Raw genomic sequence first — 72089 nt, forward strand, 5'->3', positions numbered from 1 at the left:
TAAACTCTTCGTTTCACAGGTATTAATGCTCTCTTCTTTTCAAGTCTTAATGTTCCACTAATAAAGCTCTTCTTTCTTCTACAACTCTGTTGTCTGTTCCCTGCTCCTGGTAATGTAGCTCCTATTTCACAGCCTTACAGACTGTTTCTAGCTCTAGCTAAAAACATTAACTCAGGTGTGGGAATAACTTCCACTGAAGCACTGGATGCACTGTCAAGATGCTCAAGAAAGCTTGATTTTATGAGTATGAAATAGGTCTACACTTCACTCTAATAAGACCACAGAACTAAAGAAACAACAGTTTATTTTGTTGTGTTTTAAATACGATATACGATACAGCAAATTAATGCGCATTCCGATAGTTACATTATTTTTGCACCAGTCTTCAACCGAATAATATAGCTAGCTGTATGCCCCTAACCTAATAGTAAGGCTTCTTAGTTTCTTTTTACCTGGAGAAATGGTGCAGCAGGAAGTGGCAAAGAGAGAATGATAGACAGCATGAAATACAAAATTGTGATTAATGCATGTGCCCCTCTAACAGCTACCCAGTGACAACAGCAACTTTTTATAACCCAGCAAATGAATTCTTCCTGATTTCTGTTCTGGTGCTGAAGGTCCTCTTTGGATCCCTTTTAACGATCTTTGTGTTCTTGCAAATGGGATCATAGTTTGTTATATTTTTGTTCAAGAAACAACATGTAACTGGAGCCTTCCTATCTCATGCATCCCTTTGCTGCACAGCTACTCCAAGTCTCTTCTTTCTTCCCTAGAACTTACACAGTGGCAAATTTAAGTTCTCTTTTTCCCTACAATCCATTATTACCCAAATGATAAGAATGGGTTTGGTGACTCAAGTTCTGCTCTGGCTGCACACACGAGACAATGAAGTTACATGTATAGGAAAAAAGTAAATATTAACTAATTTTGTATTTCTAATGTACTGAGGAGAGGGAGTCTCTGGTCACCATTTTTGGTCTGCTAGCAGTGGTCATCTAGAAAGTAGAAATAGTGAAGTCAAATCAGAGTGATAAATAGATAAAGTGCACATTTAAGATGATCACATGCTGGTTCCTCTGCTGAATTCTTTAGTTGTTGAAAGGTTGTTGTTGCAGTGCAATAGCACCATATGGTAGCAACCTCAAGTCCTAAGGGCACACACTTAAAAGACCATAACATGTCAGGCCCTTGAATAAATTGGAAAGAACAATTATGTAAAAAAATACTAATAACACCACAATGAGGAGACACATTAACAAGTGGCATTGTTCTGTGCTGTGAAAAGGAATTTATCACATCTCTATGGTCATCACAATTCATTTGTGAGGCAACAAAACCAAATAAAATCCCAACACAAAAGTTATTGTGCCCTTAAGGAAACATAACTTTAAGAAAGCAAATGGGGACTGAAAAAAGAAAAGAACTGTATTCGGTGAGGTTTAGCAAGTGGATAATGAAGTATTACAAAACAGAAGCAAAAGGATGTGAAACAACTGTCTTTAAATAGAGGAGCATTTATCCACTCACATTCCTTACACAGATCACCAGAATATCAGTTCTACAGAGAACATCCACTTTAAAAAAATTAAACTAATCTTCACATGATGTGCTGTTGATGCTCATTTATTAAAATGCACCCCATACATCTTTAAATAGGCCATGCTGTATTGCTGGTCATTATTTCTCAATGCTCCCATTATATATCTGATTACTATGAACAATCCAAAAATATTAATACAGAAAATAAGAGAGTCAACCTATGTTTTCCAGACTTTCCTCTCAATACAAAAGGATTAATTCATCTTTTTTATCTTCTGGTCTGAAAAGCCCCTTTGAGCCTATCTGTAGGGGGAAACAAAATCAGAAGTTTTAACAATATTTGTATAATTGAAGTCAGAACATGCTGCCTAAGCAAAGGCCCTTCCAGCTGGGGTAATGTTGTTCATATCCTTTCTTCTCAAAACTTCATAGATACCTGGGAGGGTGTTAGTACCAGCCAAACAGCATTCACTTCTGTTTTCTCGCTACCGTTTCTAGACAACTCTAGGGCAAAACTAGAGCAGTAGTTGGCAACTTTTCTTGGTGGCAGGCCAGAATAACTCAGCTTGGATTAGAGGCAGGCTAGGGCTAGGAACTGGCCAGTGCTGCTGTTTCTCTTACTTGTGGCACAGGCAAAGCTCCCCACTGCTGCAACATCACCAGAAAGCCATTGAAGTCCCTGAGCTCTGAGTTGGATCCAATAGCCCTGCAGACTCTGCACAGGCTATACATTACCAACCAATGAACTGGAGCATTGGCCACAGCATGGGCTGGTGGAGAACAGTACAGACTTTGGATTTTGCAGGGCTACAATCAGATTCCCATGGAGATGTAGGCACTGTGGGTTAAAAACCTATGCATCTCCTTTAGAGTGTTTATCAACCCATGGGTCATGACCCAAAAGTAGGTCGCAAGAATATTTCTAAGGGTCACGAGCCTGTGCCAGAAAAGTGTGTGAAAGTGCAGGTTTTCCCTTGCAGGATGACAGCATTCCAGCCTTCAAGGAGAAACCTAGGCTTTCACATCATTTCAGCGGGTGCTGGGGGCATAGCCAGGACACAGCCAGGCAGGGTTGTGGGAACAGCCCCAGCAGCCAGATTAAGGTTGGTGGGGGGAGGTGGCTGGGTGCTGAGGCTGCTGCAGGGCAGGGTGGGGCTGGGGAACTGTGGGTTGCGCACTGGCAGGGTCAGAGTGGTGTGGGTTGGGACAAGCCATTGATCTTGGCAAAACCACTGCTTTAGAGGCTCCCAATTCTGACTGGAGAACAGGACAAGTCCGCAAAATAAACCATAGAGACCTTCCTGGATGCTAAAATAAAAGCATGGTTTTTCTTCCTTCCTTTAACAACACAAAACAAAACAACCCCCTCCCCTTCCTCTCCCCCAACCCAAAATACAAAGCAAACAAAAACATCCCCACTGCTTTTACAAAGTTCTTGGAGGAGTTAGAAAAGGGGTCAATTCAATCCTACCAGTACTTGCTCCCACTCGCATATGAATACATTAGACAGATCAGTTAGTTATTACCCAAAGGAAGATAACAATGCATTATTTAAAAGAGAGGTTTTCATGGTCTTCAGGTTTCACTTTCCTTTTGTGTGGGACTAGCATAAAATGAGAAATGTGTGGAACCCAGAACACTACTGTGACAGGTTCTGCAAGTGTGTTTTTAAACAAAAACAAACAAGCAAACCCTCAAGATTCAATTTTGGGAAAGACAGTCAGAAGCAACAGCTAACTTTTGGTGTGTATGTTGTTTCTACCCAGTCAGGTCAAGATTTTTTGTAGCCTAAATCAAAATAGGAAATGCCACAGTAATTGTTTTTTTTTTGAGGCTTAGTTCACTTCAGACATTACACTTGGAATGTTATACTAAAAAATAATTGAAAAAGACTAAAGTATCACACTCAAATTAAGACTAGACTTTAAATAATTTATTAGATCACATAAATATTTGTTTGCTCCCTTTTTCTCATCCTTGGCACATAATATAGCTCTTATATAACTTTTACAAAACTAGCGTAAACATCCATGGAAAACAAAATGGAAACAATGAGGTACAATATATGTAAAAGTTCAATGAATAGCAAAAGGAGTGAAAATTGAAGGAAAAACAGTTGCTCTTTCCTACATTAAAGACTGAGATATGACAGTTTAATTTATATGATTAAAAGGAACTCTCAATTTAAAAAAATATAAAATAAAACTCAATGCCTGATTTCAGTCTTTTACTACTGTTACACTTGATCAAATAAAGCTACATAATTGTTTTTATGAAGTTCAGATTCTTAACAAGTGATAGTTATTCAATGCAACTTTATTACTTGAGGCATCAACTGGTCAGGTTCACATAAGGAAATACACATCAATGCTTGCAAAGCTAGTGGTTTTGGAGACTGCAGCTTTGAAATCTAGAAAAAAAAATTCCCAATTACCCTTCCAATATGGTATTACAGATCTCCTAATGAGCATTAGTATAAAGTCTATTCTTGATGAAGACAATACTAGACAGATGTTGCCTGATACCCGGATAATGCTGAATGTGATTAAACCAGCGTGACACATTAAGATATTTCTCCTTCTCTTGCACTGTAAGGTCAACCTAAACAAGAGAAGAAATACAAGAGCTTATAAAATCATATGACTACTGATATCATATCACAAACAATGTGTTAAGTTCCAATAAAATGCAGTTTTAAAGTTAGCTTAAGTTATGAGTCTAGAAGCCACATTAACTTTACACCCCAAGATTTTCAATAACAATTTGCATAATTTAAGAATCATAAACCCCTACTAGCCTCTAGTCTTGGATGTCGTTTGCTGAAAAAGACTCATGTCTCAGGCCAAAGACTAGTTTGCATGTGAAGGTCAGCAGTGCAGAAAAACATTTCCCCATGTTCAAAATACATTCAAACCAAGCAATAAAGTATTAAAATCTGGTTTTTAATAAGGCATTCTGAGTTGAGAATCAGCAAGAACTGCTGGATTAATTTAATCATAGGAAATCCCATCCCACAGTGGAGTTATGCTCCCTTTAAACTACTCATTTTTCAAACTGCTCAGTTCAGCATCTAGGACAGCAGTAACTCATAACTACAGTGGTTAACTTCGCTGCACCTTTGCAAACCCCTGGATGACAATCATAGGCTGAAATCAAGAATGTGGCCCAAGTTTCCCTAAGAACCCTAATTTTACAACATTTTCTTTAACGCCTCAGGGTGTGAATAGATGATCCATTTGCAACAGCGTAGTATACACTGGCTTTGTATCTACAGTGGACAAATTAGCAGCTACTTCAAGACAGTTGCTTGCCTTAGGCATTATCACCATATTGTAAGGATAGGTGACAGGTAAGCTTCCCTTGCTTGCTTTGGGCAGACAGCTACCCCAGGATGGAAGCAGACAAACAGTGACAGTGGCATTACTTACCCAAGCACAGTTTCTTGCTTGATTTCCCTCTCACACTAATTCTCTAACAGCTTACAGAAAAATTACATGGGTATAAACGTGGTGTTAATCCAAGCCTAGGAAACTTTGTATTGAAATTTTAACTGCACTGCTAAGTATTTTCTCCTCATTTCCTCTGTTCTCCTTTCACTAGGACAGGGATGTTATTTCTTTTACTAGAATTACATCCACCACAGCCAGGTTGAAGTTACAATGTGCTCATACTATATGCCTCCTTCACATCTTTCCATACTGATTGGCATAACAATGAATGACTAAAAAATGGTTTCAACCCCAAAGAGTAGATTGCAAGCACTTCAGGCAACACTATGTACTGCACCGAGACTAGTTGATAATTGATTCTTCAGGGCTTGTCAAGGAAGTGCGAGATTTAAATGGAATATGGCTGAATTTGTTCATTGCAAATTAGATTTTGGACAGCTAAACAAATTCACACCTATTATTCCTCCTCTTCAAGTCTTCAACATTTTAAAATAAATTTAATGAGTACAGAAAACCTGAAGTTTCAACTAAATGATTTTGCTTCAATGCTGGCAGACTGCCTCCTTTAACTGCCCTTATTCAGAAAAAGTACTATACTGAAATCACTTCATCTTACCCTGAAAAGAGGCTGGATTGACAAATCCAGCTCTACCTAGAGAACAAGTAGCAGTCCAATTTTCCCTACAAAGAACAGCAAGACAATAGTTTAGTTTTCTGCCTGGCAAGGGAACCATGTAAAATTTAGTCAAAATACTTGCATCTCAGAAATATGTAGTTGGGATAGTTAGACAAGCTTTTGAATGCAGAGATTCTCTCTCAGGTCTCATTCGAAAGCTTGTCTAACTTTATCCCAACTACATAAGTTGGGCTAATAAAAGGTATCACACTAAGAAATCCTTGCCTCCTAAAATATGTTAGATTATACTATTTTATTTTAGTGACAGCACTTAAAAGTTAAATGTGTAATTTTATTGGGCAAAACCTGGCTATAAAATGTAGACTTACACTAAAATATTGCAGTGGATTGAAGCCTCCATATACTAGTTGTAAACTAGTAACTTGTGTTTTACATAAGAGAAAAAAATCAGTTGGGTTATTTCTGTTGGGTCCTGTTTAGCATAGGAGGGGGAAGAAAGTTATCAGAAGGGCAAAAATAGCTAGTTTGATGACTAAAAACCTTTTATTCTCCTGGCAGAAGCAGCAAATTATTTTTGCTTATTTACATAATGTACTCTCTATTGGTGCAATATATTAAAAAAGCACTGTGCGTCTTGCTCTACTTTTTACACAGAACATAACTCTTAGGTTAATTGTTTAGAGATCACTTCCATGGCATTCATAGAGCATTTTGTTAGATAGATATTTTCTGTTCTTCTTCATTAAATTAGATAATTCCCCCAAGTTAAGAAAGGCTGCTGTTCTGCTAGTAAAATAATTATTTGCTATTTAAGCAATTATTTTAATAGCAAAGCAGCTGCTGCTCAATTTGGTCATTTATTTATTTTTAAAAGGGGGGAGGGGGAGGACCTTGCTGGTTTTATGCAAAGTTGATAAAAGGTCACCAAAGCAGCCATCATAAAAGCAGCTTAGAACTAAGTTCTTAAATAAACTATAAATCTATCTGTTTTAAAGGGTATTTATTTTTAATGGTATTTTGGAGGCAGGCATAAGTTTTTCTCCTCCAAATTCTGTGAACAAGAGTCTCGAAGTTGTTTAAGCAGCATGCCTTTCAGCTAGCAGATCATTAGGACATGCTAAACACTTGAAAAAATTTAAACAAATTTAGAAGCAACGTGGAGGAAAGAAATGAAAAAATAGTAATAGCAATTTAATAAAATCTGTCAAGATAGTATTTCATTAGGATAGCTCAGTGGTTTTTAGCCTGTGTTCTGGGGAACCCTGGGGTTCCACAATAGGTCATTAGGGTAGGGCAGGGGTGGGCAAAATGGCATATCCGGCTGGCAGCCAGATTTAATTTCCCAGCAGCCTGTCTGCATGGCTGGGGCCGGGCTCCATGGAGACCCCAGCCACAGCTGCACTATGATAGCACAAGGCTGGGGCTGCCATGGAGACCTGACCCAGCTTTTATGCTCCAGGCAGGGACATACAGGCTGCAGATCTCAGCTCTGCCCCTGCTCCAGGCCAGGCTGTCACCACTGCAAGGAGCCAGGGCAGAGCCACAATCCGCAGCCTGCATTTCCCTGCCCTGAGTGCACAGGCTGCAAATTGCAGCTCTGTCCTGGCCCCGAACTAAGCAGACCCTACCATAGGATCCCAGCCACTCTGGAGCAGGCCCCTGCCCTGCCAGCATGGCTGGGGCTGGTGTCCATGGCAATCCCAGGCACCTTGCCATGCACCCTGCCGGCACAGCTGTGGCTGGTGTCTCCATGGAGGCCAGCCCCAGCCACGTGGCCAGGGGTGCCTGGGAAATGAAGCCCACTGCTGGCTGGATCCAGCCCGTGGGCTGGACTTTGCCCACCCCTCAGATGGGATGACCATATGACCATTGTGAAAACAAAAACAGTACCTTCCCCTGCCCTTTTCTGCTGGTATTACTATTCAGGCAGCTAAGGAGCCAGTGGCCAATGAATACCCGTTGCTTTCTTCATACATGTTAACAATTCCCTTCTTAATGGTTATTCTACTAATCAAGCCAACCTAAGGCAATTTTGCTGTCTGCTAGGGCTTCCTATTTTACAGCTCCTGCCTCCCTGCCTGGAATGCTTGTTTTAATTTTTTTTTACCAGTTAGTGAGAACTGGCTTCCAAAATCCAGAACTGTCCCAGGCAATCTAGGACATACGGTCACCTTACATCGGCGTTCTGCAAAGAGATCGAGGGTAATGGTGGAGCGGGGTGGAGGGCACTGTGCTGTTGTTGCCAGGCCATATCAGCTGGCTCTGCATCAGTCTTTAGGACAGGGATAGAGATTCTGTGGCAGAAGTTAATAAGTTTGAAAATTTTAAGAAGTTTTAAAACCACTGGGATAGCTGGATACATTATCTTATAAATTTAGAAATACAGTATCAACTTCAAACAAAATACTGCACAAAAAATAAATGAAACTGTGCTTCATAAAGAGGTGCCATATAGCAATCTGGTCCCTAATTTTCAGGATGTTATGCATCACAATAGAATCTAAAGCAGAAAAAAAGGCAATAATTTTAAATCAGTAGGCCCATTTCATTTTTTCTTCTTTTTTTTTTTTTTTAAATGAAAAGGAAAAAGAAAAATGGTCACATGCAATATGCAGCAGAATAAATAAAATCTCTCATTTTCCCAAATAACCCATTTCTACAAATAACCTTCCTGCCCCATTTGGAGCTGAAACAAGTCAGTTTGTCCCTTGAAGGGAGGCAGCCAGCCCTGGGGTAGAAGCCCAACTGTGAGGGATTCATTGGCAGTTTAAAGCCAAAGCAGAGGGAGGAGGGGCGAAGTAGAGAAGTTGAGTTAGGGAAGTAGCAATTTTTGGTCAGGGAGCAGAAAAACCCAGAAGCACTTGCCTTTAGGAAGGGGTAGAGCTAAAGGGCCCTCTGGTTGGAGAAATGCTGAAGGTTTACTGTGTTTGTTTGTGTGGGCTAAGGATTATTGTTTGTAGTTACAAAAACTGGATGAGGGGCTCCCAACAGAGGAAAGCCAGACAGTGGGTCTGAGGACACTTGTGAACTAATGTGTGGACTGTTTGAAAGACTCTTAGTGGGGGCAAAGCTGACTTGTGTGGCAGCAAGCACATCAATTCACTTACAGGAGCAAGCAGCAAGAATAGTTTAAGCATGCTAAAATTTCCATTAGAATTCATTTAGGGTAAGTTTTGGAATTAAAGCAAAACAATAAAAGCTTGGCCAATCTCTTCAGCTGGGAACTTGTAGGTAACCTGGGAAGGGAGCCTTCTGTTCATCAGATAAGATTTGAATAGGAACCATCTAATTATTTGATCCCAACATGATACTTTTTTGTTAGAATTCTCTGTTATATTTGGAGGTAGTTTTCTTGGTGATGAATGTTAAGCATTGTGGGTAATTAGTGAACATTATTAATTCAACAAGAAGCCGCAGACTTATTTATTTAGTTCCAGCAAGATTTGGGGAGAATAAATAGAACAAATAAGCCCTTGCACTGAATATTTAAGTGCATAAAGCTTTTTATGGGAGGAAGGAAGAACCAGAGAAAAAGAATGAAAAGCTGAAGTATTAGTAGTCCTAAAAATAAGCAGATTTTCTTACAGAGGCATGAGGAATGAAATGAGATATATTTAGGGTTGTTTTTCCTAATGATAGAATTACTTCAGAAAGGTCCTGCTCTGCCTTGAACTTTCACATTAAAATTTACTGATATCACTGAGGGACACTACTAGGTAAGGTCTTACGTTTATATCCATCTACAAATTAAAATATGAAAAATGATGCATTTGAAATAGAAAGCTGTCATTAAGCAACAGCTTTTTCCAGTTATCCACCCAACGTTTTTGGAAGGGCAGTTGCATCAACACCCTTTCTCCTCTTCTGCAGCGAAGAACAATGGGGAAAATTTTAAATTTCTCAAGCATCAGCTGATCAACGTTGAGCCGGTCCTAAGGAATACCATAAGACAGGGGGTATTAAAGATATGGCCCTATGGGTCAGATCTGGGTTGCAGAGCCACATCATCCAGCCCCCACTGCTAGCCCTGTGTCTCAAACTGACTTGCATCATGTGGCACATGGTGGACCAGCCCTTGACAAAGGGCCTGGGATACATGCTGCATGTGGCAGCTGTGGGGGGTCAGTTCAGGATCTCTCCCACATGCCTGATCCAGCCAGTGCAGGATACACAATACCCACTGCAGGCATTCTAGGGTGGGCAGTGCAGTCCTGGAGCTACAGAGCATTGGATATGACATATGCAGGGGATTTGGGGGAAGGGAGGGAAGAGGTGTCCATAGGTCTAATCCAGCCCCATGCTGTTCACTGGGCCAGTGAAGTGGCTCACACCACCCATCTGGCTCATGAAACTGAGTACCTTCCACCCCGAAGCCTGGAGTAGGTAGGAATGAGCACTGTGTTCCTTTTCCCAAGAACAACTACCATATCAAGAAAAAAAAAATTGTACAGAACTTTTAAGCTTTTAAACTTTTTATTTATTTACTAAAGAATGAACACTGTAGAATTATGAGCAAAGGCTACATAATTCATAATTCTTAGCTCTTATGTTTCTTCCCTATTTTTGTAAGAGACCCACCTCACTATTTGCCCTTTATATCTTTTGAACCAGAAAAATTTCCTTCTATGAAATGCAGTATTTTTTGGAGACTAATGTTGTGCGACATCCCAACCAATCTCAGAGATTTGTAGTCACCCAGGAGCACCAAGTCATTTGTTTCTGCCATCTGTTCCATTTCCCAAAGGAATAACTTCTATCTATTCTTGATTAGGTGGTGTACTCTACACTGAACTTTGAATTTAAAACATGCTTAAGTTCCCCCACCTAATTTTTAACCACATCTCATTTGTATTCTCATAACCGACTATAAACAAAATTGTGTGTACGCTTTGTTTTGTTTAAAAACAAAAATTATACACTTTCTTAGTCCTTTGTATAACATATAAAAGATAGATATTCCTGAGATTCTAGTCCTGCAATTCATTCCACTGGTATTCTAGGACAAGGATTAGCAACATTTTTGCAGCAGGGATTAGCAATACTAAAGCAGCTGCTTTAGTGGAGCTTAACACTGAGCACAGGCCACTTCAACCAGCCCATACTACTTCTGCCACCAGAACCGGAGTCACTGTTCCACCCCTGCAGTCTCCTCACTGCGATTTCTCCCTGTTGCAAAAATACTGCTGAAACATCAGGTGCTTGGCCAGTGCCTTCTTATTTCGAACTGTATGCCGAGCTCTGGCCAGAAACCCCACATGCAGCTCGAGATGACCTGGCAGGCACTGGCCAGGCACCATCCCCATGTTTCTGGCCAGCACCTGCCAAGTCACTGTGAGCTGCTGCCTCAGCAGCAGGTGCTGGATCAACTAGTCACACACTGGCAGCCTGGACAAGTCTCTTGCTATGTGCCAGGTTGCTCCAGCACCTGCCACTGCGGCAGCAGCTCACGGTGACTTAGCAGGTGCTGGCCAGAAACCCCGCATGCTGTGGGGACAGTGCCTGACCAGCACCTGCCAGGTTATTTCAAGCTGCGTGTGGGGTTTCTGGCCAGAGGCTGTTGAAGCAACTTGGCATACGCTGGCAGGCAGCAGCTTGGAGTGACCCTTCACCAGCTGTCCAGGAACCATAAGTCTGAGGGGAGCCTGGGCACCCTCTATTGACTGGTCATGTGCTGGGTGGCCTCACATAGCCTCCTCACTAACACTGCCATCCTTTGTGAATTTTCTGATTGCAGGTAAGTTGTAAGCAATCAGAAGATGAGGCTTGATTCTCTCCATGCTGAATGGGGGTGGGGGTTAAAGATGAGGCCAACGATGTCACCTTATAAATCAAGTAAATACGGTACATACTTGACATGTGTGACTACTCACATCACATTTTTGCCAGCAAGTTAAAACCCCATTTTTGTGGAGGTCCTCACTTTTATCCTCAAGCCTGAAGGAATAAACATTTATGAATCATAACTTCAGCAAATACATTTGCCTCTGTCTTATTTTACTATGGGAATAATGATCTCTTGCAGCATGATCTGCAAATTATGCTTTAGGATTCCAAAATGCATTGCAATTTGTCCTAATGTAGCACCGCTAAACATATAACATAACCTGACCTAAACAAGAACAAGACACGCTCTTCCCTCTGCCATGTTTCCGTTTCAGTCATTCTGTGCTAGATCTCTGGATTTTGCTCTTCATAAGCAATATTGCCCTATACTACTACATTCATTATTCCTTTTGACAGATCTGCAGCTACATATTACTTTAAATAAGAATCAATTCTTTTACAAACAAATTACATATAAAGCATTTTCGTGAATCTGCCCATTTTCTGTACTATAATTAACATTTATAAAAAAAATATATTTTATTTTCCTTTGCAACTACTAAAGCATGAAAATGTCTACTCTTTAAATACATCAGCAATAGTTGTTATAAACAGGAAAATAATATTACTTACCATGATGTGATGTAGTCCATAATACATTAAAATATCTGCTAAAGTAAAGTTGTTTCCTGCAAGGTAGACTTTGTCTGCCAGGTATGAGTTAAGATCCTAAAAGAAAAGAAAATAACCATTACAAAGGCAATATAATGCTAATATCCAGGAAAACAGTGACAAGTTACATACTGATAAGACTTGCAGTACTTGAAATTGTCCTTTGAAGTCAATTTATCACCTTTAATAAATCAAATGGTCAATTTATTTCAAACCACTGTCTGCAATATTTCCTAACGGAAAATATTAAAATGTTCCAAAGCTTTTAGCCTATAATTTTTATATATAAAATTATACTGTAAATAAGAAAATCTGAATATGTCTGTAAATAGTTAAAGCATATAGTGTATTTATTCCTAGACTAACATTTCGTTTCATTTGAAAAGGTGTGAATATTTTGTAAAGAAGTCTAAAAAGTGTGGGTGGGGGGGATGGGGATATTAGCTGGACTCCACAAAAATAGGTTCTCAGACAAAAAGGTATTCACATTTTAAGATGGGTTGATATGCGTCTCTCACACGCAGAAAGTTGTGCTCAAACATTGTATGAAGTTCAAAGTGGGTTCCTCTCTAAAAGATTTTAATTGAATAAGAAGCATTCAAAAGAGTGGGTGCTAGAGGAGGCATACCTGGGTAGAATTTCAGAGTAGTTAAGAGCAAACAAGGAAACATATTCAATGAAAACTAGTTTTATATCTGCATTACTGTATACTTTGAGTGCCTTTTTATAGAGTTTTAAGTACTCAAACCATAATTCAGATAAAGGGCTCTATTTTTCTGCATCCCTTTATATTTATCTCTTGTATACAACGCTACTCTGATAAGAGCCCTGCTGACCCATTTAGGTTTCCATATTCCAAGAACAAACACAGCTCAGTCTTACTGCTCAGTGCGCATGTCTACACAAGATGTTACCGCACAGACGTGCCAGCAAACAGGGGGCAAGGGGAGGGACTTCTGGTGGCAACAATTAGGGGTTACAGGGCAGGACTTCTGGTCACAAGACAGCAACCAGGGGGCGGGACACCTGTCAAGGGGCAGGGCTAGCCACGTGGCCCTTGACAGCTTGCCAAAACTCGGTAAGTGGCCCTCTGCCTGAAATAATTGCCCACCCCCGTCTAATAGCTATACCTGGTCTCTCTTCTATTTCACAGTCCCAAGACTATTTTTAGCTCTGTTCAAAATCACAGACCCGCAGACAGCTGCAGCTATGGTTACAGCTTTTGTCTGAGCAGGAAAGGCAGGGAGAATAAGCTGAAGATTAGGCTCTGTCTGCTGTATGCTCTGTAAGTCTAGAAAAATATTTTTCTCTTCATTCAACCTTCCCAAAAATCAAGGTGTGTGTGTGTGGCATGTAAGAAAATACCTAGAATAGACACCCCATCAAAAATATGAAGCTGCTTCTTAAGGCCAACACCACAAAGTTTGGCTTGTGGAAGTTTTAAGTAAAAAAACCTCACAAATCCTTTTCTGATGTTTTTCAAATCTTCCCCCCAAAAAATTCTACCATGGGATGAGCTGGGTACATAGCATCTCAAGGGGGACTAGCTTCATTAAAGAAATCTGGGGCAGGGGAAAACAGTGGATAATCAAACATACAATTAGAAACTAGACTCTAATCTAGTTGGTCCCAACTGTTGTTCCCCAATCCCTTGTCTCAAATATACATGGCACAGAAAAATCAAAAAATTATTAGCAGAGAGAATTTACAAACCATCTGACCTCAATAAAAACTACCTCAGTAATACCAACTTGCTGTTCACACAATAACCTCTTTCCTTGATTTTCCCCTATAAATGGAAGTGTTGGCCCCCTAGGTGGGGACCTACAACCTGCAGAGCCTTATTCTGGCTGAGGTGTCGACCATGGGTCTTGGACTAGACCTGCATGTTTCATGCAGTGTGTGGGGCTGGGTCAGGACTTGTGCTGAATGTGGTGCCAGTGCCAGACCATCCCATGTACTGGATCCAGGGTATGGAGCCAATCTGCAGACCTGATCATCTGGGACTTCACCTGACCCCCAGGACTTAAGGGTCTCCAAAATTTTTTATCTTATTCAATCATATTCGACCTACTAAATGGAGCCATTATAGGCATAACGAAACTCTGGAAAGTCAACACTGCAATCAGAAGTAACCATTAAATACAGTTTTAGTTCTGCCTCCCTTCCACTACTATTTTTCCCCAGGTCTCTATTGCACATAATAAGTGTTATACACCATCAATTACAGTATTTTTTTTTACACACACACACACAACTTTTTCTTCAGTGAACAAAACACTGTCAACACTTTGACAACGTACATTAATAAGCAATACTTTTGCTGGTTTTGCTACTTTCTGAAAGGCAGACATTTAGTTTGGGCAAACTAGTGTTCTTACATACACAGGACTGCTTATATGTTCAGGGTGGGTAAAATAAGTTTGGTACTTGTTTATATTGAATAAATTATTGTTAATGTGTTATTTAGCAAACTAAGTTTTTAAAAAATCCCATTTTCAAAAGAGTTTAGGATGGACAAGTTGGGCTATTTAGACCTGAAAAGTAATAAAGCTTAGAAAGTCAAAATATAGATTAATTCAATACACAGAACTTGTTCAACATTAATTATTCTTAGGGAAATTAACACTTATTTGTTGCCATTCTGCTTCTGAGTATAATTTATCAGCTATTCCCATTCTTGAAAGAATGCCACAACAAAGATTCCATTCTACCTACTTTGTCAGTGCTAAGTTAATTTCATGCATCATAACCACACAATAAGGCTTTCCACAGATGCGGCCACTCCAGTAGCAACAGGGACAGTAACTTCTTGGTTGAAATTTCTAGCATCAGTGATGAAGTGATAATGGTATTGAACTGAAATCTTCCTCAAGCCCTAAAGGTGGTTGGCAAAAAGAATATAAGCTCCTAAATGGACAACTTCCCCTTTTTTAACTCTTTCTTTCAGGCTTTTTGGGGCTGTTCATAGAAATACTAGCTGCCACGCGAGACACCTCATTGTTAGTGTTTCAATCTGTTGGCACTGCAAACTAATTGTATGTATCCAAGTATCTATATTAGTGGTGCTCAACTTTTTGACCTTGCAGGCCATGTGAGGGGATGGCCCATAGCCTGGTTGCAGGCCAGATCAGGACCTCAGCTTAGCACCACATCCTCCCTCCTACATGCCAGAACCATGTTCCTCGGGTTGGCCCCCCACATAGTTTCATAGTTGGTAGGGTTGGAAGAGAACTGAGCAGATCATCAAGTCCAACCCCCTGCCATGGGCAGAAAAGGATGTTGGGGTCAAACAACCCTGGCTAGGTGATCATCAAGCCTCCTTTTGAAGGCCCCCAGGGTAGAAGCAAGCACCACTTCCCTTGGACATTGGTTCCAGATCCTAGCCACCCTGACTGAAGTAGTGCCTCCTGATGTCTAGCCTGAATCTACTCGCCATCAACTTATGGCTGTTATTCCTTGTTACACCTGGTAGTGCTTGGGGGAACAGGGACTCTCTCACAGCCTGCTGGTCCCCCCTGGCCAGTTTGTAGACGGCCACCAGATCCCCTCTCAGCCTTCTCTTGTGGAGGCTGAACAGGTTCAGGTCCTGTAACCTCTGCTTGTAGGGCCTACCTTGCTGCCCCCTGATCATGCAAGTGGTCCTCCTCTGGACACTCTCAATGCTGTCTACATCCCTCCTGAAGTGCGGCGCCCAGAACTGGACGCAGTACTCAACTGCGGCCTGAACAGCGTCACAGAGGGGGAGGATCACCTTCTTGGACGTGTTTGTGATGTATCTGTGGATGCATGACAAGGTGCAGTTAGCCTTCCTGACCACATCCCCACATTGGCAGCCCATGTTCATTTTGGAATCAATGACACCAAGATCCTTTTCTGCCTCTGTGCTGACTAGAAGGGAGTTCCCCAACCTATAGGTATGCTGCTGGTTCTTCCTCCTTAGGTGCAGTACCTTGCACTTGTCAGTACTGAAGCCCATCCTGTTCTCATCCGCCCACCCCTGTAACCTGTCTACATCTAGTTGCAGCCTGTCTCTCTCCTCCAGCGTGCCCATTTCTCCCCACATCTTAGTGTCATCTGCGACATCAAGACTGGGCCCTGGAACTACAAGTGGGGACAGGGTGTCAGATCCAGTGCATAGAGCCTAAGGCTCCCCTTAGGTCCCAAGATTTAGCAGCAAGGAAGCGGTGCCACTGATCTCCTGACACCATATTTCCAGACCCATGAGGAGTGCCATGGGCCAGATGACAGTCTGTGGGCTGGATATGGCCTGTGGGGCTGAACGCTGAACACCCCGATCTAAATTATCCACAGTCTTGCAATTTGTCTTTTGACTTTATGTAGGCTGGTCTCACTGTGACTGGGTCCAATGCGTTACTGAAATTCAGGAAAGACTCTCTCTTCCCAAGTTACATTTTGCTACTTTCCAGTTGTCCAACAACTGCAGCAATTCAAGCTTCATTGTTGGCTACAGTGGCAATTAGTGGGACAAAATTTAAAAGAACCTTTGGATGGTCTAAAATATTATCCCCATTTGCTTCTTTATCAACAATAAACCTGTGCCCAAGCAAGTCTTCTGGATCCCATTCAGTAAGGCCACATGCCCACAAGGGACCTCAAGCAATTAAGGTGTTGATTCCAAACATTTTGCAGGTGGACAGTATCTAAAGTCACTAAGCATGCTATACTAAAAGCCATACACACTTGCTGGGTGTATTTTGACAAAAATCATTCATTTAAATTCTACTGTAGATGGAAGCAAATTTATATAAACTCTAAATAAAAGAGTTTACTAAGTCGCATCAAAAAGGTCTCTAGCTCTTCCCTTCTAAATAGCTGTGAGGATAATGAATATATATAATTTTTTACATTGGAAGGTCAGTTCATTTGTCAAATTGTGCATGAATTATTATATACAATAAATCAATTATTATTATTAAAAGGTAGGCTGCCCATAGGCCTTTGCATGGGCCCCAGCCCAACTAGACCCCACTGGAATTCCTTGGCACCCTCCTGATCTCTACTATGCTATTTCCAGGTCCTTTGGTGGGTCACTGGACCCTTCTACACTCTTCCCTAGACCCTACACTGATTCCACTACCCTCTTCCCCAGTCCTTCACCAGGCCTCACTATTCCCAGACCCCAAGCTAGGCCTCTCTAGACCATGCCACTGTGCAGCACCTATAGCCTTAAGGGCTAGTTGTGTGGCTCCATTCCACCCCTACACTACACCCCAAGCCTTGCAGGTATTACTATGTTATTGCTCACCTGCTAGGGCTTCAGCCTCCTCCCTTTTCCTCTTAGCCATTGGACTTGGCTTTGAGGCACCAGCTCTGGTCCAGTTTTTTCAGGCACCACGCCCCCGTGTGGCTCTGTGGCCTTCTGCTCTGCCTTGTTCTGGGCTCTATACTCATTTGGGTCTGCCCTTGGCAGGGCTCAAGGCAATCATGTGGTCCTCAGGTACTAATGACACCTCTGTATACTGCCCCTTACAGTCTCAACCCAAGCCACCAGTATGACCAACACAAACACTAAATTCCTGGGCTGTAACAAACACTAAAAGGGGAAACAGCCATCTGCCCCTTTAAAAGGGAAAACTTTCCCTCATCTCTCAACTAGGATAGCCTCCCCACCCTGGGCTATCCTTGTGAGCTCCCTGAGCCTCACTAGGGATCCACATGCAGCACCACAGTCCCTTCAGGAGCCCAGCTGCCAGGAGCTCTTCACCTTGTGGCTGCTAAGGAGAGACTAGCTTGCTAGCCTGAGCCTCGGGCTTATATTGTTCCAGAGCCCTGCCCCCTTCCTGTCAGTATAGTCCCTGGGCTACCTGCAGGTGCCTGTTAATGGGCCCAACTGCCCCACTGCCAAAAGTGACCTGCAGCTGCTGCGCCTTGCCTGCCCCACAGTTCTCCTTTGCTGGGCTGCTTCTTCCCTAAAGGAACAGAGAGCCCCAGGCTCTCCATCACAACCTTCTAGTACCAAAATAGTGTATTCCACTGAGCAACATGGCCAGTCTCTTAACATGTATAACCTCTTCAAGAGTCTCAGAGCTCCCACTTCCTTCTGAGGATGGATATTTGGAAATACCTTACATATGTCTCATGAATATATTAAACTGGTCCATACAATTTTATTGTTCTTGTATACACCTTTACTCAAGCTTTTGAGCCTCCAAAAGCAGGAATACAGTGACATTAAAGCCATTGTAGACATACTCAGTTACTGGGATCAGGCACTTGAGTGTATTCCTAATGATACAATTACTTCCTTACTCTATTTACTTAACCTGTTCATGTAACCAGTCTTTACTGTATGAAAAAACACTAGTCAAAAATATTTTAGTCCTAGTCAGTTACTACCATCTTTTGAGGCTACCCTTCAATTTCTATTCTCATGCTAACTAATGCTTAAGCTGCCCAAAACAGGAAATAAAGCTTGTGTACACACATTCAAATAGTCTGGAAGAATTCTCTCAGGTTTGCTCTTGTGGTAGAAAAAAATTACCCAGAGCTGCAGGTAGACATTTAAATGCCAAGGACCTGATGAGTGGACAGCTTGCAGTGCTGACAGTGCAGCCAGGTGAGGGCCCTGTGCACACAGCATGCCTGGCAACAGATTACAGTAGTGCATAGGGTACCCCTGACTGGCTAACCCAGATGGCCCATTGTCAGACTGTGTTGTCAATATATACAGACATCTATTCTACCAGGATAATCTCCCAGAAGCGATTTAACCCTGGTTGTGCCCAGGTTCTCTCTCACACACGGCTCAACATTAGCTTCAAGAGTCACAGAACTGATCCAAAACTTAAAGAGGGCAAGAACCTGGACTTAATTTAGATGAGTTTTAAATACACTGCAGATTAAAGAATTCCACTCGAGGAAAAGAAATTAATGGACAGATAATAGGGACAAGACTTCTGTTTGCTAGCCTGTAGGAAACCTTTAAATTTTCCTTTGATACTGCATTGTAGGTCCTTCAGATCCCCATGAAGACAGTGTAAAAGTAGTCCTAGAAATTACTAGACATTTTGCACTCCACATCTGTAATGTCTGCCATGCCTACTTATAACAAGTTATTGAAATGGGCTGAAGGTTTGTGGCAACTGTGTTTTAATCAAATTCCTATGATTTTTAAACATCCTCTAAATTTTTTTTTTTTTTTTATCTTGAGAAATAAGGCATTTTCAGGCATCCTCCTACCAAGGGTATAATGGGAAAAGAGGCTCAATTGCTCCTTGGTTTCTTTGCAGAACCCTAGAATAGCTGGACTCATGGTAGCAGGCAATGACAGTGGGTTGGGGAATCTCTGTAGATAATGCATCTTTGAGAACCAGTTATTGTAAAATATGTAATAATTGTTGAGTGACTGTCTATAGATTCTATAGCTGGCAACTAAAAGTTTCTCCTTTGCCCTAAATTCACCTGGCACCTCTTCCATTGCTCTGAACTTTAGAAGGGAGAAAAGTCACTGAAATTGGATAGAATAATCCTTGCTTATAAATTACAGGACAGTGAGTAGCGTCTCAGTCAAAGATAAAGGATGATTCCCAAGGGAGAGGGTAGAGACTTCAGGGTTTAGGAGATTTCCCCACTTTCAACAAGCAGAAGATATTCACTGAAGGGTATAAAAAAACAACAACATGGCATCATCATTATATATACAACAACCTGTAGCAAAACAGGAGGATTAGTTAGACCTACCCAGAGAAGTTTTCTCCCTTAATGTCATTTTTAAAACCTCTGAATTGATGGTGCACCACTGCTGCTAGTGACCACAAGACTGGATAAGTGCAAAATATTCAAACCCTTCAGGGGGAACTTGATACCTTCCATTTGCTTCTTTAAACATGGAAGCCCATTCCAACATCCACTCACAAGTAGACATGGAAAACCTGACATGAATCACAGAACATCCAGTAACTTCTAGAACTTTTTACAATGCAGTATTAAGGGAAATTCCTAAAATCTTCCAACAAACTAGCAAGCAGAAGTCCTGTGTCCATTGTAAGGGAAAGACATTGCACTGGAATAAATTTATGTTTTATTTTTATTTTCTGACAATTAAGCTGCAGGCTGAGATACTGACCCTCTTGCAGAGACCCATGTCATCCTAACGAGGTAGAACTGTAAAACTTAACTCTGGCTACATTCCCCCAAGAGTCCAGTAGGGCCAAAACTGTATTTTATAAAGTTGAGCTCAGGTCCATCAGGGTGGATAAAAGGATGAATGTTTCTTACATGGTCTAAAGCTGTACCCGCTCACCAAGAGTGTAATCCATACAAATAATCATTACAAGAAAAAAGGCACATAAGGGATGGTCAGGAAAGGACTGGATAGCAGAGAAGCATGAGAGAGAGAGAAATAGAAGTTTGGGCAGAAATAATCAAATGAAAAGCAAGAGGAGATTCTCAATAGTTATGCTCAGGACAAAAAAATCTTACAGCTTGGATAAAGAGAAACAGGCTTTTAATCATCCATATAGGCAGGTGAATGCAACTGCCATAAGAATACTGGGCACTTGTACACATGCATAAGGAGCTGCAGTGCATGCAGTTGTGTAAGAAGCAAAATGCATGTCAGTGCAGAGAAAATGGTGGTGGCACGCTTTTGAACTAAAACACATCAGAAGTGCTTTACTTTAAAAACACACCACTACCATTTTCTGCATGCTGACATTTAGGCACTTATACAATTGCATGTGGTGCAATGCAGTTTGCATCAGCATGTGGGTGGAACAGACTCAATTAATCGAGTCTGCTCTGAAAAGGCGGATCTCCAGCATGTCACAGGATGAAAACATATAGGCAACCCCTGCTCAGTGCTCTTAATTGGTTTCTGAAAAAATGAGCGTTAAGTGAAACTGAAAGTATTTGATGACCCAAGATGGCAACTGCAACTGTTTTTAATGATCCAAGATAGCAACTGCGAGCGTTATAACAAAACTTGCCAAGCGCTAAGTGAAATGAGGTATCAATTTAACACGAACAAGTGTTATAGCAAAACAGCACTAAGTGAAACAGGGTTAAAGTGGGGGTTGCCGGTACGTGTTCCTCATATCCATAGGTTCCTTATGAATGGATGCAAAGATTATCTACCATTCATTCTCTCGGTGATATGGTCCGTGCTAAGAAAAGTTTTGCTAAGAAAAGTTTTGAAGACTTGTTGATACAGAACAAATACTTTGCAGCAGTGATTCTCCCCCAGGGTGCTACAAGGCATTTGGTATGCAAACACTTCCACCTGATTCACAAGATAAAGTCAGAAATTCCAAACAGGAATCCACAGTGTTAAAAAAAAAAAAAAATTCTGACCTGTTCTGGTCTGAGGTCTTTGTAACATAATCGTTCTATTATTTTTCGCAGCCAAGAAAAGAATGAACACTAAAAGCTGATAATTTCCAAGTGGTACCTTGAGTCTAACAAGGTTGAAAAATACTGCTTTAAAGATTGGTTTTGATGCTATATAGCAGTACAATTCACTACATGAAAAAGATCATTTCACATATTTCATACATTTTGTTCTCAAGACCTAGACAACAAGTTTGGTTTTTTGCTGTTGAACATATTACCAAGCACCAACAGTTTTGCTAACGAGATTTTTCCAGAATTGTTGCATATTACTGAAGAACCAACTTGAGAAGTTATATTTTATAGCAGAGGTGTGCGCTGTTTTGGCACATGCAACACAAAGCTGATTTAAATGATGCCTCTATAGGCTGCAGCTGTCCCAGGACTGGCACTGGTGTTCCAGACACATTGTGAAACTAAAATTCCATACTTGTTTACCTGCTGTAGTTTTTCCCCATGCTCTCTTTTGGCACAAGATATTTATTTCAGTGTTAAAGCAGTTTCTTGCTCTCAACTATTAACTCAGTGACAAAAAGAACAAATAGCAGCTGCTATACTAATAAGTTACTCTATTAGAGTATTTCTGCTTCAATACTGTGTCAGGATGAACAGAGTCAAGTGACAGAAACAAACTTTAGGAAAGCTATGACAGTACACTGTTGTTGTTTAAAGTAAGCGCTGCAACCACCGCCAACCTCTACCACGAACTGTCCTTTCATGTGTTTTGATCTTGTCTGGCAATTGTATATTTAAGTTCTCCCTTTGTATTTCAATATTCTGATTAATGTGTTAAAACTGTGATGGGAAAGGTGTCCATGGTGCAGCCAGATTATAACACTGGTCTGTGTTTTCACTTAGAATTCACACCCTTAATTACTTCATTTGTAGACACAAACCAGAACACAGACATCCAAGTATCAACAGTTATACCCACCACACAACAGATGCTTTTATGGCCAATGAATGTCAGTTCTTTCATGTACACTCCAAAACAGCTAGAAAACTAAAAGCAGATATGCATTCAGGTATTCTCAGATTAAATTTAAAGTGGGAGATTTGTGGACTGCAAAAACATGGGATACCAGAGATTTTTTGAGCAAGAATTAAACTAACATAATATACCCACAAAGCTTTGCTATTGTTGCTGAGACTTGTCTAAAAAAATTACAATACAGCTAAATAGGAGTGGATCCAGAGGGATGGTTGCAGTGAGGTTCAACCCTGCCTTTGGCTGTGTTGCATGCGGGCTCTTAGCACAGGGCACGCATGGAGCTGTTTTTGGTGAAGCTGGAGCCGGGGAGTGAACACTGCCACTGCTCCTTTCCACTGTAGCTGAATTCAGCAGGGAGGGGGAAGAACAAACAGCAGCAACATTCAACCCCTGGGCTCAGAAGCCATGTGAAAGCAGAGAATCTAACTAGATCCAGCCCTCATCAAGTAGTGAGCTCAGAGCTCATTGTTTACTCCTGGCACAGCCCAAGCTGGGGGCTACACCTGCTTTGCCCAGCTCCCAGATCAGCGACTACACCTATGATTACAGTATTAAGAACGTATTTAAAAAGGGGCTGCAAAACATGTACATTGTGTACACATTTAGTATTCCTCTTATTTCACACTAATCCATATTCTAGTTTGTTTCTCCAGCACTTTGCCTTGTCAATCTTACCCCACTGTGACAGTAAAGTCAGTGTTTCTGGTATTTTGATGATTTGGTTAAAGGAACAAGGAAAAGTGATGTAGATAAAAGTTTTTAGTTTCCCTGCTACTTATTAGCATCCAAGCCAAGCAAGTAATACTGAAGGGTTACTTTCCCCTCTCAACAATCCCCTCAGAAGAGAATGGAAAGCTATTTTGGAGTCTCAGAGTGAGAAAATCCTATTAAATTAGAAAAGCTGGAGTTTTAGTTTGTGAATATGAAGATGGGAGTCCTGCAACATTTTCCCCATCAGTGACTTCACTAAGCAATATCTCACATTCACGTTTATTTTATTAACTTGTCTCAGCACCTGCAGTATGTAGGTTGGAATATGTCCCATACAAGGTGGAGGGATTTTCAGTGCCATAGACTACAAATGTCATCTTAGAAAAGTGTAGTACAACAGTGTCTATGCACACTGGGACTTCAAAAAAAAGTCTACAAGTGTAATAAAATATTTTCTTTGCAGACTGAAAGGACTGAAAAACGCAATATTTCCTGAGTATTATAAGCAATTATGTTCTCTTTTACATTCTTTGACATTAAACTCTTCCAAGTAGTACATAAAGCAACACTTTAACCCAGGAATGGACAATTATTTGGGCCTATGGGTTACATAGGGCATTCTGCTCAGCAATCAAGGGCTGGGTCAGCACCCCACAAGCAACAGCTTATCAAAGCTCCCTGTATGTGGGATGGGCCCCTGGGCAGGCAGGGAGCAGTGTTTGGGAGCAGAATGGGCAGATGAGGCCAGGATCACAGGGTGGAATCGTGGGGCAGTGACAGCACAGGCCCAAGACCTAGGGCATAGCCATGATCCACTTCCCACAAACCCCTGCAATGGGTGCAGGCTCTGCAAGCAAGGGCATGCAGAAAACAGGTGGCAGCTCTACCCTTACCCTGGCCCCATGCTGTCACCACCCCAGCATCCCAGCCCTGGACACCAACTCCCCTACAGCTTGTGGCCCCATGTTGCACACCATCCCCACATGGCTCCTGACTGTTTCTCCATGGAAACCTCAGGATTACAGGATGTTGACAGTGCAAGGCCAGGGCAGAGCCACAGTCCACATGCCCCTTACCCACAAAACTGGAGCTTGGCCCCTGCCTCATGCTGTGACAGTCGCTTGTGGCACTATCCCAGTTGGGTCCTGCCCCAGGATGGATGGCTTAGGGTGCCTGTGCAGCAGGGCTAGGGCCAGCAGCAGCAGCCAGGAGGCACCGCTTCCAGGAAATGGAGTCCGGCTGCCATGCCGTTCCAGCCCCACTGTGCACCTGAGGGGCAGCAGGACCAGCTGCACGTTCTATGCCCTGGACTGCCCCCCCATGCCTGGGCTGGACAGGACCGAGGGACACACCACAGGCCATACAAATGCCTCAGTGGGTAATACCCAGCTCGCAAGCTGTATTTTGCCCATCCCTACCTTAACTCTATAGCAAGCGACTTTGTAGCTCCTCAGCATTTGTTTTTTTACTAAATTACATCTGTGCACATTAACAAGCTGTGCTTGGGTTGTTAAATGTCCAGTCATTTCAAAATTCAGTATTTTAATGGTACAGCAATTCACTTATCCTTACCTTCAGAATTATTCTAGTATCTTCTTTATTAGACTGGCCATCGACTTGAATAACTCTGTATTCTAACCACTGCTGAACTATAGCTTTCTCTTCTGCAGTATTTCCAAGCAGCTGCTCTTTCTTAGCTTGTTTAACTAGATGGGTGGCTATAGTAGTCAATCCTATTAGGCTGGGTCCATTGTTTGTTTGAAGAACTGGAGTCTAGGAAAAAAAAACAAATATAATTTAAAATTACAGGTATTTTACCAGAAACTAACTTTTCAGCAATCTGATTTAGTGAGATCCCTGTAGATTGTTATTTTCCAAGTTACATTTAGATTGAGAATACACAGATTATTTCTAATTTAATACTACCCAGCCTGTCAAGATCAGCATGATTAACAAAATGAACTACCATCTCTAAGAAATCTTACTTGGTAGCTTTTGACTCATTTTAAATTTCCAAGTGTAAGAATTAATGTTTGCACCACAGAATAAGCAAATATCCAATGTTTCTAGATAATCAGAAGCAAACACTGTCATTTTTTTTTCAATGCTTATTTACAATTATTGCTTTGCAGCTATAAAAACCTAAGAGTTTAAAACATGGCTGAATATAACATTATAGTGAAGTGGGAGATACATAGACTACAGAAACAACATAGGATACCAGAGATTTTTTTGAGGAAGAATTAAATTAACAAAACACACCCACAAAGCCTTGCTAGTGCTGTTGAGACTAATGTTGTTAAAACAGTTTTGCACTACAGTTAAGCAGAGTGGATTCACAGTGTGGCTCAATCCTGCCTTTGGCTGTGTCGCATCCAGGCTCTTAGCAAAGGGTCTGTGTGGAGTCTGTTGTTGTGAAGTTGAAGCCCCAAGGGTAAACACTGACACTGCTACTTGTCCTCTTTCCCCTGCAGCTGAATTCAGCGGGGAGGAGAACAAACAGCAGCTGCATTCACCCCCTGGGCTTAGCAGCCACATGAAAGCAGGAATCCCAGACCCAGCTCTGATCAGCTGGTGAGCTCAGGGCTCACTGCTTACATGCAGATCAAGCAAAAACATACCCCTAAAGCTCTGCAAGTACAGTAACCAAAACTGTAATGGAAAATAAATTGTTTCAAGAACAACAACAAAATTTACTGCTTCAAGTTTTAGAAGGATTAATTCTGTATTATACCTCTCCATTTTCCATTCTTAAGATTAAGCTGCAACTCAATAGCACTGATTTTTTAAATTTATATTAAATTTAAAAACTAGTTTTTTTTAACCCTTCAAATAAAGCGTAATCGTTTTCCCCTGTAAACACTGACGAGAATATCTGTCAAATTATTCAACCATTTCTTGTTTCAGTTACCAAACAGTAAATGTTGTTCCACTAGACTAGAAAGAAAAGAAGATGCAAACACTGTTATGAGTAGTCTGCCCTGTTAAGGGATGCCTAAATATACTTCAATCAGTGGCAGTGAAAACTAAGGGAAGCTTATCTCAAGTGTTTCCAATAACACGTTAAAATTTTTATAGATAAAATGTGAGTTCTGTTCAGGGGAATTTACAGCATAATAATAATTGATAAAAGCAACAAACATCAAAAAAGAAAGGCAAAGGAGCACAACAAGGCAACACTTATACATATGTGCTGATAAATATTGTAGTTAGAAAGGACTGCATAAATGTCAAAGGAAAAGCTGAGACAGCAAGAAGATAGGGGTATGTGTTGGGAGACTCCTAAGACCCCAAACTGCTTTGTGTGTCACTTCCTTCTTGCAGACAAAGGCCAGGTACTGACATCATACTTTTACCAGTATAAGTGATCAGAAACCAGCCTATACCCATAATAGAACTTCAGCACACAAAGGCTGGTTTAAAAATGGCAAAACCCAAACTAAGATTTGTACCCCTCCCACCAAAGGAGGATATACAGTCTATTTGCTACTGATCTAAACTACAACACTTACTGAAAACAATGCAACTTAAACTGATTCTGCCTTGAGCTTTATGAATGTCTGTACCTAGCCACACTGATCTCAGAAGCAGACCAGCCTGAATCAAGGACTATTGACAGATGTGAAAACCCCCTCAAAAAACACATGCTTTACTGGAAGAGGTTGAGCAATAGTTCAACCCAGCTCCACAGCGTCTGTGTATATCACACAGTTCAGCAGGGGTTTTTGGTACTTTAATAGCTGATTGAATTGGAAAGATTGAATCAGCTATTAAAGTGCAAAAAAGCACCCCCCCGTCCCATCCCGGAAGCACCCAATCTATATGAACATTGGGAAAACCAAGTCAAACTAATGCAAAGCCTCTTCTGGGCATGCACTAGGTAACTTAGTTTAAAGGAAAGCACCTTTTTTATGTCTGTAAGCAGTCAAGGTGATTAGCATGCAAGAAAATGGAGGTTGAAAGGGATGGTTTCAAGCAAGCAGTTGAGATACCCAGACAGATGATAACATCAAATGATGGCCCCAGATAAAAACAATGGTCACAGGTTATGACTTGAAGGAAATTACCATAGAATACAGAAATTTCAATCTGAACTGTACAAAACTGCTCCAGACAAGGGCATCAGTGTGGGAGTCTTGAACTTGTCTCAAATTTGAGGACTGATTCTGGGGGCCTTGACGCCTCACAACCAGTAGTGACCATATCCATGTATTCTCTGATGTATGTAAGCTGCTATTGGTAAAACGTTGTCTGATTATCTCAATATTTTGTCTGAATAGTTCAATAAACTAGTGTACAGTTCAGAGAAACTTGCTTTGCCTTGTCTTGTACTTCCTGTAAATAAAATAAAAGCTCCCACAGTCATTCTGGATGCTACAAAGGAATAAAAGTGTCAGATTATAGTACCCAACAGTGAATTATCAAAAGCTGAGTCCCACCTAGCTTTAAAAAAATCTGGAGAGAGAATAAAAGCATGAAAGCTAGAAAAGCAGGCAAGAATTATAACGAATAAAGTGGGAAAGCAGGGTAATAAGAACAAGCCAAGACTATTCTTGTAAAATATAGAAAGTCTGCAACTTAAACCCCCCCTAAACAAACAAAAAACCCACCCATCATACCACTTATTTTAAAACAAAAGACCTATTATCAAGAACTTCAAAAGAAAAGAATGACTAGCCCGCCAGTCTCAAGGTATGACAACAAAGAATGTATAAAAGTTTATGTTTAAGATTGAGAACTGAGCACAGTTGAAAACCAAAACCTCATGCTTCAGTCAACTGTATATTGTTCCTGCAGTACAATTTTATTCCTTCTCAAAGTTCTACAAAAGAGCTCTTAACTTTTCAATCAGAAAATGTAATAGTTTGTGATAGCCTGAAAACCAGCTTTTTATATTCCGTGTAAGTTAACACAACACCTAAAAAGGCAATTTTTAATTTTTTTTTTATAATACTGCATTGTCAGTCATATTTTGGGAGGAGCTCATTCAGCTGCATGCTTTCATAACTTCACAGGTGTCAGGCACAATTAGTGACATTGTTCAATGTCTCACTTTATTTTTGCACTGAATATTTCATTCATACTAGGGGTGCACTGAAAGATTTTTTTGGCTGATGCTGATGGCCGATTATTAACCAGCCATATCAAAAGATACTGATCTAATAGCCAATGTGCAGCCCGGCAGCTTAGAGAGCAGCATCCGACCAGTAAAGCTGGGAGGCAGGGAAAGGTAGATCAAAGTCCCTACAGCAAGGGAGGGAAGGGCTGCTCAGTCAGGGCAGAGCACAGGACAGAGCTATGGGTGGCTTGTTTGGTAGGGGTGGGAATTCCCAGATGCTGCCCCCATCCCCCCCCACCCCCAGCAGACATGGTGGGGGGCATGTGCCTCCCTCAACCCGATCTGTCCATAAGGCAAGGGGAGGCTGTCCACTGCAGGCTCCCAGTAATATTCAAGAAAATTATCAAGTACTTGAATATTTCCTTTAAGCCATTCAGATACAAAAGCAAATGCTGAGCAAACATGGTATCACTGGAGGGAAGTATACTGTGCTCTTGTATACCCATCCTTCCCCATAAGAACTCATCACATAATGCAGGCTTTCATTTTCATTACATATTTTAAACAGAACAAAACTAGTAGTCAGCTCCTATTTTATTTGTTAAACCAATTCATAAACTTAAGAACTATGGTGAAATTGTCACAAGCTCTGAATTTAACCAAGTATAAGCTCCAAATTATTTTAAAAACTGTTCTGTATGACACTGCTCAGCAGTAAATATGTAGTCTTATTTTTATGTTATAAAATGGGGGGGGGAGAAATGCACACCATGTCTAAACTAACATTTTTACACATAGCATACACAATGAAACAATATTAATCTAAATAAACAAAATTCCTGAACAGTTGGAAATGGCCACAAACACTTGGAAGCAAAAGAACCAAATTATGCATAAAACACCTGGATGAATGGTATCTTTTAGCCCCACTGTTTACTTTGGAACTTGGGTTAAATACATACTAACATCAAAAGTCTATGCTGGAGTACTCCCTTGGGCTAGGTACAGATATTACACCTTTACTGGTATAAGGCTGCTTGCAGATGTTTAAACAATAAAAAAAACCCCATGATTTACCAGCACATTACTTCAACCTGGCTCTGCCACATCTGTATAGATCAGGCACTTCAGCGGGGCTTTTGGGCACCTCTGGCTAATTGGATTGGTTTTAGCTATTACAGAAAACTGCTAAACGCCCCCACTAAAGTGCCCGATCTTTACAGAGGGCGGGCAGGCAAGCTAACTAAACTGCTGCCTCTTTTGGGCACACCTCAGTGCAGGAATGCATCAGGTTTAAAGAAAAGCACTGTTGTTTTTTTTTAAATGGCTGTAAGCAGTCTTTGTGACCAGAAACCAGTCTATACTCATAACAGAAGTTTAGCATACATAGACAGGTTTAAAGGTGGTAGAACCTGGTCTAAGACTTGCTCCTCCCACCCAAAGGGCAACCATGTGTTCTGCTTGAAGCAATCCTAACTACACTGCTTACAGAAAACCGTGCAGCTTAGATCAATTCCACCTCAGGCTTTCTGAATGTCTGTACCTACCCTTAAACTGTACCTATAGCAATAAAGGGTTCACAATTGTCAAAGGCTGCTATTAGAAGCCTTAAAAGTGACTTAAGCTAATCACTTTCATGCCTGCTATCTCTCCTCCTTTTCAAAGCTTATAGCAGCGGTCAAGAAACTGATTGAGGGCTACTAATGTCTAAGCACTGGCAGAGCTTTATACTTAGAAGCATCAATTATTTACATTACATTTGAAAAAGTGCCTAGCTTTCTTTACTCCCAGAGCTATGCACCAAGCAGAGTACACTATAGTCACACAAATTTCTACTGAATATTACTGCTTATAGCTGCTGAATACAGCCATACCTCCAAGAACAGAATTAAATGTTTCACACTCTGAAATATGACAATTTTCACCCAATTCAAATTTCAATTGCCAGAATAATTTTTGTTCATTTGCCCTTAGATTAAAATAGATGGGAATTTTAATCAAAGATATCAAAACTCAGCAATAAGTTACTTGGAAAATTAAGATCTCCTTCAGAAAAATAAGCATATGGGGCACAAATGTAGGTTGCGATCAACACTGAAGAGCAAGGGAGCACGCTACAACCATACATTACGATTAACTTCACAATAAAAGTAAGCTGACCAGTGACTGTTTTTATCATTTATCAGCCATTCAAAATTGATTCGAGTCAATATCCAGAAAACTTGAAATGAATGCAATTATGCCAAATGTAATAGGCAACTATTATGAATCACATATTTGGTATCTGTATCTCAAATAACATAATTAAAAAGATAGATAGATTAACGAGGTGAACATTAATGAAAGAAAGCGTGTATTAAAAATAATTGATTACAAGGACGCAAAGAAAAAAAATCATGGGTACCCATTTAGAATGGAATGATTTGAAAACAGAAAAACAAAATGTATTATTGACTTCCATGGCTTGATTAAACAAAGGAGCAAGTTTAAAAGTGCAATACCTACTTCAACACCTTATTCCAAAAAAGTATATTGTTCCTGTTTAGCAAGACCCACTCTGAAAGCAAAGTGAGATAAAACACATCTAAACAAACCCTTAAAACAATCTTGCAAAACCAAGTTGCCAGTCTTTCATATTAATGTCATGGGGAAAAATGCTATTTCTGGGGGCCATTAATCGATGAACAAAACTTGGCAGTCAAGCATATGTGCAAGCACAGGATGCAGTTACGATTAACTCCTCAAAGATCTGATTGAAGGATCAGCATAGCTGGAGAAGAGGAAACCTATCTGCAAGCATATTTGTCTAGGGGCATGTTTCTTATTTCTACTATGGTTTTCATACAGCAGATCTATTTCTGCTGTTGCCCATTCCTGACAGTCCTATGTGATTCCCCTCAGCTGCGTTTCCCCCAATCGTGCACCAGTTTTATGCATTGCTGCTTTCCGAGAAGCAGCATCTCCTGCATCTTGGGCTGGGCTGCACGCACTTTAGGAACCAATTCAAGTGTCTTAGTTTTTAATAATATCCCTGTAAAATCTGTGAATATACACACATGTGCATGCATGCGTATGCAAGCGTATACACACAAACACAGACATACACGAACATGAGAACATATTATCTATATCTCTATCTATATTTATATAGCTGTGTCCTCCATCCTTATACAGATATATCCATCTCTACGTGTATATTTCCATAGCTATGTTGTGTCCTCCATCCTTTTATTTATATATCAGCAAATTGTCTGTCATGAATGAAGGGGGCGGGGGAGACTGAGTGCCATCACCAAGCATCCCATGGCATTGCAGCTCTGCCTTCGGCCACATGCCCCACCCCCCTCTCTCCCCCTCCCTGCCAGCTGTTGTTAAGGGGTGGGGAGGCATGGCAGCTCCCTCTGTCCCTAAGGCTCTGGGCCCTCACAGCCAATTGGCATGCGTCTTCTCAGTGATGCATATGCAGATGGCCCTGCATTACTGACAGACAGACAGAGGCTTTTATTGTATTAGAATAAATATATCCATCTCTTTCTCTATATTTATACAGATGTGTCCTCCACCCTCCTATACAGATATCTAGACAGGGTTATCTGTATTTCCATAGCTGTGCCCCCACCCTCTTATTTACATATGGATATAAATATCTCTAACCTCCATACATTTATAGAGATGCATCCTCCATCCTCTTAACTCTAGATAGGCATCTAGATTTAGATATCTACATCTGGATTTATATAAATGTGCCCTGCATCCTCTTATGTAGACACTTATTATAGAGCCCTAGGTATAGATATCTATTTCTGTATAGTCGGGTGCCCTCCATCCCCCTACGTAGGTATAAGTGGACAAAGGCGGAACTCTAGACGCACCCGTCTATAGCTATATCCATACAGCTGTGCGAGGACGGAAAATGCGGTTGCTTCCCCCCTCCCCCCGGGGCGGTTGGACGTGCGGCCGGGGGCCCGTTAGGCGCTCGCGCCCTCCCCGCGTGCCCTTCACCTTCCGCTCCCCCTGGGCGCCGTACTTGTTCCCTTTCGCCAGCCCCAGAGACTTCTCTAGCAGGCCCAGCTCCTCCGCCCCCAGCCTGGGCCCGGCCGCAGCCGCCATCCTCCGAGAGAGGCCGGCTGGGAAAAGGAAGAAGCGGGTGATCCCCAGCAGCTAGTAAGACAGCGCTCGATTGGAGGAATCTCCCCCTCCCTCAGTAATCGTCACAGCTATTGGCGGAAAGAACAACCTACCTTGCGCATGCGCTGGGAGAAAAGTGCCGCGTTGCGTGAAAAATGGACTGGGGGGACGCGACTGCGTAATATTAGTCAGGCCACGCCTTCTACTGGTGACGTAACGTCCGGCAGGGAGAGGCTGTCCTTCCACTCTCCCCGACCTGTGCGGGCCATGTCACTCCCACGTCGCAGCCCTGCCCCACGTTCCAATGGCCCGGCCCCTTGCACAACGTGGCTTGTTGGAGACGCTCCGTGCTTATTCGTAACGAAGCCGGGCATTAACCAGTGTTGGGAGGTGGTGGGCAAAGGGTGCGGATTAGCTGGGCAGGTGTGGCCCCAGGTATTGCAAGAGTGGGAGGTGGGATCTCGTTTCTTTGCACTGGAGGGTGGGGCAGGGGGTGCACCTTGCAGCCCATCTGCAGCAGGGAGTGCAAGAGCCCCTGCTCACCCAGGCTGCCGCAGCTCTGAGCCAGTTTGTCTCCAAGGTGCACCCCCAGCCTTCACACCGAGGGGTTGAGTGGGCATCTCTGCCTGGGAAATGGTTCTGGAGGTGATGGGGCCTTGTTGCAGGGCAATTTTGGGTGCCTCCTGGAGTTCTTAGACCTTAGATTGCCTGCATATGGACACCTTAAAGCACTCCTATAGGTGTGTGGTGAGCCTGCTCCTGTGCACTGGGACTCCTGCTGGAGCACGGAAAGTGACACGGTGCTGGCAGCCTTCCATGTCACTGTTAGCAGCGTCCCTGCACTGAAAAGATGGCGGCAGGGTGTTTTGAAAGAAAACGTACTCCGTGAGCTTGAGTTCAAAGTGTCCCACAGCCATTTTTTTCAGCATGGGGATGCTGATACATGTGATGCACAGGTGCTTTTAATTAGTGCAGCTCGCTAATTAAAGCTCCCAGAGCATGTATAAAAATGCCCCTGATGCACCTCAAAGTTACACCCCTCCAGGATTATCCCTTGCTCCTTGCTACCCAGCTCCTGGTCCATTAAGGTCTGGTCACTCCCCACAGATGTTGCGCCCAAATTGAAGGTGTGGCTGCTCCAAATTCCAAGCTAGCACTAAGCCAGTCAAGCTGACTGTGTGGCTCACAGTGTGACGGCCAAAACCAGAGGGATTAATCTAGAGGGATTAATACGCAATAAATATGTGCTTCTTGGAGGCATTTGGTATTTTGTCTAACAGGTAATATTAGCTAATATAAACCTTGTAAATTCGTAACCCGCAAATGTAACTTGTCTGTCATAAGTTTAACCAAAATGATAAAACTAACTTCGTATTAATTGTGGAACTCACTGGGCCCCAAAAGTGAAGCTGTAGCTGCAAGATTAGCTGACCTAATGGTTTTTGTTATTTTTGTTATTCAGAGCAACTTAAAAGGGTTGGGCTTAATAATGTCAATTTCAAACCTAAAGATGCTGCATTGTAAATTACTTATTGGATAAGCCCGAGTCTAGGTAGTAACCTTTTATGATAATTTTTAACACCTTTCAATCCCATAGGGCAACAGCTGTAGGGCAAGATTGTGAGTGGCTCTAGATTAGCATAAGACTAGGTATAAAAAGTGTGTGCATCAGGTGACCGGCAGGAACAGATGGTCATTGCTGTTCCAAGCCCAGACTCTGGACTCTCGGTGTGAGTGAGGATCAGATCCTGATCAAGGGACCTTCCCCGGTAATCTCTCCGACAGCGTCAATCGGGGACACCTGACTTCATTGGAATCACTTGCCATGCACCTGGCATGAAGGGACTACTGCTAAGTTGCCAACCCATGTCTGTCTATCTGTTGTTTTGAACAGCCTGATTCAAAACATTGACGGCTGATACCCTCACAACAGAGGGCAGTCTGGCCTGCAACAGAATTGATCCATCTATCTGTTGTTATTATTTACTGTTAGCTCTTTAATACTGCATTATCTACTTATCACATTTATCTTTCTGTTAACTGTTGTGTGTGTAAGCTATAATAAATTTGACTTTGCTTCACTCCCAGTTTTGCCTCCTTGATCCAAAACTGAACCAAACAGCCCAGTGGCTGATACCCTCACAGCACCCAGTTGGCCTGTGATAGAATTGATATGCTCACAGTGCCCAGCTAGTCTGTGACATGTAAGGCAGGGGCGGGCAATTATTTAGGGCGGAGGGCCGCTTACTGAGTTTTGGCAAGCCATTGAGGGCTGCATGACAGGTAGCCTGGGACAGATAAATATTAATTTTCTATATTTTTTAGGGGCCCCGCAGGCTGGATAGAATAGCTTGGCGGGCCGCATCTTACCCACCCCTAGTGTAAGGTGTAATAAGGCCCACTAGGAGGTGCAGTGCCAGGGGTGATGCCAGAGCTTCTCATAGTTTGTATGGAGGTTTGGAGGACTCTGAGGCCAGGTCACAAGCTAGACTGAAGGTAGAAACATGCATCTCCTGATTTGTCATTTGTGCACCTTGTCAATTTTTGAGGCTACACAAATGTGGAGCAAACAGATGTCCTGAACTTTTGTTGCACCACATGATAGGAAAATCAATGGCACAACGAAGGGTAGTTATAGACTACTGCTTTTTTGTGCTTTCCATTTTGCACCATCACCTTGCAGCACTTTCCCACTACTCCAGACTGTGCCATGGTTCTGAGGCAGTGGGGAAAAGTGTTTCCCTGCTCAGCCAGTCCTGCAGGTCTGGGAAAGCAGGGAGATCACATTGACCCTTGTCTTGCATCACCAAGGACAGGAAAAGGAGTGACATGTTTCATGCAGTGAAGTGAATCAGCTGTGCCATGACGCACTGTGGCACAGCTGGATCACTCCACTTGACAACGTCTATTTCTAGCTTGAGGGCTAGATGTAATAAAGGGCCTAAGTGCTCACACTGTGACTTAGGCAGAACAACCTTAAAGCTCTCATCCCCTGCTCCTTCCTGCCTCTTTGCCCTCCCAAAGATGCTAAGGTCATTGCCCAAGTCACATTGTCCCCCCTTGGCTGCAGCTCTGTGCACGCAAAGAGACCAGTTAACTGATCTGACGTATTCATTGCGTTGCAATGATTTAGGTAAAAGAAACAAATAAAAAACCAGCAGGTAATGGAGAAGTTTGCAGCTCCAGGGAACCATCTTCTTTTCAGAATGTGTTTATGTAAGTTCCTAGGGGATGGCTTGCAACCTGCTTTGTTTGCCGTGGGTTGCTGAATTAGAAGCAAACCCCTCATTTGTTTCCTGGAGCTATATATACCCTCAGTTAGTTCATAAAACCCTTATCTTTGCAGTGGGGTAAGGAACCTAGTATCCAGGGATCTACTGTATTTAGCTGCCCTGAGTCTGTGCGCAGGGGAGGGGGAGAGCATATAAATCTAAATAATAATTAAATACATACATAAATATTTAATCTGCAGCCTGTCAGCCTATTGGGTCACTGCCACAGGAAGGTATTACTCATTAAAAACGCATGCATTCATTTTAATAGAGCTAGGGTTTCTTCCTACTCCATTGTCCAAGGCACTGGACAAACACAGAAAGTGGATAGCCTCTCTATAGCATTGCTAATGTTCAGAAGTGACCAGTGCTCCCCTCCCCACCTTAATAGAACCAAGTGTTTCCTTGAGAAGGGGATATGGAGTGACATGGGGAACAGCCATACCCCCTTTGTGAGAGGAGGTTAGAACTCGGGGGAAAATAAGAGGGTGGAGGAACTGTGAGAGGCAGGGGATTGGGTGTAGGTAGAGATGAGAAAGAATATAGGGGGAATGTTTGTTTTTATTGAACGTGGATTAGGAAATGAGGTTGGATTGGGCCAGGTGAGGTGCTCTCCTTGGTGAGAAGCAAGGAAGCAGGTGGAAGATGGATTGCTGTTGAATTTGGAGGGGCATGGGGTTTGAGGTTTTTTTACTTTCTTGTTTTAATATTCTGTTTCTATAATTTTTTTGTCATTTAAATTCTGTCCCTTAATTTTTAATCCAAGTGAAACAATATGAAAGCAAATATTTGGGATAAGAATTTAAGAGACTTGAGTATCTAGCATGACATCTATTTCACCAGTGCAGAGCAGCAGTCATCCTGGTTGTAAGAAGAGGCCATCAGAATACATCTGCACCTCTGTGCTATCTTGTGTTGTGATGTACATAATTGAGGAACAGCACAAGAGTTAACAAGAAAACTTATTTTTTTAATCTGGAACATATATAGTGTCCATCTAGTATCTACCACCATGCTTCTTTATATTTTAGTTGGGTTATGATTTGTTAGAGGAATAATGAAAAGCAGGAGATTCTTTGTAAATACTTTTCAAGGTACAATTTATTTATGAGGCAAATATTTTTCTTGCCTCTTCTCTCATTCGTTTTTTAAACTGTTGGCTACAACAACACTCCAGCCCTACCAGAATTTGCTTTCAGTATTATGACCACCGGAGACCTGATTGATGGGATATGATTTCAAAGGTAACTGAGCCAAAATTGTACGCTGCAAAGTATAAATTAGTTTATTTACATGATATCCTTCAATCCCTTAAGATGTCATAAAGTTGTCTTGAATTTTTTTTTCATTATTTAAAAAATATTGTATTTTCCAGTGATGATGTTACAACTACAAAAAAAATCTGCAAGGTATAGGAAAAACATGACAGCAGTTTCCCACAGGCCATTACTGTCTTTTACATGTATTATAGATAATGTATTTTACTGAATCTGTTATTATCCAGGTAAAATACAGTCTTCTGCAGCACAATGTGCCCTACATTTGATAAGATCATAAATGTTAGAAATACACTTAATGATCCAAAAGATGTGGTTTATTTGCCAAAAAGAAGCATAGCCTTTGACTCAGGTTGTATCAAATATCAAACTTTCAGCCAAAAGTGTATCTACAGGGGCCTGTGTTCAGGAATTTCAATATCCTGCCATGCTGCCTCATGGCTGCCTATTTAGATTTATGTCTCCTAAGAAAGATGCATCTGGCAAGCAACCGGTTTTATATTTCAAAAGCTCAACTGAACATAATGCTAAAATTGGTTTTGTGACAGAGGCAGAAGGTCTAAAAAATAGCCAGAGATACTCTTTGTGACTATGGAGCAATTTTAAAACCATGACTAGAATTTTCAGGTTTTGCTGAACCCTGCCATTTCATCCTTTGTACAAATGCTCACAAGCATTTTTTTAGCAACTGCAAAACTGCATTTTGATTTGAAAAATTGTTTTCTTTTGGTCCGAAATGTAAACTTTAAACTCTTTAAAGTTGGTCTCTGCTGCAGCATCCCTGTTGTAGCTGTTTTTAAAATGCCAGAGCTCCAATTACATTCCAATGATCCACTTACTGTGTGAAGAAGCAGTGCAGGGTTCTTGAAGCTTCAGCATAACAGCTTATAATAGTCCATCCATCTGTACTTGAATGTATATATTTATTTTGTGTGTTTTTTTAATTTTTCAAGTGCTTTGGATCTTTTAGCATGTAAAGCATTAGTAATATCAATATTACTGTAAATTGCACACTATTATTACAGTAGTAATGATTTTATCCAGGTGAAAAGATTTATAAGTTTAATTCTTGTCCTTTCTCCTTCTTTCCCAAAGCTTGTAGAGTTCTTGCAAAGAGAAGCTTTAGCTATTATATACATACACATACCTGCCTGCAGCTCTTTTGGTGTTTTACTTTTGACTAGTATTTGTACGGTAATTCTATATTCACTCCCGTACAGTTCTCCCATTGTTCCAGTAGATGGAGCTTTGTGATTGAAGCTGCAAAAAAAACTTGACTAAAATTGTAAAATAATCGCAACAGGATGGGAAGGGGAGGAGGTGGAGGAGGTCGTAGTGTACTTTGCTTAGAGGTATCAGTGTCCTGTATACATGCTTTGATACGCAAAAATCAGTATCAAGACCCTCATTCACAATGAAAATTACTTGAAAAATTGATTCTGTCAAATGGAACACTGCTCTAATCTGCTGTTATCAGAGTCATGTTTTAAATCTAAAATACCTTAGGTTATAAATTAAATGTCAAATATAATTAATTTGGCACTTGAAACATGAAGTGGATGACTGTCCTTTGGAGAAAGCCTGACAGCTTTATGTATGTTACATTGGTAACTGTTAAAATGAGCCTTACATGCCAGACAATCTTAAGAGCAAGATGACACCCATCTGCACCATGATTTTTTCAATGTAACTGTAAGTCCCAAGATAGTTTTTTCTTAATTGTCTGAAGCTTTGAAAAAATAACAAAACCAGACAATGTCTCTCTAATCAGTTGATCTGTGCTAAATGTTACTGGTTTTATTATACATCAGATATACTGTGCATTGCACACTAGAGAAGGTATTGCAGAACAATATATTTATATTGTGCATTTCACACAAATGGGGAAAATTTTCTGACCTATGCCCAGCTGCACTGCAGTTACAGCTGGGATTCCCCCCTCCTCCCACTTTTGTGAATACATCAGTGATGGTCAAAGCACACACACTTCTCCTATGCATGAGAGTTCAGGTGGTAGATATACATAATCCAAGATCACCCGGCTCCACTCCTTCCCCAGCCTACCTCCTTTCTATGCTTTCAGACAGCGAACCCATTGCAGAACACAGGTGAACTAGTTCCCTTTGCTTATTTATGTATTTATTTCATTTATATATTCATGTATTTATTTGCATCATTCCTTTTTTGTACAATGGAATTGGTCTGCCTGTTTAGTCTTATATGCCCGTGGGGAAATGGAAGGAGCAGGATTTGCTCCGTAGATGCTTATGCTATTTGTTACATTATTTTAACAACTATAACAACTGTTTTTTTTATTACCTGCCACTGATACACTGTAATCTTCCTAATCCAGACTGTATAAATAACAAAGATCAGCAGCTTTTCTCCAGATCTGAGCAAAGAGTTAATATCTGGGTGTTGTAGCAAGGGTTCATTGCTCAAGTTTCATTTTTTTTTACCCAAATAAGTATGTGCAACACTGGGTCTTCTGCCTGCTTCAGAGAAGATAAAAGTCTCTTGTTATTAGTTAACTGAGCTACTCCTTCTGTTTCAAAAGTGAAACAAGGGTGACACTTTGTTCAGGTGGCAGAGTTCTGTGTGATAGATCCAACAGATTCATCCTGCTGATAACTCACATGGCTGTCAGTCTGAAGCCACTGTATTTTTTCAGTTTTATTTTGTTAGAAGTCTACAAAAATACACACACACACACGCAAGCATACAGAGCCAAAATGGAGGCCATGTATGCAACCTTCAGTTGGCCTCTTGTACCTATGAATTATGAGATTCAGTTCTTACAAAACCACATTATGCATGAGATAGTAAATCTTTGTTTAAAGTCATTAAAATGTGGGGATGCACAAGAAATGCAAATGTGTTCTGAAGGATAATCTTCCTGTGCGACTTCCAGACTTGCTCTTTTCAACACTGGTGGCACATGTGTCTTCATAACCAGCCTGCTATTGGTCCTCCTGCTATACATGTGCTTTCCTATTTCTTTTGCAGGGGGTGTAAATAAAATCTGGATGAATCAGCCAGTACTGCCTTTGAATGTCTCCAAAACTGTATCTTTGACAATGATGACATCAGGACGTAACCAAACTTCTCATCTACCAGGCTGTTGTCATCCCTACCCTGTTGTATGCGTGTGAAAGTTACATGATGTATTAGAAACACCTGAAAGTTTTGAAATGTTACCATCAGTGATGTCTTCAGAAAATCCTCCAGATCAGTTGGAAGGACAGAAGAACAAATGCCAGCATTCTGGCTCTAGCAAATGCCACTACCATGTAAGCCATATTTATATAGTGTCCTCTCCATTGGACAGCATGTGTCCTAAAGTTGCCTGACAGTCAGCTCCCAAAACAGGTCATATACTCCTAGTTCACCAGGGGCCACTGCTTTTGAAGTGGACAAAAGAAGAGATTCAAGGACATCCTGAAAACCCATCTGAAGAAATGCTATATTAATATCAGTACCTAAGAGACTCAAGCGCTGAATTACTGTCAATGGCATCATGATATATGATAAGGCATCGATTATTTGGAGCAAACTCACTTTTCTATAGAAGTGGGTAGATGAAAGACACAACGGGAAAGAGCTGTGACCTGACATCACCAGGATCTACTTCTTCTGCTCAGCTACATCTGTAATCAAACACATGGATCTCAGGTTGGCCTCCTCACTCACCTCTGGACCCACTGATGATTCTCCTATTTACTGGAAGATTATCACCCTTGTATCAAGGGATTGCTGCTGTTGAAAACAGGTGCAAATTTGGGACTAAAAGGTAAGGAGTAGGAAATGCTGCTGTTCTGAACAATATTTACTTCCACAGATCTTTTTGCTGTAAATTTAGGTGGATTCTCCAGAAAACCATCAACCAAACCAACACTTTCCTAAATCTAATTCTTTCTAATCTAGTGCATCAAATGTTTCCTTGGTTTCCTATATCCATGTGAATGAACCTGAGGGATTGCTTATCCCACATCAATCTTTCCTCTGTTCCTTGAGAGTTCCACTTCTATTCCACCAGATTTTCCTCCCATTTGGTCAGTTCTGTACTGCATAGTGGAGCTTCTAGCCCCAAGTCTATATAACAGTCAAAGCATTACTATTGCCAAGCTATATGATTCAGGCTGCAACCAGATAAACTTAAAAATACTATTTTAAATTATGGAAGTTCAACATCCTTTCTCTTTTTGTCTCTTTTCCCACTAGGTCCTAATCAAAGGACTCTTAGTTTGAAGAAGTTATTTTTGTTTTGTTTCTTGGGGTTTTTTTTAGGTTGTGACTCAGAGGTGCTGCTATTTGAAGAGCAGGTGAGTTTAGCTTAAGCCAGTGGTTCTCAACCTTTTCATACTCAAGGCACCCCTCAGAAAAGGCCAGCTCTTTGCTTTCACTCATTTCTTACTACAGAAAAAAAATACAGAAGAATTCTCTTGCAAAGAACTCAGAAAGACCAAAACAGGCAGAGTGTTTTTGACACTATGGACTCCTATTTGAAATCTCTGGCCACATCCAGATGAGTACAAGCGTTGATTCCCTGGGGACAAGAAGCAGGAGAACACCTTGTGCTGCTGCTGCTTGTCCCTGGGGAACCTCCATGCCAGGTACCCTCTGGCGCACAGCAGATTACCCCGGGTTGGGTAGGGGAGGCTGGGGCCAGCTGCTGGCCGTACCTGGGATTCTCGGGGCCAGGGAAGCTGCAGGCGTGGCACTCCTGGAGCTGGAGCCTGGCCAGCAGCCAGAGCATGGCTCCAGCAGGCCAAGCTCTGGTTTTGGGTGGCGCATGCTGCAGCCACATGCACCACCCCACTTTTATTCCACATGGGGGGTTTTTTGACCCTGAAATATCTCAGGGTCAAAAAACCCAAACAAACCACCCACACTGCAAGGTAGCAGCACAGGAAATGCCTGACTGTGCAGTGTGTGGTGTTTGCAGATGGATCTGCAATGCCACATACTGCTCTGGTTGCAGCTTCTGTGTTAATCTTGTGAATCATGTAGATATTTGCCTGTTCAAGAGTGCTAATATTTTGTAGCTCTCTTAAAAGGATCTCATGGCACCAAGGCTGAGAATCATTGTCTTAAGCATATGTGAACTCCTTCCTCCTGACAGCATACCACCATGATAGTGGAGCACGAAAAAGAACAAGTGAGATCTGTCTCATTCCTGAGGCAGCTGCTCTTTCTCCTCTGTATGCCTCTATTCAGCAAAGCACTTAAGCATCAGCTTAAATCCACTGATGCTAGCTAGGTAATAGGATGCTTTTACCCTATTAAGATATCTCTTAGAAAACCCTGAACTATTTCATTTTTTTTCCCTTCTTTCCTCTCACAGTTTCCAGTAGAGGGAGTGGAGAATTATGTCTGCCTTGTGGTTCCCAAATTGCTTGTGGCTCATGTTCTGAGCTTCAGTAACAGAGACAAACCTGGATGAGAGTTTGGATTTGCTCAGTCAAAAAATCTTTTGTTATTTTCAGGCAATTTTGGCCCAAAGCATATGTGCTTACAGATGGGAAGTTCTAATTTAGGACCATCACCAATTTTCAACAAAATGATTTCAAAATAGTATTTTACTTGATTCTTTTTAAAAAAGATTTGAAAGAGTAACACAGACAAGTTAGGAAAGGGAAAGTGAATTTACTAGCTAGTGAATGATTCTCTCAGAAACACCTCCCTCCCGGAAGAAAAATATAAAAAGTCTAGATGCCTGGAATCAGAAGATTTGTATTCTGTTACCTTTTTCTCTCATCTCTCTGAGGCCAAATTATTCCTCTCCTTCCCCCCACCCCCACATCAATAAGTTGGATGAATAAGCAGCAATAAAGAATTGTGGCTGATGTTAATCTCACAGGGCACGTCTACACGAGATGCTACTACTGCACAGTTGTTATTGCACATTTATTTAGTACTTGTATTAGCAAGCACTAAATAAATGCATAGTAACCGGAGTTACTATGCAATGGCATCAGCAAACTTCTTTTAAGTGACACTACTGTGCAGTAGCCTAATAATACTCTGCAGTAGCTTATTAGCACTTTCTGTGCTGTGACACGCTACCGCACAGTATTATTTGACTAATGCGCAGTCAGTGTTTTGTGTACACTTGCCCACAAGGGACCAAATTTATACTTGGTGTAACTGCTATACTGATTGGCCACATAAATATTTTGTGGCAAGGACCATCCTTTCAATCTGTGTTCATACAACACCTACCACAAAGGATTCTGGCCCCTAACCAGGGCACATAGATGCTACTTCAAAATAAATAAGTAACAGGTTGTTTCTTTGTGTAATTCTACTAATTTTAAAGTACCCCTCAAATGTGTAGTTTATCACTTGTGAATGAGAAGAACTTGACTGTAAAAATATAAATTGTTTTTCTCTTTAGAGAGAGCAAACTAAATGCCATTTTTGCCATCTATGTATATGAAAACAAACACAATCACTGCAACTGAATTGCTGCTGGCATGATGTTCTTTGGGGCATGCAGTATTTACATAATACAGATTCCTGTGATGAAAACGATGAGATGTTTTTCAACATACATTGTCAGTAATGGGCCATGTTAGCTGAGATTAGGATCGTTCTTTGTTCCGTGACTAGGTAGCCTATGTTGTGCTGAAAATGCATTCTGAACATACACTAGATGGCAGGAAGATTGGATATATAAAAGCAAGTGTAGCTGGATCATCATACATCCTCCTTTTCTGCTTCCAAAAAGATCAAGTGGTCTTCCTCAGGCCTATGCAGAAGCATATTTGGATCACTGCACTAGAGTATGTAGTTAACAGACAAGATGATCTAGCCCTCCGCCCACAGACACACCAGGCCATGTTGTTTCCGACAAGATTGCTTTTGCCTTTTAGCCTGATCAGTAACAGCTCGAGTTGTAGCAGCTGTTGCTGAGAATGAGGCTTGTGTTCGAGAAGTGAATGTGTTAAAGAAGTGCTGTCAGCACCTGAGGCAGGCTCTGATGGCTTGTCTTCAACAGCAGACTCCTGGATTTGCCCTGCAGGAGAGGATGGCAGCTTGTCGCAAAATTTTTGTAACATAACATCTTTCCAATGCTCTACGTATGCCCAAGGAAAAACAGATGCCCTCAACATTGCCCTTAGAGCAGGGATTTAGTTAAGTTGCCAGCCCACAAAGCAGTGTACAGTCTCAAACATACTGATGTTTCTTCTTGGATGACTTGGGAGCTCCAGTGACAAAAGGTCAAGTTCAGCCCTGCTCTAAGCTGTTGTGATACCCGATTGGCTCAAAATTCTCTTGTCAGTTTAATGTAAGTAATGGCAGTTTTACCTTGTCTTGATGTCCTCAAGGATAGTGTATATTTGAGAGAAGGTTTGATTTCACTATCAGTCTACACAAGAGTCACAGGTGAGTATCAAAGGGCTATAGCAAATGATCTTCCTTTTTAGTTTACGTTTGAGTTTAAGGGGTACTGTGAGAAAAAGTCTCCTTCTGAGTCAACGGACAAAACGAGGAAAGTGGAAGAGATGGCACTCTAATGTAGCAAGCACATGTGCCTTTGAATGCGATAGGTTCTTTGGTTTCACAGTAAAATAGTTAAGTACTCAATGAGCACTTCATCTTTGAACTCCATCACTATTGTGCTGCCCAACTAATTCCGAATACAGAAAAGCAGCCTTGGAAATAACTGTATGTATGTATGTAGCAGCCTATGTTACCTAGCCAGTTAGGTGATGCTGCTTTCAGAAGTACCTCCTTTTTGTGGACAATATCCTAACTGGCCCCAGGAGAGGTTCTTCAGGGTGGCCATTGCTTACACTACTGTGATCATACAGTATAATTATACAGTAAACTGGCTCAGTTACACTGTTTACATCTTTCTTTAGGATATCAAGGGCTTTGTGACACAAATAATATTTCAGCTTCTTAAGTTTAAAAAACTTGTTAACTGAATCGGTAATAAAAGAGCAGTCGTACTTATCAGTCTTCACTAGGAATCCTTTTCTTCTGACATGGTAGATGCAATCCATGTCACTGACTCCACTAGGCCTAACTATCTGATACTTTCTTTGCAAAGTAACTTTGAATTCCTTCTGACATGGCAGAAAATAATGGTGGTGGCAACATCTGCCTCTGGAGGCAAACCATGGCACCTCCCAGCAGACACGTCAACCCTGTCCCACCCACTCTGGTTTCTGAAGCTACTGCCCTGTCACTTCACCTGCCACTCATTGATGGTTTATGTGAATTTGGAAGGCTGCCCTCAGATAACCAGAATAAAATGTGGATGTTTACTCTGCCTTGCTCATCATTGGATGGCCATATTCTGGCCCCAATCTCTGCCTTGAGCAAGGCTCAATACTTGTGACTGGCCCAGCCAATCTAGTTTCCCCATCTCGCAGTCTCAGCTCCAAGTCCCTTGGCTCTCCCTCTCTGCGCCAGGGTCTTAGCCCACAGCTGGGCACCTGGCCCTTCCAGCATAGTCTGGGTCCCTGGCCCTACCTTACTAAGGCTCTAAGCCTGAAACTAACAAGATGCAGGGTACCTCCTGGCATCCATTGTGTTCTCCACCTCCCCTTTAGCCACTCCTGAACTTCATGATTGCAACACAGAATCAAAGAGAAACAACTAGAGAACAAAAGGATCTTCTCTCTATGGGCTGCTCAGTAGAGCTCCTACCAGAAGATCAGGACCAGTAAGTTAGCCCTAACCCTGAGCTAGGCCTATATAGCCCTTCCAGTCACCTGATCCCCTCATCCCAGAATTAGGTTTAGCGGCTTGCTGTTGCTATTGCCAAATCAGCAGGCTGGTTGCTCTTCTGGCTTTTCCTCCAACAAGCATCAGGGCTTCCTCCTTCTTCATTAGCAGACTTCATGCTCCTACAGCTTGCCACTGCAAAATGTTTATGCCAGCCTGTCTTCCATAGCCCTGTCTACCAGCTGCTCCCCTCCAGTCACTTGTCTCACTATCTTTATTGCAGGGGTGTCAAACTTGGGTCTCCATGCCAGATCCAGACTGCAAGGGCTCCTCCCAGCTCAGAGTCAAGGGGCCGCATTCAGGTGACAATATGATCCTGGAGTTTTGTGGCTGCATGAGGCTCCATTCTGGCAGTGCGGAGCCAGGGGCATGCATCTCTGTGGATCCAGGAGCTATGGCCTAGCAGCAGCACGGAGCTCAGGACGTGCACCTGAATGAAGCCAGATTCAGGCCATGGCTTGGAGCTGGAGCTGGGAGTAAGCAGTAGTGTGGACATGGATAGGGCTATGGGTGGCAGCTCCCTGGGTATGCGCTGCTGCTCAAACACAACATTCTGTAGCCACACACCTCTGGTCCCAACTCGATCCTGCTGCCCAAACATGGCTCCATGCTACTGCCTGGCCAGAGTGCCACGCTGCTGCATGCCCTTGGCTCTGCACTAACACAAACCCCGAAGCTCTGTGCTGACTCATGTCCTCAGCTCCATGCTGCTACCCAGCAACATGGAGCTCTGGCTAGATGGCAGTGCAGAGCCAAAGACATGCACTTCTGGTGGCCCACCAGACTATCAGCAGGCCAGATGCAATGGTTCCACAGATTGAATCCGGCCTGCCAGTTGTATGCTTGCCACCTCTGTTTTACAGTAATGGGGGTAACCCCCCCCCATTGCAATGACACCCCACTGGAACATAAATAAAACTAGAAGAATAGTCTCTTTTATAGCATCAAAACTACATTATCTCTACAAAGATGGGCCTTTAGAACTAAACAGAAAAAAAAAGAAAACAACATGTCACGAACAAGCTCCTGTCCATAAGCAAAGGCTTGCAAAAACTCCCACTGTTTTGACATGTTTTGCATGTTGAATGAGAAAAATCAGAACAGAGAGCAAGAGACAAAACAGATGCAAGATACGTGGAACATGCATCTAAAGGAAAAAAGGTGCAAATTGTATCTGCTTATTTTATGAGGTTGATGCACAGTGAAGTCCTTAGGAGCAGATGCTGTCAGTAAAAATAACAGTGTTATTATACCCCTAAATTTTGCTGTCTATTTTTATTTTGCTTAATCACAAGCATAGTAGCATTCAACTTTTAACGGCTGATGGGGCATTGCCATTAACCTGCAAAGTAATCAAACTGCTAAAAATATAAAAGATTGAATAGAAAGGGGCTGGGTTTTAGGGTTTTTTTTTTAGCTAATATATGTTTTCTCAGAAAAGCAACTTTCTTATAGCACTATCTTTAACTTCAGATGGTTAATAATACCGATTCACCTATCCATTTGTGTGAATCCACCTCTGTAAGAAGGTGGGTATATTTCAGGGATGGGCAAAATGCAGCCCGTGGGCCGCATGCAGCCTGCCAGGCCATTCTATCCGGCCCACAAGGCCCCTAAACAATTTAGAAAATTTAATATTTAGCTGCCACTGACTACCTGTCATATGGCCCTCGATGGCTTGCCAAAACTCAGTAAGCGGCCCTCCGTCTGAAATAATTGCCCACCCCTGGTATATTTGGTGGGTTTTTTGGTATGAGCATGGGGGGAAGTCGTATATGTGCATGCGTGTGTGCATACATATATTTATTTGAAATTGCCAATAGCTACCCAAGGAAAAAAGTACTTCGACATTAAGATACCGCAGAATGCAGTAGAGTGGTGCCACAGGATTGTCACAGAATTGAACAGAGAACCAAATGCAAAGCCAAGAAGAGCCACTAATGTGCGAATCTTAAGCTGAGTAACATGGCACAAGAGCTTTATGATTTTAAGATTGATTTTGAGTCGAGAGAGATGCAAACCAAAAATTGCCCTCTCCTGAAGTGTTCTCAGAAATTATCCTGTCCTCAGTTGCTCTTCCTCTTTTTTTGGCTTAGGTTCTGACAAGTAACTCTTTTGATGATCTTTCAGCCCAACAACTATCACAACCAGTTGTTTCTTTTCCTATGTACCTTTCTAATACTGTGTGGTACATGTAAGGGGTAAGATGATGGAGGTCATTTCTGTTGAGTAAATGAAGGAAGTATTATGCATAAGGAGGAGGAGGTTATAGTTATAAGCAGTCATGTGTTGCTCAATGTATCAGTGACATTTTGAAAAATTTACTTTTAAAATTACTTGAGCCCACAATCCGAGGCTCTGCAAATTGGATTTTGCTCTACAGGGGCACAGGTAATAGTTTATAAAATATACACAGAGATCAAAGTGGTTTGAAATTCAGACTGATTTTCTATCATTTTTTGGTGGGCAAAAATGAACAAACCATCAAAACACTTTCATTTAAGGCCAGTTCTTGCTAGCAAGGGAAATTTAATCCACTCAAACCACCAAATCACCGAGTACATTTATTCATTAAAGTGATCAATCAGTAGAAATAGGTTTTTCTTTTTATATATTAAATGGCAAAAATGATGAGTTCATAAAAATGTCAAGAAGTTTTCATCTCTGCTATCTCTTTTCTTAGGTCAGCTGTCGTCAAATGTATTATCCTATATGTGGGAGTCCTACTTATTCTGTCTGTCTCCTAGAAAGCAAAGTATTGAGTACTATACAGAGATTAAGTAGAAACTATAGAAAATGTCAAACATAGCAGAAATCATGACACCTGCTCTTTTGACTGGACATAAAAGCATCAATTTCTTAATTTCTGAAGCTAGTATACTGGCAGCGTTACATCAATGTGTTACATCAGTCAATGCAACTTTATTTTAACATGTCTGTTGATACCTGCAAGTTGATCAGGATCTATGTCCCTTTCCCTATGCACTTGACTTCCTTTACTATGAAAAATGAATGCTTGCCAAGATGGTAGGCATGCCCCTTGCACATTATCATTTAGTAACTTTAGACAAGATGGCAGAAACCATTTTTCTACACTATTTATAATGCACCTTCTTACTCTGAGATCTAGTGGTAGAGATGAGTGCTGAAGGATGTCAACTATCCATTTACAGCAGGAAGGAAAATTTACATAAATGTTTATCTGGATGTTCTGAACTTGAATTCCTTTACATGCATGTGAAATACCTTGCAGGTTCTTCTTTGGGCAAGTGTTCACTTACATTCCAGTGGGGACTGTATACGAATGTAACATATGTGCTACAAGTACTTAAGATCCTAATCTGTTGGTCAGCAGTGTCCATTGGAGTTGTGCCCTGAATGTCCTTGCATCCCTTGCTCAACCAAGGATATAAAGTGCAGAGTGGGCCCACCTGCCATTCAGTCCTCCTTGATGCTCATGGCTGTAAGACTGAATGGAAACCAAGTCTTTTGCTCACTCAAGATTAAAGCTACATTTTTTTAGAATAGTACTATATTTACTTGAATCCAAGATGAGGTTTTTCCCTAATCAACATAGGAAAAAAAATGCCTTGTCTTGGATTTGAGTACCAGCTGGGGCAAGTGGGCTGCTGCAGCCCTGGGTCTGGGCCCAAAGACAAAGCCAGAGCTGAGCAGCCACCTGCTGCAGTCTTGGGTGGCTTGTGCTGTATGCGGGGTGGTGCATAACAGGGGGAGGACAGCGAAGACTGTATGGTGGGAGAGCGGTGATGGCACCACACAGTGTGGGAGAGAAAGTAGGGGAGACCATGGGATGTACAACTCATGGGGAGCACAGGGAAGACTGTGCAGCCTACCAGCTGTCATTTGCCCTCCTGGCTGCTTATCTTCTGCTCTAGCTTTAACCTGGCCCAAACCCTGACTTGACCTGGCCCAGCTAGTCCTGTTTGGCTGGGTCAGGCTGGGGACAGGGGCTAAGGGCCACTACTGCTGACTTCCCTGGAGCCAGAGCCACAGCAGAAAGTAAGTGGTAGAATGGGTAAGTGGCTGGAGAGGGTGGGATGGGGAGGGGCATGCAGGTGCAGGTGTGGGCATGGGAGGGCAATAAGGGGGTAGTGGGTGGAAGGGGTGGGAGTCTGGCCATATGTCCCACCACCACTATTTTTCCTGCTGCAGCACTGAGAAGCAGGGGATGGAAGGGCAACAAATTTAAGATGACCCCCGAATAATTAGATTCTGTACATGGAAAATTATTTTTAAAATTGTAATTTATATTTTTCCATGTATAGAATCTAATTATTGGGAGGTTGTCTTAAATTCAAAGTAATCTTGGTTTTGGGTAAATGTGGTAATTGCTACCTCAGAATAGTATTTTTCATGAAAGTTTTCCATCTAGGTATTTTTTGCCCTCTTTTATAGTTACTCAAGATTGGGCTTCAGGCATCATGGCTGAACAAAAATCCCCAGGGTTCAAATACTGTTCCTTGCACCAGGTGTGTAGTCTTCTCAATGACAGGGACCTGAGATGCTTCCTTTGCGCGATTAACCAGCATGCCACCTTTGTCAAACCCCACCCCAAAGTGAAATAGGCTCATTCAAAGCTACATCTGCTGAACGAATCAATTAGGCTGGCTCTGGATCCAGGTAAGCAAGATCTACTAAGATTTGACCAGTTTATGACCACAAATGCTCCAGTGTCTCAGGGAATGTCCACATCATCTTCTGGCATTCCCAGGGGTGCTGCTCTTGAACTTCCTGCCCAACTACACCTGCTGGCACAAAGCTGGGAATGCTGTGGTGAGGTTGCTTCAGGGACATACCTATCAGACTTATGAGTAGCTTCTCTGCTGTATTTCCAGATTTGGCACATGGGAGTAGTGTGTGGGGTGTGCATGACAGCAACTACAAGACTTATGGACTGAGACAATCTCCTTGAATTTCTTTGGTGGGGTGTACTTCCCATAGATTTTCTGCTGTTTGATCTCATGGTCAGCGTGATGAATTCCTGGCTCAGCCTAAGTCACAATCCTGCTCATGAATTTTTTTGGGTTTGTTTTAAATGATCCTGGAAATGTTGAGTTCTTTTCTCTTCTGATTAGCACTCATCATTCTGGTGGCACCATTCTCATTCCCAGGTATTTTTGGTGGATAGCAATCAATGGTCTGGTGTTGTTTGAGCTTGTGTCTGTTGCTCTTCTGCCATTCATTGCGGTCTTGTAGAACTTGTTCTGGGTGAGTTGGCTCTTCTGGGGTGATCTAAGCTTGGCTAATCCTCAGTGCTCATTCTCCCTTGCTTAAATTCAGCTGCCCAGTGTTTTACAGCAGCAGCATCCCCCAGTGTTGCCACCCCATCTTCATGGTTTTCCTCCAGCATCAGGCCTTTCTTATGGAGTTATTTGATCGCTGCTTTGGTGGTGTTGGAGTCATGTTATGGCCATGATGATCCATAAATTATGCAAGAGGCAAAGAGTTTTTGGGTGATATCTTTTATTGGACCAACTATATGGTTAGGATAAAGTTAGGAAAGTTTTGAATGCAAGGCATTCTTCATCAGGTTTGGAGAGAGAAGCATGCACAGCAGTGATTAAGAACAGTGGGTAGAGCTGTGTGTGAAATTGGAGAACCTGGTCTATTTCTCCAGTTGAAAAATATGCCCTGTCTTTGAAAGAACTACCCAAATACCCTGCAAGAACTTAGTACAATACAAAAAGAAACCTCCCTGTAATCTCATATCCCTAATGGTCACCTACCACCTCATATTAGAACTGATTAGAAGAATCATCAAACAATTACAGCCTATACTTGACAAAGATGAGACCTTGAGAGAAACAGTCCCAGCCCCTTTGCTTCTGGCTTTCAAAACCCACCTAACCTGGCCTATTTCATCATGAAATGCTTCCCACTGCTCAACATACATCAAATGGGATGCAGTCTTGCCTTAACAATAGATGCTTAACCTGTCAACACATCTCCACTGCTACAGTAATCAGCACCCCCTATAATAAACCCATCAAAATCCAAGGAATATACACAGAACTTTCCCAAAATGCAATATACCTGATTCAGTGCACCAAATTCCTACATGGTAATTAATGAGAAACAACAGAAACTGTGTACCAAAATGAACTCTCACACAAAAAAATATAAAGGACAGAGAAGCACAACCATCAGTAGGAGCACATTTTTCACAGAACAACCACTGCCTTTATGACTTCATGAGCTTTGTGCTCAAGGGAAATCTACCAAGCAACTTTGAAAGGTGAGTTTCAAAGGAGCTAAAATTCATAAGCTGCTTGGACACTAAGAACTAAGGACTGATCACTGATCAGTAGTGTAGCAAGGGCTGGGCAAATGGGGCACCCATCTTGAACACCACGTTAGGAGGGCTGCCAGAATTGTCCCCCACCGTCACAGAGACTGTGCCTCTGCAGCAAGAGCAGGCCCATAATTTACCCATGCTGGAAACTCCAAAACTGTCCCTGGCTGCTGCTACTGCTTTAACATTTGCAACAGCCAGGATAGACAGAGCAGGCACTGGCAGTGGTAGCAGCTTATTTAGGGGCTGTTTAGGTTGGGGGGTGGGCAATTATTTCAGCTGGAGGGCCACTTAATACATTTTGATGAGCTATCAAGGGCCGCATACAAAATATTTCAGAAGATATTATTTTAATAAATTATAGATAAAAACAAATCATATACTAAAAATCAAACATCTACTATAATATATTTTAGTTTTATTTAAAAGTATATTTCTGTCCTGATTTATGTTTTTTCAGTAGTGTAGGTAGAGGTGATTGAATAATAGCTCAAAAGAAACTCATATAATGTGTGTGTGTGGGGTATGCAAGTGCATTTGTGTGGAGGGGGCTGCTGATGTGCTAGGTCCCGGGAGCCAGCTGGGGGACAGGGGGTTGGGGGAAGAGCACAAACAGCAGAGCTTGCTTGGGCAGTGTGGTGCAGGTGCATTCTGCTCCCCCCCTCATCTGAACCATGGCTGCCCCCGTAGTACTCTGCATGAGGCCAAGCCCCACCTGCACCCACCCAGCACCTGCCGACAGCCCACCCCAGCCCTGGCCCTGGGCAGTGTGTACAGCTTCCCAGCAGGGCTGCTCTCACTGCTGCTGCAGCTGCCCAAATACTGCTCAACTCCCCCCCACCCCCCCAACCTCCAGCGACTCCTCCTCCTGCCCTTGCCACACTTCTACCCACTCGGCTGCCCAAAGGGGCTTCTCATTGCACCCAGTGAGCGGAGTGAATAGGTGGAAGGTGTCTCGGAGCTTGAGCTGGAGCCCCATGTGCTGGGGCAAGGGCTCCCTGGCTGCAGCTTTCCTCGTGCCTGGAACGGTGCAGCAGGAGCAGGAGGAGGAGGAGGGGGTGCCAAGCAGTACTGGGGCAGCTGCAGCAACATCCAGAGTAACCCTGCCAGGAAGTTGTGTGCACTGGCCCAGGCTAGGGCTGTTGGCAGGTGGGAACACTGTGGGGGCATATGTGGACTATAGACAACTAGTTGGTGGGCTGGATCTGCCCTGTGGGCTGTATTTTGCCCAACCCTAGTTTAGGAGTGCCTGGAATGGGTAAGACTGCTTTATACCCTCCACCCCTGGGACCCATGTGTGTCTGCCACCCCCACTTTCCTGCAGGATTTACCCAGCACACCAACCCCTCCTTGTTACACCTCTGACACTCAGGGTGTTGTTACATGTTACTTTTCACATGTGTTAAGGGTTCTTAAAACAGGAATGTCAGTGTCCAAATGTTAGAGTAGGAAAATGCTAGCTACATGCCCTCTGAGCATCTCAGAGACAGTCTTCTTCCAGTTTGGATTAACTCTAGCTCGTCTTGAGCAGCTCATGTCATAGTCAGCTCAGAGTGCTCCAGAAGGCCAGGATGAGTTGGAAGCATCCTCTAGCATCCCCAGAGACTCTGCTCCCAGCCTTCCTTACTTGGGACACTTCTGCCCCAGCATTTCAACAGGAAGAGCAGACAGCCAGAGGAGCCCTAAAGGTAAGTATTTTCCCCTACCCTGTCCCTAACCCTCTGTTCCCATTCTGGGCTCACCCTCCACTTGCAGGGCTCCCACCTGTGACACCCCCCCATCCCTTGGGGTCCCCCCCTTTTCCCTCCAGCTTGCCATGGTATCTCAGAGCTCACTGACCTGGATCACCCCCTCCTCCTTGGCCCTCATGGCTCACCCTCTGGACCTGCTGACCTCTTCCCTTGGTTCACCCTCCATCCCCCTGTGTCCCCTGACCCCTGCTTACCTGCCTTGCCAGCATTGCCCTGGGGGAGCAGGCAGGGAAGGGGAACCTGCCCGCCTGTCACTGCTGCTCTCCAGGCTGAGTTCCCCTTTCCTGCCTGCTCCCACAGGACACCAATAGCCATAGATGAGCAGGGACTTGCCAGGGAGCTGCTGTGGGGAGGCAGGGGAGAGCGTACTTGATCCAGACTGGTGAGCCCAATCTAGGACAGCAAGGGGTGGTGGTGGCACAGTGGGCCCGATCTGGGCTGGAAGCAGCTGGGAGGCCTGATCCATGCCAGAGGAGGGCCTGATCCCAGCCAGCATGGCATGGGGGATGGCAGGCCTGATCTGGGCCAGCAACTTGTAATGCAGGCCCAATCTGGGCTGGCAGAGCCCGGGAGGGACCCAATACAGGCTGGTGGGCCTGATTTGGGCCACAGAGCCTGTTCCTGAAACCTATTCTTGCCCTAGAGAGCAGGCGAACAGGACAGGCACAGAGCAGATTTGGTAGTTCTTAGCCACAACCCTGCTTGCCAGCCCCCTTTAGAGAGAGGTCAAAGCCAAGCATGCTAGAGAAGGTATTATTAACCCTTTCATAGTTTCATAGTTGATAGGGTTGGAAGGGACCTGAGCAGATCATCAAGTCTGACCCCTGCCATGGCAGGAAAGAATGCTGGGATCAAACGACCCTGGCTAAGTGATTATCCAGCCTCCTTTTGAAGACCCCCAGGGTAGAAGCCAGCACCACTTCCCTTGGAAGCTGGTTCCAGATCCTAGCCGCCCTGACTGTGAAGTAGCGCCTCCTGATATCTAGCCCGAACCTACTCTCAGTCAACTTGTGGCTGTTATTCCTAGTTACTCCGGGTAGTGCCCGGGGGAACAGGGACTCTCCCGTTCTCCACTGGTCCTCCCTGGTAAGTTTATAGGTGGCCACCAGATCCCCTCTCAGCCTTCTTTTGTGGAGACTGAACAGGTTCAGGTCCCTTAGTCTCTCCTTGTAGGGCCTGCCCTGCTGCCTCCTGACCACGTGAGTGGCCCTCCTCCAGACCCTCTCGATGCTGGCCACATTCCTCTTGAAGTGCAGTGCCCAGAACTGAACGCAGTACTCCAGCTGCAGCCTGACCAGTACCTCATAGATGGGGAAGATCACCTTGGACCTGCCTGCAATGCATCTGTGGATGCATGACAAGGTGCGGTTGGCCTTCCTGACTGCATCCCCACACTGCCGGCCCATGTTCATCTTGGCATCAATGATGACTCCAAGATCCTTTTCTGCCTCTGCACTGACGAGAAGGGAGTTCCCCAGCCTGTAGGTATGCTGCTGGTTCTTCCTCCCCAGGTGCGTCACCTTGCACTTGCCAGTATTGAATCCCATCCTATTCTCATTCACCCACCCCTGTAACCTGTCCAGATCTAGTTGTAGCCTGTCCCCCACTTCTAGTGTGCCCACCTCTCCCCACTTCTCAGTGTCGTCCACGAATTTGAACAACGGGCTTTTCACCCCCTCGTCCACGTCACTGATAAACATGTTAAACAGAAAGAACTCTCTTATAAAGAACACATCTCTTATAAAGAACTCCAGCATATAGAGATGTTTAACATGGGACTGTTCACAACACATGCTAGCTTTAACACAGCCAAACATTCCTTAGAGTTAGCATATGCTAATTGTAACATGTAACTACACCCTGATACTCTACCTGATTCCTGAAATTCTTCTTGCTCATTGCAGGCTATAATAGCTCTCTTTTCTTTTGATAGGTCTTGATGTCCCAGTAAGCAAGCTTCTTTTCTTTTGCTAAGTTTTTGGTTGTAGCCATCTTGGCCTAAGGACATAGGCAGGCAAGGTTTTTTGGGTAGATGTGATATCTTTTATTAGACCAATTGAGTAGCTGGAACAAAGTTCTTCGCAAGCTTTTGGGCACAAGTACCCTTCTTCAGGTATACTTTGTTATTGTTCTGAGATCTCCAAGGAAATCCTAATTCTTCTGCTAATTGCTTGTCTGCCACTCCTGGGAATTTCTCCCTTCTCCATTTCACAGCTCTATCCACTGTTCTTAATCATCATCACTGTGAATGCTTCCCTCCTCAGACCTGATAAAAAATGGCTTACATTTGAAAGCTTATCTAACTCTCCCCTAACCATGCAGTTGGTCCAATAAAAAAAAATACTGACCAAAAAAAAAATCCTTGCCTGATCACTGCTTTAGCTTTACTCTTCATGTTTTCATATTTCCAGGGTCTGACTCATTTCTGACACATTTTTGTACAGGTTCTGCACAAATAAAAACAAATGGCTGAACACTTCTCATAGATACCTCTCTTATAAAGAACTCCAGCATACAGAGATTTTTTTCACAGGTCAGCCTCTCACATGGACTTTTTGACTTCAGTAACAAACCAAAAACGTCCTAGCTTCTGCTTCATGGAGCCTTGAGTTTGGGATCTCTCAAATATATTCAAGGATAGCCCTTGGGTATCCTTAGAACAAATGCTCTTGATGGACATCAGCCAGCCACCAGTCAGATTGCGTGATGCAGAGAGCCTCAGGACATTCTCATACAAAGTAGAAAGGACACTATAAGGACATCTTAGGCAGAAAAGCAAAGAAGTCCTACCTCTGGGCACAGTAGCATAATATTTCTTTAGAAGAATCAGGCATTCCTGATATTTGGGACTACTTAATGTCATTAAAGAAAGCAGGGCATTCTCAGTTTAATGAAGGCACACCTCTGTGTATCTCAAAACACTACCTCACATAGAGTATGAGACAATGCTTTAAAATCCTATAATTCATAGATGTTAGGAGCTGGAAAGGACCTTGTGAGCTCTTTGGGTCCAGCCCCCCTGCACTTAGGCAGGAAAGACTGCTGGGGCCAGATAACCCCAGGAAGGTGTGTGTCAAGGCATTTTCTAAAAATCTCCAGGGTGGATGACTGTACCACCCTTGTGGGGAGCCTGTTCCAAAGTCTCGGCACTCGACTGATAAAGAAGTTTTTCCTTATGTCCAGGCTGAAGCAATCTTCAATCAGTTTGTGCCCATTGTTCCTTGTCTTCCCCTGGGGTGCCTTGGTGAATAGATGCTCCCTCAGTCCCTGATGTACACCCTGATATAGGCTGCTACCCAGTCCCCTCTGAATCTTTTCTTCTCTAGGCTCAACAGTCCCAAGTCTTTCAGTGTCTCCTTGTATGACCTACTCTCTAGCTCTCTAATCATGTGTGGCCCTGCTTTGGACTCTCTCAAGCTTCTCCACATCCTTCCTGAAGTGTAGTGCTTAGAACTGAACACAGTACTCCAGCCGCGGTCTCACCAAGGCCAAGTAGAGCAGGAGGATGACATCCTTAGCTTTACTTGAAATGCCTTGGTAGATGAATGCCAGTGTTTGATTTGCTCTGCACCTCTCCTGCCTGCTGTAACTGCTATTCCAGCTGTCCCTGGGGTTAGAGAAATACCAGAGCTAGGAGAGCTGTGCAGGGCCTGGGCTCAGTTGGGGAAGTGGTCAGGGGCAACAGCACCATGGGAGAGTAAGTAGTTCCACCCTCTCTACCTGATCCACCTGGGAACAGGCCTAAGGAAAGGGAACTTCTGCTCACCCTGCTTCTGCTGTCTCTGTCCCCAGGTGAGCCCAGCTCCCATACAGAGGGGAGGGGAAGATGCATGCCTCTAAGCAGGAAGGGAGACTTTTACCCGCTTTAGGGACTTTAAGAAGTCCCCAGTCTCCTGGAGTGTGGTGAAATCCAAAAAGGGGCTGAAGCTGCTCCACTGCACCCCCTCTGAATCGTTCCCTGAGTGTGTCTGAGCATACTGTCTGGCATCAAAACTGAGCGTGATAGGCACAATGGCAGACTGGCAGTTATTCTTTCATCCTCCTTCATCAAAGCCTTGACAGCAAAGCCTCTTCATCTTGTTCTATTTTACACCCATGCTCCTCACACATACATATACATGCTTTTATGGGTTCAGAATAACAACACATTTAACAAATATCAAAAGAAATGCAAATGTAAAACTGGGACATAAGATTTATAATATCAAAGCAGGCCACATGTGAAATCCGATGTCCAAAGGCTAATGACAATTGTCTCCAGCCTCAGGGGGAGGTGAAGCATGCTATAATGTGCCAAGCCAATTATACCAATCCTTTGACGAAAGGAGGGTGGAGATGGTAAATTTTATTGCTGACCCTTGCAGACAACCCACTTGTACCCTGAAGACTGATATCTGATTATTCGTCTGATTGTTTTAGCTTGAATGGCTGTGAAGTAATAAATATTATTAATAATAATTTGGTAGTACACTACCTGCTGAGTTCTTTTTAGGCAAAGTCTGATGCCACCTCTAATCCATACCTCCTGACAATATGGATCTGCAACTGACAGGCTCAGCTGGTTGGACCTCTGAGTGGCAGATGGCAAATCTCTAGTGTCTCTAGGGAATAAGAAATTTATAGCACTTCTATATTTTCAGAGTCAGTTTAATTAAAAACGTAACAACTAAGAGTAGTATATAAAGCACCAAAGAATTAAAAAGAGGTAGCATCTATGTAATGCCATCCACCCATCAGGCATGCAGAGTGAAGAGATCATTCTGAGAGAAATCTGAGACTTACTGGCCTCATTAGTTTATTTATTACTAATGTTTTAGTACATTAATGTTATTTAATACTTCAACGTTATAATACTTTGACTACTGTTATAATCAACACAATGATAATTGTTTTAATGCCATTTTTTATGCCTTTCATGAGGTGTTCAGTATATGTAGGATTGGGCCCCATGTCAGGATGGCAGCAGTCTAATGTTACCACCCTTGAAATATTCGGCAGTAACATCAGGGGAGGATCAGAAGACAATCCTTAGCCCTGAGCATTATATACAAATGAAATAGGGGTTATCTGGGGGCAGCATAATTCATTAAATGTTCCTTCAAAATGTAAAACGCCAAATTCCCTCGACACCGTCGACTTTTGTATCTGCTGTCTGGTTGTAACATAAAGATGATTTTAAAAAAGGAAAGCTAAGAAGTTCAGAGTGAAAGTTGATACTGTTTTCCTTACTTCATCCTGATATGGGCAGATAGAAAATGGTGGGTGATATGGCCCTTTCACTGAGGCCTCTGAAGAGCGCTGACTGATCTTAAAACAGAAAGCTAGAGCCTCAGCTGGTAGAAATCACTATAGTCCCATTGCCTTCCATACACTTGCGCTATTATACATCAGTTGAGAATGTGATCTCTAAGCTGCGAACGAATTTAACAATTATGTGCTAGGGAATGTATGCATAGTTTCATATTTCTTCTAGTGTTTCCCTATTTCAGATCAGTTTAAGGAAAATAGCAAATTGAATAATATGGCCATTTTTTTAAGGAATGGAAAAATACATTCTGGGTTAAGTGGTGTTTTATTTTGAGGGAGTATATGGAGTAGTTAGAGCATGTATCTAGGGCCCCTTCCAGATGTGCATGGACATTTGGTTCCCTGGGGACAACTAGCAGCAGCACACCTTGCACTGCTGCTGGTTGTCCCCGGGGAATGCCCGTGCCATGCATGCTCTGGTATGCAGCAAGTTACCCTGGGTGGGGTAGGGGAGGCTGGCCCTGGATGCTTTACCTGGGGTGCGGGGGGTCTCTCAGGGCTGCAGGAGTGGTAATCCTGCTGTGCAGAGCCTGGTTGGCAGCAGTGGGTGACTCCAGCCGGTCGGCTCCAGCTTTGGGCAGTGCACACTACTGCCACATGCGCAGCTCTGGTTTTGTTTCTTCATGGGGTTTTTTAGTCCTGGCTATCCAGGGGTCAATCCCCACCCCCCCGTGGTGCTCCCTTGAAATGCGGAGAACAATGCAACATGTGATTCGTGGCACTGCAAATGTGTCTGCAGCACCGCATACTGCACAGCCACGCTCGTTTGGATGTGGCCTAGAAGTCAGGACTTTTGGTTCATTTGTGGATATGACATGAATAGAGCTCCCATTATCAGAGGTGGTGCTAGGGTTGTGCAAAGAGTCTAACACAGGGCAACAAAGTGATCAGGGAGACAAGACTTATGGGGAAAGGCTGAAAGAGCAAGGGTTATTAAACCTGGAAAAGAGAAGACTGAGGGTGGATTTGATAACAGTCTTCAAAAGCCTGAAGGGTGATTGCAGAGAGGCTGGAGATGAGCTTTAATTTGTGGCTGTAGGGGATAGGACTGGGAGCAATAGCCTCAAGCTGCAGCAGGGAAAATTTAGAATGGAAATTAGAAGGAACTTTTGACTGTAAAGCTGGTCAAGCATTGGAACAGGCTACCCAGAGAAGCTGTAGAATCTCCACTCTTGGAAACTTTCAAAAGCAAGTTAGACAGACACTTGCCTGGGGTGGTTTAATTAGGGATGAACCTGCTTTAAGCGGTGGAGTAGACTAGATGATCTTGTGTGGACTCCTCTGGCCCTACTTTCCTACAATTCTTTTGATTCCTAATGCACAGTGCTGCCAATTACTACAGTACCCATGTACCTCACAAATCTTGAATGTGTTTATGTTCATAAGAAAAACACCCGTGTGACAGGAAAATGTTATGCCTATGTTTTATAGGTCGGAATTTGATATTCAAAGAGACAGAGGGCCATTTCCAGCTCACCTATTTCTGCATAAAAGACCTAAGTGGATGTTGCTGGGTGTTTGGTTGTAGCTTTGTTGGTCTAAGGACATAGACAGGTAAGTTTCTTTGGGTAGATAAGATATCTTTTATTAGACCAACTGAGTGGTCTGAAAAAAGTTCTTTGCAAGCTTTCAGGTGCAATCACCCTTCTTCAGGCATAGGGAGTCTTTGGTGTTCTGAGACTCTAAGGAATGAAAGAGCCTAAAGGTGTGACAGGATGTCAGTGAGAATGTAAATAGGTGGAAATTAGGAAAACAAAAGGTAGAAAAGGGAAGGGAAGGGGGAAAATGAGGAGGGAAAAAACCCAAAGGTAAGTAAGGGAGACTCTACTATAGTAGTTTTCCAAGGTAGAAAAGAGGCTGTCTGTGAAAAGTAAATAGCTGGAAATTAGGAAGACAAAGGGTAGAAAAGGATGGGGAGAGGAGGAAGGAAAGCGGGGGGGGGGGGGGGGGGAGAAGAAAAGTGTAAAAGGTAAGGTCTGGCAGGTACCTGGTGAATCAGATGTCAGGCAGGTTGTAATGTATCATAAATCCAATATATATATTGAGTCTATGATTTTGTGTATGCAGTAGATTTATGAAGAGAAGTTCATGGGCTTGCCTATGAAAGGTGTTTTGTAAATTCTCTTTGAGAATTAGAACTGAGAGATCGGAGATGGAGTGATTGTCTTGCGAGAAATGTGCCTCCACAGGTAATTGGGTATTCTTGTCTTTGATAGACTTTTGGTGTATGTTCATTCTGGTGCACAGTTGTTCTTTGGTTTCTCCTACATATTTTTCATCAGGGCATTTGGGTGCACTGGATGAGCTATATTACATTTCTGGAGATGCAGGTATAAGATCCAGGAATGGTGATGGTTCTGTTGTGGGGTGTGCTTATTGTGGGAGTGGTGAAGATGTGTTTGCAGGGTTTATCTCTCTTGTCCTGGCGTGGCCTGGATCCAATTGGTGTGGTTTGGGTCATAGGAAGTTTGCTTCTGGTGATGAGGTAAGCAAGATTTGGTGCTTGTTTAAAGGCTAGGATGGGTGGTTTTGCTGTTTAAGAATTGGGTCTTCTTCTAGTATGGGTTGCAACTATTTGAGGATTTTTCATATAGGTTCCAGGGAGGGATGGCATGTCATAACTAATGGTGTGCAATTCTTGGGGATTTTCTTTTTGTACCGCAGCAAATCTTTGTGTTGTATCTGGGTGGCTCTTTCAAAAGTATGATTCATCTTTATGGAGGAGTGTCCTTGTTGGGTGGACGCCCTTTTGAGATTTGTGGGGTGGCGATCACAGGTATTTTGCTCAGTGCAAATTTGGTGGTATCGGAGAGCTCGACAGTAAATTACAGCTTTTTTGGTGTGTTTAGGGTGATTGCTGCTTCTGTGTAGATATGTATGTTGATCTGTGGGTTTCTTGTATGTAGTGGTTTGAATTTTACCATTTTGGATATTGATCATGGTATCTAAAAAGGAAATGCTGGTGTTAGAGTATTCAAGTGATAGTTTGATGAAGGATGATAATTGATTTCCACCAAAAATTCAACAATCAGGGGCTGCAGGGTTTCAGTTCAAATAATGGTCTAAGTGGATGTTGCTGCTTAAGTGTAATCCTATTCTATTCTGCTCAAATTCCTTAAAAAAAGCTGTTAATACCAAAGGATGGGGTGGTGTGTGGCTCCTCCTTGCTTGAATGATCACACTTAGCACCTAATAGATGGAGTTAGATCTATCTGTAACTACCTTGCCCAGGGTCACACAGGAAATCCGTAAAGAGCACAGAATCAAACTCAGGTCGTCTTAAGTCAGTGCCCTAACCACTGGGAGACACCTTTCATGTCATCTATGCACTGCTGCTGGCTCCATTAATGACCTTGACCCTGTCACTTGCTTGTACTCCAGTTTCTCCAATGCAAAATGATTAAAACAATCCATATTGACCTGTTACGTTGTTGAATGAAAAACGCTACCATGCATACAATTGTGTTTTTCATATTATTTGTTGCTTTTTTACTGAGGAGGATGGCCCAATGGTGATAAGAACATAAGAAGTGCCATACTGGGTCAGTCCAATGTTCTATCTAGTCCAGTATCCTGTTTCTAACAGTAGAAGAATTGGATGTTATGCAGCAGTGGTGCTTAACCTTTCAGCCCTGTGGGCCAGATGAGTGAGACAGAGTTGGTTCACAGGGCAGATGGAGCCCCACATGCTAGGATCAGGTCCTGGGGCCCAGCACTGTCTCCTCCCTTATGTGTACACTGGAACTGGGCCCTGGGGGGCCTGTTGCTGCCCCCTCCTACTGGGATTGGACCCCAAGGGCTCTGGCACCACCCCTTCCCGGTACATGGGGTCATCCCATGTGCTGGGATTGAGCCCTAGTGCTGCCTCCATGTGCTGGGATGGGACCTCAGGGGCCCTGGCATTGACTCTTCCTGCCAGGATTAGACTCTGGGGGCCATGGCACTGCCTTGCCATGCCTCAGGATGTCAGGGTTGTGTCTCGAGGCCTCAGTGCCACCCCTCCTGTCCATGCACACTGGAGATGAGGCTCTGGTGCCACCTGCTTCCACGTGTGTGTCCTGGGATTGTGTCCCAAAGGCCTGGCACTGCCTCTTTCCAGTCCGTCATACTGGGATTGGGCCCTGGATCAGGTGCCCAATCCAGCATGCAGCACCTGAGGCTCCCCCATAGATCTAAAAATTTGGCAGTAGGGGAGCCATGCCATTGCTCTCCTACTACCAAATTTCTTGACCCATGAGAGCCCTGTGGGCCAGATGGCATGGCACTATGGACTAGATTTGGCCCACAAGCCAGGGGTTGAGCATTTCTACTATACAGGGAGAACACTGAACCAGATATCTCTAGAGTGATCTCTGTCCCCTATTCAGTACCCTCTCTGGCAGGCACCATTTATTGGGTTTGAGGTGCCAGAGGAAACATCTCCAACAGTTCTGTTCAATAGCCATTAATAGATCTGTTGTGCATGAATTTATTCAGTTCTTTTTTTGAGCCTGGCTATGGCATCTGCCTCCACCACCTACTCTGGCAATGAATTCCACAACTTAACTACATAAAACAAAGATGTAAAAAATGCTGCTGGCTCAGGGCTTGGGAGCCCTTGCTCTGTCACAGACTACATGCATGATGTCACGTTGGTTTGTTAGCAGCTCTGTGCTTCAGTGATGATGATAAATTACACTCCTGTTCTTTTACAAAGCTGGTCAATACATTAAAGAGTGGGATGCACTCAGCTACTACAGTGATGGGAGGCATGTAAATACTTAAGATTCATCAGCTTTCTCAGTTGTCACAAATGAAATATAAGGGACTGATCCCAATGGTATACACTCAGTGGGACCCTCAGTTACTTCCCTTCTTATGAACTGTAGACAAAAGTTGAAGGGAAACCTGAAATCTAGCATAAAACGCTATGAGCTAAGCACATAGAAATTCCTTACAGGGCCTTATAAAAATACTTAAAGTAGATATACATCTGAATAAAAGGGGGAAAAAAACTTTGTATAAGAATTGCCTATGAGTTTTCCCCTCCTTGCCATTTCAAATATGTGTCTCATGGAAGTGCTTCTGAATGCACACATGTGAAAAAAGGCACTGAATCCATCATTTTCTCTTAGGCAAGGACAGCTCCCCTAAAGTAAACAGTCAAGTTTACTTGCCCTAGGGTTGAATTTGAATTTAAAGTGCTGATTTTAATTCAAATGCTTATATCAAGTCTCTTTAAAAGTCATACTATATGTTGAATAAATGTACCTAAATTTAGCACATAAAAGATGAATGTAATGTACTAACAACAATACAGTAATCTTAGAGTTGCTTGACACAAAATCTGTCTAATTTCCCCCCGACTCCAACTCCTTTGTGACACTGAGAATTGTAAAGGAACCAGGTTCCTTGATCCTTTTTTTCCCTTCCATTCCTTTAACTTAGTGAGCTAAAAACAGAATTATTTGCTCCTCTAATGCATTATTTTCTTCAAAATCTGTGATGGTTCAGCTGGGTGACTCGGTCAAATGTGCACAGTGCTATCTGTTTTGAGAAGCTGTTTCGTTCATAAAACCATGGTCATGGTTTCTTGATTTCCAGATCTTGTTGGTATGCCAAATTTGTTGTTGCTAATAGCTCTTGATCTAGAACAGTCTTCAAATACTTGAAGGGATATTATAAAGGAAGATGAAGATAGACTTTTCTCTGTGGCAGTAGGGGATAGGATTAGGAGCAATGGCCTCAAGCTGCAGAAGGGAAATTTAGACTGGAAATTTGGAGGAACTTTATGACTATGAGGGTGTTCAAGCATTGGAACAGGTTACCCAGAAAAGTTGTGGAATCTCCATCCTTGAAATTTTCAAGAGCAGGTTAGACAGACACTTTGGTAGGGTGGTTCAGTCAGATGTGATCCTGTTTTGAGCGGGGAGGCTTGACTAGATGACCTAATGAGGTCCCTTTCAGCCCTACTTCTCTGTGATCATATGATATTTACATATGTCACTCACATGTTTCAGGCTATAATACCACCAGGAAATCAGTAATTGAAATCTTTTGGGTTTGGACCTATAGGGGATTTGTACATGTCCTCCAGGATTGAGGGAGGGGAGGTGCTTTAATTAGAGAGGCTCTTGGGAGCTGCTCTAATTAAAATGCCTGCAATGTTTCATGTATTCAGCATCCCATGCTTCCACATGGTTGATGAGCTTTAGTTAAAGTGCCCATGCTGTCATTTTGAAATGTGTGGGCACTGAATACATATGATGGCAAGGCTGCCGGAGCGTTCTAATTAGAATGCTCCAGCAGACTCAATTAATTGAGCCTGGTCCAATGCACTCTAATTAGAACACATCAGATCAGGTGTCCTGCACTTGTACAGACACTCATAATGATTTATGCCAGTTGGGGATCTGGCCATACTCCTGTACCCAACCACCCCTGGCTTGGCTTTGAGAACTGTGCAGAGATGTTATATACCATCTCACATTAGGTATTCAGTACCTCAAATTGGTGGAACAAAGTATTTTATTTCCACTTAGTGAGAAGAAGCCAACATTGTTATTTCTACCGTGCTATTGTCAGGACCTTTCATTTCCGCTGAAATGACTACACAGACTTTCATAACCAATAGCCCAATATCCACCCCCCTGAAACCTTAGCTAGTCTAAAACACATTAGAGAACACAAAATAAAACTGACTCCATGCTGCGGTTAGAATGAAAATGTCTATTTTTCTGATAGCAATGGGTGGGATTTGCCTAAAATATGACATTTTTCTGACACACCAACAATCTCTGCATCCTTTTCAATTCTTCAGCTGATGTGAATAAGAATAAAACAAAAAATGAAACAATAAGGACCTGAACAACTTCTAAAATAAACATAAAAACATCCAAAACCAAACTGATACCACATGTTTAGGGTAGTGTATGATAAATACAGTAGTGTATGATAAATACAGTAGGGGTTAAAGCAGATAGACATAGAATGTATTGATACACACAACTACATTCCCCACATCTGGCACAGAGATGAAGAAAATTATACCTCCCCATAGCAGCTTGGTCCCCTAAATCTCAAAGGAGATTTCCTTTGAAACAGAGACAATGTTACCTCCACTGCTTATCTTCAGAATTTCCTATCATGAGAAGCAGTTTTAGACTGAAGTTCAGGGCTGCAGAGGCACCTTTTTGACAAGAGACCTGGGGTGATACTGAATCACTGCATCCCCTGAAAACTATGGCTCTGTCCTATTTCTTGCCAGTGTGGCCCACGTTATGGCCTGAATTGCCCTCACTCCCCTCCCCTCTGTCAGATCTTTAATTATAGATGCGATTTATCACTGAAACCTCCTCTTCCTCCTCCCACCAACAGACTTTCTGTTTCATGATTTCTGCACCAAGAGGAATATAGGCCATTGAATATAGTTAATATTAGTTGGGATAGACATAGTTACTTTGACATCAGTGGGGTTACACTGATTTATACCATCTGAGGATACAGACCACAAATTTTTTTGGAACATATAGAACATATTTGCCTTAATGGGGAAAAATGATCTTAATTTGCTTTTGTTTTTATTACTCCTGAAATGAACTACTGCAAAAAAGAGTTTCTATGAAACTCAGAATCTAATCAATCAGGTTTTCATAGCTTCACCAGCAGCTAACATGTAATTTTAAACTCCAAGTTTACTGTGAACGTGAAAGACAGAGTTGTGCCTGCAACAGAGAAATTATAATTTCACTTTGGGATGTTGCTTTTCTTTTGGCAATGACAACATTATATCTGTGAATAAAGTGATCATCTCCCAAGGTTGACAACTTAGTGTTATGAGTAGAGATAGAGCAGAGAAGACAAGTAGGCCACATCCACAAAAGCAGGGGTGTGCATTTCCAGTAGCAAAAATAGTAGCGGCACAAATTTGTACCACTACCTTGTGCTACAGTACACATCCCTGCTCGTGGTTTTCAGCAGGACACATTGTCCCACTGCTCCATGTGCTGCAGAGGGGCTGGCTGGGGCATAGGATGCTTCAGTGCAGGGCTAGCCAGCAGGCAGCCACCATGGTGAGGCACCCTGTGCCCCAGCCAGCTGGGGACTGGCACGTGGAGATGGGGGAGCAGGCAGACCAGGGCTGCCTGCTCCCCTATCTTCATGCACTGTGCAGTCCCCGCACTGAGGCACCCTGCACCCCAGCCAGCAGCTCTCCAGCTGGTTTGGGCATAGTGTGCTTCAAAATGGGGGAGGCACACTGAGGCCCAGTCAGCTCAAGATGGGGGCTCCATATACCACAGGGGGCTCCACCCTGGGCTGCCCGCTCCCCTGTCTTGAGGCACACTGCACCCCAGCCAGCCTCAGAGTGGTTAGCTGGGGCACGGGGTGCCTCAGCATGGGGGCTCAGCAGCTCATGCAGATGGAGGAGCAGGCAGCCCTGGTCTGCCTGCTCCCCCATCTCTACGTTTGTCCCGGCACACGGCACTTTGGCATGCTTAGTGCTGGGTTTTTTTCAGGGTCTTTTTTTGCTACCAGGAACTTCTGGTAGCAAATTTTGGCCCCGTGCTGCTAATTAGCAGTGATATGCACGATTCAATGTACAACACATGTGGTTTGTGGCACCGCAGAGGTTTTCCATGCCACAAACCCCATGTGCCTGCATGTCTGGATTCAGTCATAGAATTTCACTCTATTTTGCCACCAGATCTGTGCTAGTTGGCAGAAATGATGTAATTTCACCTTGGATTAAATGTGTAAATGCTTAGAAAAATATTGATTTTTAAAGAGGATATATTTAACATGGCACTATGGCCAAGTGATAATATTGGAGAGTCATGGAAGTTTAACACGCCATTTATAAAATCAATTGCAATTAATTTCAATGGGTTCCATTGAAATCATTTAAGTCTTATTTTTGTACAGCTTCTATTATTTGGAGGCACTTGGAGACACATTTTCAAGTGGCCACTGATTTGTGCACAGATGCTTGTTTATATGCATAAAATGAACATTTGCAAGGGGTATTCATTTAGACAAGCCATCATCTACACCAGCCAATATCTGTCTAATTTATTTTACTGACCCCAAGTCAACTGCAATGCGGGTTTGGCTGTTCCAGTTTCTCAGGCTGACCACGAGATTGGGTTGGAGGACTTCACTTTCTGTCACCAGTTAGAGCATCAATATTTGAAACATTGAAAAGGTTGGGGCAGATTCAATCCAGCCTATGTCATCACATGCTGGAAATGGAGCCCAGACTCTGCGTCCAAAATCTCATGCCTTGTTGGACCAGTTAGATCTCTAAGGTGCTACCTTGCCTCTACCCTCTTCCTGACTTCAGTCTAATTCAGCTAACCACCTTGGTCCACATTTGGAAGAATGAGCATTGGCAGCACACTGGGATCCAGCAGCATAGCTCATCCTTGCAGATTAAATCCTGAAAAGTACAGAGAACTCACCTCAAAAGAGCCGAAGATGCTCAGCATCTCTTAGGTCAGGGATAGGCAAAATGGTGACTCCATTTCCCAGCAGCTGCTGCCCAAGTTGCGGTGGCCAGTTTTCATGGAGACCCCAGCAGCATCAGGGCTGTGACAGTGTGTGATCAGGGTTTCCATAGAGACTGGCCCCAGCAGCGCTGGCAGGGCACGTGGCTGGGTGGGGAGCTGCTCCAGGGCCAGAGCTGGGATCTCGCGGTGGTGACAGCATGGTCCAGAGCTGGGGCAGAGCTGCAATCCTCTGCCTGCATGCTCGCTGCCCAGCTGTGTGCCCTGTGAGGCTGCTGGGGCTGGTTCGCATGGAAACCCTGGCCCCGAGCTGTCATGGCTTGGCTGCTGCTGGGGTCTCTATGGAAACTGGCCATAGCGAAGTGGGCAGGGGCTGCTGGGAAATGGAGTCTGCCGTGGGCCTGATCTGGACTTTGCTTGCACCTGTCTTGGGTCTTTAGCCTGTTATGGGATCAAGCTTTAAAATAAGGAAGGGAAGTCTAAAGCACTACGATAAGGTTTAACTTACCAGTGCTGCAAAACCACTGTAAGTTTGTCATACCGAAAAGGGAAACACATACTCTGACCATTTACACATACCTCAACCTCAGAGCAAAACATGTAGCAGAAACTTACAGATTTATAGCAGATTTATAGTACTTACTCTGAATATGTAGAGTGAATGCCTCTTCTTTCCTTTTCTCTGTTGCTCTCTCCCAAGTGGCCAGCTGAGGTCACTGTGGTACTGTATCTTGGAAAGCTCTCTTTTGAGTTCCTTTAGAAAAGCAGCACAGTTACTGTTGGAAGAAAGGAAATGGCAACATATTTTTTTTCCTGCACATATAGTTTATAAAAATGGGGACTAACTGATGGTTGTAATTTTGATGGAGATTTACCTGTAGGCAAGACTGCAATCAAACCCACACTATTAACGGAAGGCTGATTGAGTTAATGAATATAATTGTCCAACTCTACCAACTGATTCAGTCTGTTTAATAATCTAGCAGTTTGTCTTCCTTCTTGCAGTTTGTCCCCATTTTTACTTTGCTGTATATGTACTGTAGGTGAATATATCAAAACTACAAATATAGAATTCTTTGAGGAAGGGCAGAGATAGACGACTAGGAAAGAAAGGGACAGCTACTATTCAGTGCAATACGATTCATCATTGTTGATGAGTAAGTGGTGAAATTGGGCTTTCAAGCTGGATCAGCAGTTTAAGGGATAGGACAAGACTCTACACCAATGGTTTTTAGGCTCAAAGGACCCCTTGTTAGACCAAAAGCATCTCAGAAAATGTCAGCTGTTATTTTTCTTCTTGTTTTTTTTGACTACAGACAGGTATGAGCGATTCTTTTGTTTTAGAAATCTTAGGCCACAACAGGTCAGAATGTATCTAACATTATGAATTCCTATGTGAAATCTCTGGGTTTATTGTGTGACTCAGGTCTGCACACCTATCAGTGCTAACATTGCATGGCACCCTGTAGCAGCTTTAAAAGGCTCTCACGACACCGCAGGGTGCTATGATAACCTGGCTTAGAATTGCTGCTCCACACCAGGGGTGCTGCACCCTTGGCCTGTGGGCCAGATCCAGGCCCCAGAGCTGTGTTGTCTGACCTGCAAGGCTCCCCACACGTCCAAACTTTTGGCACTGAGGGAGAGTTTGGCGCCCCTGCTGCCAAATTTCTAGACCTGTGGGGAACCCGACAGACTGTATACTAGATAAGGCATATAGGACCATGGGGGGCCAGATCCTGCAACACAGGCTCCGACATACAGGGGCTGGCCAAGGCCATGTGGGGCCCAGTGCTGGTGTGCAGAGCCGAATCTAACCTGCAATCTGGTCCTCTATTATTCATCTGTCCCATGGGGCCAAAAGGATGAGCACCACTGCTCCATAGGCTACAGCAATGGTTCCCAACCGTTTTTCTACCGCGAACCGGCAAACTCACTCAAAGGATTTTGGCGGACTGGCTATAGAAACAATTTAATTTATATATTTAAATTTGTAAATATTTAACTAGGTAAGTTTGTAAATATTTAAATTTGTACCTGGGTGTGGGTTGGGGCACCAGGGGATCCTACAGGGGAGGGGGCTACGCAGGCAGTGGTCTGGGGGGACCTAGCTGGGGCTGCCTGGGAAGAAGGGGCTCCATTGCCTTCCTTAGGAGCAAGCAGCAGAGCTGCCTCCCTGCTCTGGGCATTTCCCTGCCTGCTTCTCTCCACTCCCAGCTGCAGGCGGGCCCAGCCCGGTGCGGGCCCCAGTACCTGCTGCACGGGCAGTTCCTCGCCAGGTGCGGCCATGGTAGCAGGAGTGGGACGGGGCGCACGGTGCTGGCTGCCTCCCTCCTGGGGCTGCCCTGACACCCAGCTTTAACCCTGCACGTGACAGAAGCCGCTCACCTAGGTGGACAGATGGGGGTCCGACTGGGGTCTTGTGCCACAACCCGGCAGCCAACCCTTCGCCGCCTGGTACCGGGCCATGGTTCAGTGGTTGGAAACCTCTGGGCAACAGTGTTCTGGAGCAGCCTGGGTCTCTCCCTCTTTGGACTATTTCAGTCTGGAAGCGTTACAGAAGAGTTTTCATGGGCTTTCAGTTTGGTGGGGGAGATGGGCTGAAGATGTCATAAGTTTCTGATTTGTGGCACAAGTGGCTGATCTAAAGGTGATGTTGTAAAATAATAATCACTTCTTCTATGGGAGATAGAAATGGGAGTTGTAAGACCATAAAAAGCTGTCTGAAATTAAAGAGGTAAGCAAAAGCTTTATGACGGCTACTTGATAAATCTATGCTATTGGATAAGAGAAACTGCTTCAGTAATCCTGCAGCAGGTTTCCTGACCTGCTGGGTGAATACCAATAAACAGCATTAAGCTCCTCTAATATATATATATATATGACACACCCTCCTTGCTGCCACTCAGGCCAGAAATTTGAGAGGCCAAAGGATAAGTGAGACCCAAGGAGGTGGTGAAGGGGTGAAGAGATGACTTGGCCTTTCTGTATTACTGGGGGTTTCTCCCTCTATATTGGAGCAGCTTTCAGACTATCAGAGAATCCCAATTCAAAGCCAGTTCAGGGCCCAGTGAAGGTTCAGAAATGCCCCTTCAGAAAAGAAAGTCTTACTCTTCCCAGGAAAAGTTAGTATAACTCACAGTTTCAGCCACATTATGAAAAAAAGTATCAATTGAGCTTCTCAAAGCTGCATCTGTGTATTTCCCCTGATGTCTCTTTCCCATCAGAGCCAAGATTAATACAGAATGACTGTTATTGATGGGATAGGAGAGAGTTCATTTTCACAAGCTTACCCACTTATTTTTCCTGTACCATAAGCCAAAATGGAGAATAGCAAGGATGTTAGTATTATAATGTAAAAAAGTGCTGTTGGAATGGTATTAAAATATGCTGTAGACGCAAAAAAAGTTGTAATTATTGGGTCATCACAAATGAAAAATTACTAGACCAGATAAAGAATTACAGGCACTGGAGAAGACCTGATGGCAATCGTGACAGGGGTTATAGAGGACAAAAATAAGCTGACTAGGTTACTTTTCAAAAACAGATCTTGAAGGGTAGAAGCACTTGATCATGGCAAGCTCCAATGGG

At 43.0% G+C, this 72089-nt stretch overlaps 1 protein-coding gene across 1 annotated transcript; it reads right to left on the reverse strand.

The window, feature by feature from the left end:
- Window positions 1-3457: 3457 nt before the first annotated feature.
- On the reverse strand, window positions 3458-32384 carry EEF1E1 (eukaryotic translation elongation factor 1 epsilon 1). Its single transcript, XM_090039171.1, has 4 exons — window positions 32235-32384; window positions 24746-24946; window positions 12082-12177; window positions 3458-4140 (listed from the first exon to the last, which is right to left on the reverse strand). The coding sequence occupies exons 1-4, from the start codon at window positions 32340-32342 to the stop codon at window positions 4000-4002; spliced, it is 546 nt and encodes a 181-aa protein (XP_089895297.1). The 5' UTR covers window positions 32343-32384; the 3' UTR covers window positions 3458-3999.
- Between the last annotated feature and the right edge of the window lie 39705 nt (window positions 32385-72089).

Source organism: Crocodylus siamensis, chromosome 3 (genome assembly GCF_052110815.1).
Source record: "Crocodylus siamensis isolate JL-2025a chromosome 3, ASM5211081v1, whole genome shotgun sequence".
In the NCBI taxonomy this organism is placed as follows: domain Eukaryota; kingdom Metazoa; phylum Chordata; order Crocodylia; family Crocodylidae; genus Crocodylus; species Crocodylus siamensis.

Bases quoted from the DNA above. Each gene is read 5' to 3' on its own strand.
- EEF1E1 (XM_090039171.1), bottom strand. From the start codon at position 32,342: ATGGCGGCTGCGGCCGGGCCCAGGCTGGGGGCGGAGGAGCTGGGCCTG. The intron at 24,947-32,234 runs GTGAAGGGCACG...TTTTTTTCCTAG, and splicing joins GCGCCCAGGGGGAGCGGAAG to ACTCCAGTTCTTCAAACAAA. The intron at 4,141-12,081 runs GTAAGTAATATT...TCTCTTGTTTAG, and splicing joins ATGGACTACATCACATCATG to GTTGACCTTACAGTGCAAGA.